Source organism: Abrus precatorius, unplaced genomic scaffold, assembly GCF_003935025.1.
Source record: "Abrus precatorius isolate BTA unplaced genomic scaffold, Abrus_2018 Scaffold3, whole genome shotgun sequence".
Classification (NCBI taxonomy): Eukaryota; Viridiplantae; Streptophyta; class Magnoliopsida; order Fabales; family Fabaceae; genus Abrus; species Abrus precatorius.
Genome location: NW_020874373.1, coordinates 19,429,649 through 19,501,737, shown reverse-complemented (window position 1 = coordinate 19,501,737; position 72,089 = coordinate 19,429,649). Strand labels below are relative to the sequence as shown.

Below are 72,089 nucleotides of genomic sequence, written 5' to 3'. Positions count from 1 at the left end.
TCGGCTTTACCTTTGGACGATGAGTACCAATAACCCGTTCGGACTTGCACTAGAGTACTAACGCCTCTTCAATCATATTAAGATAAGATAACATTATGATTAACCCATAAGAAAATCATTAATTATCTAAAATATCATAAAGTTAATCTAGGGCTGACTCACTAAGCTCATTAACCCAATATGGTGCCTATAAAAGGAAAGTAAGAAGGATAGATAAAAAGGTTGACTACATAATATTAAATAGCATTTATTACTCTATACCAAATACTTACTTGACCGTCAGAGTACCATTACAGATACTCCCTATTTTGAAAAAAGGAGAGCTTAGAATTTCATCAAGAATACCATAACAAAACATAAAGACAGGCAGAGAGAGAGTCACAGGCCTTGATTGCAGGACAAAAGACGAGTGTATTCTTAATCGGAACACTTAATATCACTTTATTTAATAATTAACTTATTATATAAACAAATATAAAAGATAAATACTACCAAATAATTCATTCTTTAAATAAGATATTTTAAATAATTTTTAAATTATTGGCGATGGGTACATCTATCAGTAGTTCATAAAAAGGATTAATCAAGAGAATCCCCCTTCTCTTTTGTATTGATTATCATACATGTATATATACAATAAAGCTTTGCGTTATTTCCTAAAATAACTAGCTAAGATGGTGCCAGCAATCAAATATTTACAGCTAATTTACGATCAATTTGAGATACTACAGCTGGTCAAATATTCTAAATTAAGATACACCGCCTAATACCCCCCCTCAAGTTGGAGCATGTAGATCATAAATGCCCAACTTGGGAAGAAAATAATCAAACTGCTGCTTTCCCAATGATTTGGTCAGAATGTCTGCAAGTTGTGTTTGAGAAGACACATATTGAAGGGTAATGTGACCACTCACCACTTCATCACGTATAAAGTGACAGTCAATTTCGATATGTTTAGTACGTTCATGAAAAACTGGGTTAGCAGCGATATGAAGAGCTGCTTGGCTGTCACAATATAATTTAATAGGAAGCGGATGAGCAACACCAAGGCTTAATAACACAGCTTTCAGCCATTTCAATTCACATACAGTAGCATCCATAGAACGGTATTCAGCTTCAGCGGAAGAGCGGGACACAGTATGTTGTTTCTTGGTTTTCCAAGAAATGGGAGAGTGGCCGAGGAGTACATACCAACCAGTGAGGGATCGTCGTGTCAACGGGCAGCCAGCCCAATCAGAATCACACCATGCAGATAGTTGCAAATCACAGTCAGCACGAAGAAGGATACCTTGCCCCGGATGACCTTTCAAATAACGCACAACACGGAGAGCTGCATCCCAATGCTCTTGTTGTGGATTTTGCATGAATTGAGAAAGAGTATGTACACAATATGAGAGTTCAGGACGTGTGACAGAGAGATAGATAAGACGACCGACCAACCGGCGATAACGCTCCGGATCAGAGATAGGCTGTCCATCAGCCAAGGGAAGTTGGTGATGTTGTTCGAGAGGAAATCCAACAGGTTTGGCTCCTAAAAGGCCTGCTTCAGAAATAATATCAAGTGCATACTTTCTTTGGCACAAAAATAAACCTGTAGGACTACGTGCCACTTCTATCCCTAAAGAATATTTGAGTGGGCCTAAATCTTTCATGTGGAAGCAAGTGCTCAAGTACTGCTTGAAAGTTTGTATGGCAGCGCTGTTATTTCCCGAAATAATAAGGTCATCCACATAAACAAGAACATTGATCTGTATAGATCCATTATGCAACGTGAATAAGGAGTAATCAGAGTAGGATTGCTCAAAACCATACCGCTTTAGGGCACCCGCAAGTTTAGAGAACCAACATCTAGGTGCTTGTCGTAAGCCATAGAGAGACTTGTGAAGACGACAAACGTGACCAGGAGTAGGAGGATGAAAGCCGGGAGGTGGTTTCATATACACTTCCTCCTCAAGGTCGCCATGCAAGAAAGCATTATGTACGTCCATTTGATGCAATTCCCACTGTTTTGATACTGCCACGGCTAAGAACACTCGAACCGTTACCATCTTCGCGACTGGTGTAAAAGTTTCATTGTAGTCAAGGCCTTCTATTTGGTTGTTACCCAAAATCACTAATCTAGCTTTGTACCGTTCGACAGATCCATCGGAATGATACTTAATTTTATAAACCCACTTGCATCCTATAGCTTTCTTGCCTTGTGGAAGTGGCTCAAATGTCCATGTACAATTATTATCCAAGGCCTGTATCTCTTCTTGCATTGCCCGACGCCACCTTTCATCTCCCGCTGCTTGAGCAAATGTTTGAGGTTTTGTGTTTGCTGTGACAGCTGCCAAAAAATGCCTATGTTCCACGAAAAATTTAGCACAATTCACATAGTTGACTATTGGATATTGCGTACTTGAGGCATGAGAATGCATAGATGAACTTGGAGAGGGGCTCAACTTGCAAACTGTATTTACTACATAATCTTGCAGTCAAGTAGATGGAATCTTTATGCGTTGGCCTTTGCCTAAGCATTCATGAGCTGAGATATCATTTGAACCCCCCTCCTCACAGGTATAGTTACTGCATCAAGATTAGTTGTAGATGTGTCAACCACCTCTAATTTTTCTATTTCAGTTGAAGCATTCTCCCCATTTTCACTCAGTTGATTAGACAAGGAAACATCATTGCTATTTTCCATGGAAACACCGTTGTCAAGTGGTGTAGGCAATTCAGTAATAGTGGTGCTATGTTGGCCATTGATGTCATTTTCTGCCATAGGACCAACTTCAAGGACATTGCCTTCGAATGTAGGTGAAGCAACGATCTGCTCTTCTAAGCTAGTGGCATTATATGGGAATTCAGTCTCATTGAACACAACGTCGCGAGAGATTATGAATACTCCTGACTCCATGTCATACACTCTCCATCCCTTCTTCCCATAAGGGTATCCGACAAAAATGCACTTCCTGCTGCGAGTAGCAAATTTGTCCCCCTTGTGATTCTGATTGTGCATATAACAAAGACACCCAAACACCCGCAGATGCGCAAATGAGGGTTGCTTACCATGCAGGATTTCATAAGGTGTTTTGCCATGCAACACAAGTGATGGAGTGCGGTTGATTAAATATCCTGCAGTTAGGATGCAATCGCCCCAAAATTCAATTGGAAGATTAGCTTGAAAACGTAATGCACGAGCTACATTAAGGATATGTCGATGTTTCCTTTCCACTCGTCCATTTTGTTGAGGTGTATATGGACAAGTTGTCTCATGAATGATACCAACTTCTCAGAAATAGGGACTCAAACATGTGAATTCAGTGTCGTTGTCACTACGAACAGTTTTCACTTTCTTATTAAATTGTCGCTCCACCATAGTTATGAAATTACGCAAATGTACAGTTACTTCCTTCTTATTGTCCAGGAGATAAAGCCATACTGCTCTTGAGTAGTCATCAACAATAGTTAAAAAGTATCGCGCACCGCAATGGGCTGGGCTTCGATAAGGCCCCCACAAGTCACAATGAATCAATTGAAAAACTTCAAAACTTTTATTATCACTCAAAGGAAAACTTTCTCGTGTTTGTTTTGCTCTAAGGCAAACATCACAGGTTCGATCACATAAAATACTATTTCTACTCAAATTAATATTTGGAACAAGCTCTACGACCTTAGGTGACGGATGCCCCAGCCTCTTGTGCCACAAGTCAAAAGACCCAGATCCTCCAACTTTCATTGCTGCTGCAGTAGCCACAGTTCGAAAGTAGTAGAGCCCCTCATGTTGTTCACCCACTCCAATCAGCATCCTCGACATGGGGTCCTGGACAGTGCAAAACTTCTTAGTAAACTGAGCAACAAGATTAGTATTATCAAGCAAACGAGACACTGAGATCAAGTTATAATGCAAATTAGGCACATATAGCACATTGATCAGACTCAAAGAGTCACAGAGCACTACTGTTCCCTCCTTAGTAGCAATCATATGTTTCCCATTTGGAAGAATCACAGGGCAAGGCTTGACATCTTTTATATTAGACAAGCAATTTAGTTGTCCAGTCATGTGTTTGGTGGCTCCCATATCAATTATCCACTGTATTGATAAATTCTTACTAGAAAGTTTTTCAGTGGTTCCTATTTTAACATTGTTCACTAGGTTTGCAAGAACTTCCCACTGCTCATCACTAAGACCATTGATAATTTCTGCATTGTTACCACTTGTTGCTTGCATTACATTAGCTTTAACTAGACCTCCACGTCCTCTTCCACTTGTGGTTGTCCATGTTTTTCCTCGATTGGATACTTGTCCAACATTGCGTGGTCGCTCTCCCCACCATTTGGGATAACCGATCAACTGGAAGCAGCTATTCGGATCATGTCCTGAACGATTACAATGTGTGCACACAATAGTCTTGTCTCTCCCTTCATGTTTTCCACGAGTCTTGTTTCCGACCTGAACCGTAAAACTCATCACCTCAGTAGACTCTTCTTTTCCACGAGTTATGGTACGAACTCGTTCTTCTTGCACTAGAACAGAGTAAACTCTATTAAGTGGTGGTAAAGGATCTTGAGCGAGCAAGTTTGATCTCACTGTACCATAGGTGGTATCATCAAGTCCCATAAGAAATTGATGTACCCTTTCTTCTTCACGCTTCTTTTCCAGCACAACCCCTATATTGCAAGTGCACAGCCCACACCTGCAAGTCGGTATTTGCTCATAATTTGCCAATTCCTCCCATAACTTCTTTAGTTTACCAAAATAAGTTACAATAGTTGATCCTTTCTGCTTGCAATCCACAAGTTCTGCCTTCAATTGTTGGATCCGAGGGCCGTTGACCACCGAGAATCTCTCCTTGATGTCTATCCACAGTTGTGACGCCACCTCCATGTGTGACATGGTGGAACGCAATGATGGTTCAATGGTATTCATCATCCATGACACCAACAATGAGTTGTTGGTCCACCAATCTTCAAGATCTGCAGATCCTTCTGCTGGTTTCTCGATCGTTCCATCTAAAAAGCCAAATTTCTTTCTAGCTCTCAACGCAATTCTGAGTGAACGCGCCCATTCTTCATAGTTTTCACCTTTCAGTTGGACTTGTGTGATCACAATTCCAGGATTGTCATTTGGAGTTATGTCGTAGGGTGAGATAGTTTTCCTCATCCTCCCTCCATCGACAGTTTCCCTATTCTTGCTTCTGCCGTCGTTGACGGTTTCCTTGTTGGTGTCTGCGTTCTTGTCTTCTTCCCCAGCCATGAGAGCGAGACAGCGAGACACAACAATATCTTAGACCAAGAACGGCTCTGATACCATAAAAAGGATTAATCAAGAGAATCCCCCTTCTCTTTTGTATTGATTATCATACATGTATATATACAATAAAGCTTTGCGTCATTTCCTAAAATAACTAGCTAAGATGGTGCCAGCAATCAAATATTTACAGCTAATTTACGATCAATTTGAGATACTACAGCTGGTCAAATATTCTAAATTAAGATACACCGCCTAATAGTTCATTAAATTTTTAAATTAATGCATTTTAAAACATCAAAATATATGTTGACAAAATTTATAATAAATTTATTATTTTTTTTCAATAAAATTACAATACGTGTAAATAATATGCATAAATAAGCTTAATGATGCCTTTAATTATCATTTGTATACCCATCGGTATGTTCATGAATAATTATTGAGAAATTTTGTTTATTGTTGAGTAATATTCTCATTGACAGGCAACATCCCAACCAGGCGATAACTCCATTGATATAAATCATAACCATTGCAATCCCATTGATATTTCACACATTTCTATTTCTTGTAGTGTCCACTCCCACTCCAAGAAAACGTTTTTCACTCATCTTAAAGGAAGAAAAAAGGCTAAAGGAAATTGGCTCCACACTTTCGTATTTCTTTTGCTGTTGAAAATGCATTCCGAGCAATATTTGAAAATAACCCAAAAATGGCTAAAAAGATTGTCCTTTACGTAAAAACATAATATTCACAATGAGAGTTTTCCCATCTTTTCTAAATTTAAGGATGAAACTGTGTATGAAATAGGTTTCAGTATATTATTATCATAGCTATAATGTGTCCAGATCGCAAAGCAAATAAAAGAGCTATTGGTGAATTGTGAGCCACCAAAGACTAATTTTTGAAGATATAATAATTTTGTTTTTGGACTTGGAAGCTGGCACAAATATGCTTCATTCTGCATCTGCTTCCTCTTTCTTCTGCTCAGTGCTTCTGTTTATCAAACAATCAAGTATTAATGTTGGGAACATTTTATCTTTTATACCCAAAATTAAAAATGGGATACAGAACATTTTATCTTGCATGCACAATTTTTATATATCTTAGAATTTGAAGATAGTATGTGTCAAAACCCAATTTTATTAATAGGAAAAAGAAAAGGATGATAAGGAAAACTCGTTATTTAAGATAATGATAAATATAATTACATTTTAATCTCCTATAAATTATTCAAGAAGTCAAATTTCTCCTCATTGGCCAATTCTTTATGGCTCTTTCACATAAAAGTAAAATACATCAATTATATATATGACAATATAAACAGGGTTTTAGAATATTTTTTTCAATTTTTTTTTTAAATTTAAATTCTTATGAGCATATTTTAATTAATTACCTTTGAGCTCTGAACCACCTTGAGAATTGATATAATTGCACAGTCTCGTTGGAGGCATGGCATACAAGAAGATGTATGTTACGTGGTCTCACCACCCAAGCAAATCTCATAAACAATGCCGAATAACCACACATAACTGTGCTATGCACGATTTAATATTAATTACCATAATTAAATTAACTAATAATTAACGAATTAAAATACGAATAATACAAGTAATTAACCTGCGGTCATATTGACAGATATAGTTTCTGGTGGTTTCTTTGTGTCCAGTGCTGCCTGATAAATATATAGCAGTTGCAGAGTCATTCAAATTAATGTAAAATTAAAGATGAACGATTATTATTAGATTATTTCTTTTGAAGAATTATTTTTTATTCGCATTTATTTGTTATTTTTTAGATGCAGTTTAATTTAATTTGGTCTTCAGATACAGTAATAATAAAACTAAAGGCCATGTATCGTTCTTGAATGTGTGGAGAATAAAATGTAACTAAAACTGAGTGATAATAAATAAATAAAGTGACATAGAAACTTATTTTGAATAAGTAGAAATAATTTTTTTTATCGTGTCATCATTTTTCTTACCTTGAATTTTTTTAATTTAATATGAATTTATATTTTAAATATTTTATAACTTTAAAAATCATATATCTTTAATTTAATCTTATTTAATAAAATATATATTATTAATAAATTTTAAAAAAATTAAAAAGTTTATTCATTTAAAATAAATAAATGATTGAAGTTAATAATACATATATATTGAACAAAAAATTAGTAATAATTAATGATTAATGGAATAATGAAACGCAGACCGCAAGAGGAAGGCTCCAGTTGAAGGTAGGACCCCAAAAATGAGTAGTTTTAGGGCCAATGGGACTGTTCCAAAATGCGCGGAGAGTGTTCATCTTATCACCAATTTTCAATATTTTGCAGCCTGCAAAGGCAAAGGGGACACATCAAATTCACATTCAAATGCTTTTTTTTTTTAATATTTCTCCTTAGGACTATTACATTTGTTTATTATTATTTATTTTGAAAAATGGGCTAGAGCATTTCATTATAGATAGACAAAACAAAATGCAAATGGACTTTCAACTTATTAACTAGAAAAAATAAATTAAAGTTAACTCTTTTAGAAATTTCTTTTATTTTTTTTTATAATCATTTATAATCCTGAGCTCAATATCCTTGTATTAAAAAGTCTCTAATAGAATTTTATAATTTAAAATTGTCATAAATTATAAAATATTCAAATTAGAGCTTATCCTAATAACCTAGTTCTAGTGAAAAAAGAAAGTTATATAAACATCAAAACTCAAAAGTGACTTCGCTGAAATGATTATTTGGAATGATAAAATAATTTCGCCACAAGGGCGGCTTACGTTATAATAAGGCAACTTGAGTTTAGTGGTTGAAGAGTCTTTTTAATAATAATACTATTATTATTATTATTATTATTAAATATGTATTTTTTTAATAAGTTTTTTTTTATTAATTTTTTATTATGTATTTTAGAAATATGTTAAAAACCTTTATTTAAAATAAGAATATGGGATTTTAAGAGCCAAAATGATAATGCTTAAAACAAGATGGGTGAAATTATTCAAACAATTTTTTTAAACAAAGAAGAAAAAGAGCTTATTAACCTTTATTGTATGGATGATTAAAAATTAAAATATTAAATTGTATGAATTGTATTAAAAAAAATTCTTTCAAGTAATGCATTTTGTTAACTTTTATGAATTCACTTCTATACTATATGCATGAAACTGAAATTCTCATTCTTGAATTACATTAAGTATATCTATTTTTTTCACACAGACACGTGTCTTCCTTATATTGTAATAGTATGTTTACCTTTCATATTAAAATCAAAATCAAATTAACATTAATTATCATTTTAAATATTTATCAAATTCAATAATATTATTAATTTCAATAATTAATTATAAATTAAATCAGTCAATATTAAACCAAATAAACTATTTATAAAAAATCGATAAATTAAGTCCTTGCCTGTTATGTTAGATTAATTTTTTAAGATTTTCAAAATTAAACATTTCTTTATTTTTTATATTTACAAAAATATTCATACAATTTGTGAGTGACTTAATAATATATAATATAAATAAAATATATTCTTCAATAATATAATAAAACGGCATAATAATAATACTAAGAATTTAATTTAAATAAACAGATAATATATATTTTTTATAATATCAATTAACCATAGATATTGTCATGTGAACATGAATTATTGATTTGTGTAATGATTCATATAAAAATTATATTTGTAATGTATTTTAATTGAGCAGCAGTGTACCAAAATTAATCTCAAACCAAATATTTTAAATTATAATTCATATTTTATTTGATCAGCACATATCCATGTAGTTAATAAATTTTATTTCTTTCACTGTCAAATAGAAGCAATAATCTCATTTGTAAATATAACTAATAACTTGGTAGATTTTACAATTTGGCAAAATTATTCCTTTTCAAACTTTATTCTCAATTGCCATATTTTATACATAGTTATCGTTTTTCTCTTTTACAGTGAATGGAGTTTTCCACTTAAACTCAACACCCAATACTGTATCGATGTTCCTATTTTTTTAAAAACAAAAAATTTAGACAAAAGCTGTTAATATTATAACTACTGAATATTACTATTCCTTCCAAAATTGTGTTAACATTGTTTTTTGTTACCATGTCTACATATAAGATTAGACCTTAGGTTACATCAGATTGAAAATGAAAATGATTCCTTTTTGGTGCATTGTATAAAATGAAAAACAATTAAGCAACATGATAACAAAGATTTGGTTCATAGATATCACAGTTACTCTATTTTCTTTAGATCATAATGCAAATTAGATCTTGATATTAAAGATGAGAGAGGAGATATCAATCTTACAAGAAAAGGGTATAAACAATTGACAAGGAAGCAGTACCTGCAGATTAGGATTTAGGAGACGAATTTGGTTCACTTCAATTTCAACAGCAAAGCCTGTTCTATCTTACATGAGCAGCTATGGTAAACACAAGAAAGAAGCCAATGAAGTTAAGAAGAAGCTTCAGAATATCCTCTGAATCACAATATTTAAGTGCAATAACATTTGTGTTCAAATTACAAAATTATCCTTTGATATTATCTCTTTCCCATTGTTGACTTAGCATTACGTGTATTCAGCCTTTGAATAAAAAGAATATCATTTCTTCCGTTTCATATATTTGTCTTTTCATGAGCTAGTTTGTAAAGAGCGTCTTTTAAAATTTTCAAGCATCTTTTAAGTTCAAAATATTAAATTCACATATTTGATATACATTTTTTTCCTTCAATTTTCTCAGTTTAATGTTTAATATAGACTATTTATAATGTTTTTCTATTGATTTTTTAAATAATTTACAAAAATATACAATATTTATATAAGAGAATTATTAAAATAAAAACATTGTAGGACAGTTTATAGCCATTGTTAATACAAAAAGGAGAAGTTAAATGTAAGGCAACTTTCTTTTTTGGGGGGTCAAATAGAGCATCTTTTCTTAAATCAGCAAACTTACATGCTTATCTGACAATCAAATAAGGTATCGCTATCACCATACAAGGAATCTGTAGCAGATAAGTAAATATATGGCCAATTGGAATATAATATATGCGTGTGTTTGAATCATAGTCAAAAGATTTTGGGAAAGATTATTATTGTTATTATTTCAAATGTAGAAGTGATTATTTTCTATTAAAACAAAATCCAAACGTGATTAATAAGGCACTAATATCAATGACAGTAGACTTTGACATTGATATCGTGTAGAATACATTGCCGGGTCTTTTTATAAAATCAATAAATAACTAATTTAATAAAATTAATAAAAATTAGTTATATATTCTAAATTTATACTCAATTTTAAAAATACTTATAATATTAAATTACAAATCAGTGAGTTTTATATTAAAATGCTTAATATATTAACTTGCATGGATAATAAGTGTCTTGTTAATATAAATTTTATAATAAATAAAAACATAAAAAGAGTTTAATAATTAATATAATTTTTTCAAGTGTACATGTATCCTCCACATGAAAAAATTCGTTTAGATTTATTAATTATTATTATTATTATCCTTTTAATAATTTAGTCCCATCCTCCTATGCTTAATAGCTGCTAATGGTTCACATTAGCACAGGCAAAACTCAGTAAAAATTAATGGGCACTAAAGAATCTGGTGATATTATCTCAAAAGGAGAATCATTTTTCTATCCAATGCTCAATGCTGTTTGGTACACTGACGTGGAAGTAACAAATTCTGATACAATATAATTTTCGAATTCTGTGTTTTTTTCTCTGAGAAATTTGGTAGAAGCGGACATGTTCAATGCATTTCCTTGTTGGATGGATCATAGTTTCCAATAATTTATTGTGGAAAGACGTGTCAAGTTAAAAAGATAAATTTAAAGTAACGTAATTAATAAACATAGTCGATTTAGATTAATCGTAAATACGCCCATATTTTCCATTTTGTTTTGTCAATTGAGTCATATCCATTTTCAAAGAAACTTTAGATGCACTTCTGCCCATCCAATTTGATGTTCGCATATTTAATTTTCAATTCAAGCGAAATTAGTGCAGAACGAAGAACTCTATATAAATTTAATACGAAACCACTTGTTCATGTTTTATTCGATAAAAATTAAATTTAAAACCGAAAAAAATAATGAATTTGACAGAAATCAGGTGAGTGTTTATAATAATAATAATACGTTTTCTACTCTTCTCGTGCAATTAATTCGCACCATTAAGCATTTTTCTAGTGAAATATATCTCTATACCAACCGAGTATAGATTTGCATGAACTTGTGTAAGATTGATCGTGAAACTTTTCGTTTTTCTTTTTCTAGTCGAAGAAACAAGATACCCATCAACTAAAATATAAAATAATGTAATAATCATATATAAATTGGCACATTTAGTTCACAAAAAAATTACGATGTAACGAAACACGATATTTAGGGCATTCTCTAGACTTTGATACCAACTTGAATTTTTAGAGATGTGAAATAAATTGATAGAGAAGTTCTTAAGAGAGAAAGATGAAACAGATCATCGCTTTAATTTTGAAGTTGCTAACTCTACCATCACTGTACAGAGGAACTTTGTGGCGAAAATCCACAAATTTGGCAGAGTATTACTAAAATAAAATAACAAGTAATAATGCTGTACAATAAAACAAAAAGAATAATACCAAAATGAAAAACTTGCAAAAGAAGATACCAGAATCCTATCAACTTGCTATTTACAAATCACCTCTAGCATCTACCTACATCATTTAACAGACTATCAAATCGAAAAGTTTGATCTAATTTTGAGTGTTTACTGATTGCAATATCACCATAAGCCTTGTTTTGCTGCACATCTACATAACCTGTAGTGCTCAAAACCTGAAAAACATTAGACAGAAAAAAAAGGTTATGATCTTTTTCCTTCCTCTGATAAAGGGGTTAAGATGATTTTCTATTCCATAAGTAAGCATCTTGACAGATAAAATTCTCGAAAAGTCAATTTTGAGGTCCAACCCATGAATAGAAAAAAGAAAAAGCTGTGGTCTCCTTTAAATCACGAATGAACTGGTAATTCTCTCAAATGTTTTTCCTCTGAATATTCAAGCATCCTCACTCTTGTTAAAAACCAATGGCAATATCTTGTTCATGTGGAAAAAACGATTAAATTATAATTATAAAGTATTTTATTAAAGGAAAGGATCAGCTTGTTTTGCCATTATCGATAATGACTACTAATAATGGGAAAAATTAAGTTCTCTATTGGCTTGCGTTGTAGTTTATATTCCCACTGGTCTTCAAAGTTGATCCATTAAAAATGAAAGGCATTATAGAAGTATATCACTAGTCTATCACCAACCAAACTAACAATAAAGATTACACTTTTTCCTATTCTTATCATTCAGATAAAATAGGGATGATAATTATTAAGAACGGATTTTCCTTCTTTAAACATCTCAAAAGTATGTTATCATCTACAGAACCACATGAGTAATAAAGACAATAATGCATAATTCTGATTTCTGAACAAAAAATGAAGATAGAAATTTGCCACAAGAAATATGAAGTCACTAAAACTTTTTCATGAGCATGAATATAATCTTAAAACACAAATTGAACGTACCAGTATTTCATAAAATAGCCTTGCACATTCTTTCCTGAGTCGTCCTCCTAAAACTTGCGAAAAGTTCATAACATGCCCCTCTCTTTTTTTACTTGCATGTAGAAAACTCTGGTCCAAGAAACTTGCAACTTTCCTGTACATCAAACATTGTCAAAGAAAACAATCATAAGCCAGTCCTGTAAACAATAATTGAACTGTTGAGTGTTGACATTCCAAAACCATCCACCATCTCACCTGGTTCGTTCAGACCACCCGGCCACTGTAAAGAAAATAATAAGGAAGCAGTGTATTATTAGGCAGAACACAGAATTTAACAAAAAAAAATTACATCTAATAAATGAAGATTTGCAAAGAGTTCTCACATAATTCTGAATCCTCTGTCCCACATGAAATTCTCTCCTGAGACAAACATAATATATGCAAGGATACATTAATTAGTTCATAGTTCAAGCATAAGGAAAAGACAATAAAACTAAAAAGACTTCTTAACAAATAATAAGTACAAGAAGAAAATGACATTTCAAGAAACCGCATCCTCACATGCACATATTCTTAAAAGCTGATGGGATTTCTTTTCTGTTCTTTTTTCTTTTTCATTCAGCAAAGAGAATGGGAACTTTGCTTTGATTATTTAAACCATCATGTCTAACATATTTGATATTTCTATCACAAGGGAAGTTATTTCATTGGATGAAAGAAGAATCCATTGAAGGAGTAGAGAATAATGGAAAGATTAGGAATCCTCTAACAAAAATTTAGGGGGGTGGGGAATTAATAAATCAATTAAAATACCAGCATCAGCCCTGTCATAAACCAACTGTACCAAAAATGTAAGCTCTTTAGGACATGAATGATTTTATATTACATCTCTAACATGCCCCTCATGCAAGACCTCTTTGGGCTTTGTTCATTATGCATAGATTAGAATCTGATTATGAATAATGATATTGTTTGATTTTGTCATATTCTCTAGTTCCCTTAGTTGAATTCATTCCCTAAAATTTAGGAACTGATTGTCAGAAGAGCAGAAAATAGAGGAATTATTATTCTCTACTTTATTCAAACGATGGAGTACATATATAGGCAGAATGATAGAACAGAAAAGGAAACAAAAAATAGACAATTCCTATTATTAATTAGGAATCCCTGAAACTTACCAAAAGAAATAAAAACAGAATGGTTGACTAATGAGAGAAACTGAAAAATCCCATAATATGTGGGACTGCCTTTCCAACACTCCCCACTGAAGCTGGGGAATAGATATTAGTCATCCCTACCTTGTTAATATTGACTAAAAGTACGACTTCAACAGGGCCTTGGTCAAAATATCTGCTTCCTACAACTTAGTTGGACCATAGAGTAAAGAAAATGTCACATTTTCAATTTTTGTTCTTGTTATTAATCTGAAAGTCTATCACACTTCTCTCGTTTCTTCCTCCTATTCTTATTATTTTTCAACCACTAGAGATGCCATCTCTTTCAGATAGTCTTCTTCAACATCTTTTACAGGTATACCACAGACAGAACCCTACATCCTCTTTGCCACTGCTCAGTGATGAGCCTCCTTCTGACTTACCTTTGGCAGCACCTGCTCCAGCCTTGCCTCCTGAGTATGATCTTCGGAGAGGTATATATTCAACTCATAATCCCTCTTCTCATTATATTGCCTTAACATATCATTTTTTGCCCTTCCCATTATACTTGTCTTTTCTCGTCCTCTATTTCTATTCCTAAAAATACAAGTGATGCTCTTTTCCATTCTAGTTGGCCATATGATCAATGAGATGTGTGCATTTCAGAGCAATGGTACTTTGAACCTCATTTCTCTTCCTTTGGGAAAGTCTATTATGAGATGCAAATGGATTTACACTGTCAAGGTTGGCCTTGATGGCCATATTGATTGTCTTAAAGCTTGTCTAGAGGCCAAATGGCCTTATTTGTTGATTCTTATCCATGGCTGCAATCCATCACTAGCCCCTTTATCAAATAGTCTTGCATATTGCGTCAAATTTATGGTTTCATGAAAGAATAAAGCATGTTAACATAGATTATCACTTCATTAGGGAGAAAATCTTATCTAGACATAACCATCACTAGCCCCTTTATCAAATAGTCTTGCATATTGCGTCAAATTTATGGTTTCATGAAAGAATAAAGCATGTTAACATAGATTATCACTTCATTAGGGAGAAAATCTTATCTAGACATAACCACTGAAAGTGTCAATTCGAATGATCAACTAACAAATATCTTCATCAAATCAATGAGGTTCTAGTAATAGTTATATATGTGACAAGCTTGGTGCATATGACCTATCTCAAGCTTGAGGAGGAGGTGTTAAATATATGTAGTAATAGGAAAGTTTATCTTAGTAATTATGTTAATTAGGTAATCAAGTATTCTGTAATTATTATTATTATCAATATAAATATATGTTCCATTGCACAGTTAAGACATACAGATTCATCTACATGTTCTCTCCCTTTTCTCTTTTTCAACAAACTTATTCTTGGAAGAATGAGGGAAAATATGAATAGACCATCTCCTAAACCAACTATCCTACAAACTTGATGTGTTGTGAAAAATAAAAAATCCTCAAAAGTGTTCTCAAATCTTTATGAATGTGCCGAAATGAAACCCCCTTAAACAAATGAGCATTGTTAAGTTGAAAAGGAAACAAAAGACATGATGAAATCCATGTGTTTGAATTAAACATTGAAGATTCTGGTATGTGCACTAAAAGTTAACGGAAAACCACTGTCAGAAGAGGGAATAGGATGATTCAACGATGATTTCAAACAATTAATTATGCATGGTACAAGGCTACATAGAAGGAAACAAATCACCCATAATAATCAGAAATAATATCCTAATAACCATAAACAACTTCCTAGCGAGACACCTAAACAAAATCCCTTAATTCAAGGAATTTCAAATCTGACACTAAAATAATTCGTGTTAAAAATTTGATCCCTACAGTTGGCACTATTTTTTGTTTAGTTCCAATATGAAAAAACTCTACATTTTGGTCCTTACATGAAATTTTCTTTTACAAGTTCGTCCTTTCTATCTGTTGACACTATAATTGTTACAGTATTTTTTCTTGCAGGGACTAGTGTGAAAAAAATGTGGGCAGGTGCAGGGACCAAAATGTAGATTTTTTTCATGCAGTGACTAGGTATAAATTTGTTTCATACAGGGATTAAAACAAAAAATTATGTTCAGTATTGCTGTCACGCACTGCATGACTTGCACGTCAACCTTTAAAAGTAGATTCTGTTTGGTGGCAACTTATGGTTTCCATTTATTCAAGAGTGCCTTCATCAGCTTTGTCGACAGTAAACCCACTCCTGCCTCCAGTCTCCATTGTCTGTCAACTCTAGCCACCAAACACAAGCTATAATTCCACAAGAACTAGTCATACCAAAACCAATGTGAACCCCATCCCCTCCTTACACTGTTGCTTAGTGTACTCTGCTGCATACTACAATCTGGTCAATTACCCATCTCCATCATAAGAAGTTGTTCACACTCAGTCAAGTTAGACAGGGTTTGGGAAAGCAAGATTCTGTGGGAGAAGAAAAATGAATTACCTGAGTGAAAACTTAGAAAACTAAAAACCAGAACCCAAACTTCTTCTAGATGTTCTCAATTTTTTGTTTCTAAAGCCTAAAAAGTGGTTCAATTTTGAAATTTGTTTTCTGAAAGAAGTGTTAAATTTACAGCTCGACACTGAGCTGAGGAATAGAAGTCTTCCATTCTCAGCTTGGTAATTAGATCATGTAAATTAGAATTGTTCAGCCTCTTGGACAAAACATCAGCTACCTACTGTCCATACAAAATATATGACAAACAGACCTGGCCTGCTTCTAGATTTTTCCTTGATGAAATGTCTACCTATGTTGAGAACAATTGTAAATAAATAGGAAATATTTGTTTATTACATTAGATAGCGTTATTTATGGTAAATATGTAACATAATATTTTCTAATTATTACCTTATCATTATAAATAAAGCTCTTTGCAGTGTTTCAAACACACGGATTTCACTCTGTCTCTCAATCTCTTCTCTCTCAACATGGTATCTAGAGCCTAATGAGAGACAAACCCTAGTCCATGTTTTATCCAGTGGACCCACTGCCTATTGGTGAAAAAAATTTTCAGAACTGTGTTTGTCTTGTGAGTTGTGCCAGTTAGGTAAACACATTCATAATTCTTTTCCAAGTCATTCAAATAATACAATTTCTTCTCCTTTTGTTTTAGTTCACTTTGATATTTGAGGTTCTAGTCGTTTTGCGTTTACATTAGGATTTAAATACTTTGTTATCATAAAAAAAAAATTCTCAATGTACCTGATTATATTTAATAAAAGAATGATTTAAATTATTTTTTATCATCCAATCTTTTTATAGTGACATAAAGACTCAATTTGGAATTTCAATTTGTAAGTTACAAAGTGACAATACACATGTATCTACACAATTTCAAACCTTTATGATCTCTCATAACATTCTTCATCAAACTTTGTGTCCTCATACTCTATCAAAATGGGATTGCACAACAAAAAATCATTATCATATTGAAACTGCTCGAACTTTTCTAATTCACTTATATATTCCTCATTATTTATGGAGTGATGTTATTTTGACTACCTGCTATCTTGTCAATAAAATGCCATCTGATGTCTTAAACAATCAATCTCATCAACAAATTCTCTATCCTCATCACTCTTTTTCTCCTATTTCTCTTCGAGTCTTTGGGTCTACATCTTTTATTTATAATCTTACTCTTGGATTATATAAGCTCTTTTCCCATTCTTTCAAGTGTGTCTTTCTTAGTTATTCTTGCTCTTAAAAAGGGTATAAGCATAGTAGTCAATAGCGATCGCTATTGCGAAGGTGCGGAGCAAAGCGGCTGCGTGCCTCTATTCCATCGCCGTCACGTTTCAGAGTAGTGGCCGTTAAAAGCAAAGCAAATTGCAGCCCTAGTGGCCGCTGTTTCATCCTTGGGAAAAAGGGCAAGTTTGCCCTCCCTTTTTGAAAGTTGGAATGTTGTTTTAAGGAGGACAATCTTGGAATTTTGCCTCCCTTTTATATTTCAAACAAGGGCAAAACGACAAGTATGTCCTCCCTCTCTGAATGTTGGAATGCTTTTTAAGGGGGCAACTTGGGATTTCACACCCCCCCCCCCCTTCATATTTCTAAAAATTGGAATGCTCCATCTTAAACCCTACCTCCATCTCTTTTTAAGCCCACAAACGACATGTTGGAATGCTTTTTAAGAGTGCAAGTCACCATTTCTGGCCAAGTTCCAATCATCTTCTTCATCTCCGGCAAAACCGAACTTATTTCTAATATGAACAAAGACATTTCTGATTGTCTTCTTCATCTCCAGTGTAACCCAAGCTATTTCTGATGAGATGAAGACTTTTTCTAATGATAGTGAGAATTTTCTAATGAGACCATTTGCGTTAGAGCTTTAAAGCTTTATCTGGTAAGTGAACACTGTTTGATCTATTTTCCTTCTCTATTTTGATTGTCTTCAGAATAGTGGTTATCCCTCTATCCTACTACAATGTTTTTGGGGTCAGCTACTTTGTGCCACTATCAGGGATTGACTACTATGGGTATAAGTATTACTCTCACACTCTTCGTTGATATATTATCTCCTCTAATGTTATATTTTTAGAATTAGAACCTTTCTTTTTATCGATATCTTCTTCTAATTCTTCTTTAGACTTAGTTCATTTTCTTCCTCTTGAGGGCTCTATCACCTCTTTGCCCTATGATCATCCTTTGTAGGTTTATCAGCGTCAGCATCATCAATTTAGATCGCACCAGCCAGCACTATACCTACTTCCAACTCATCTCTATCATCTCCTCTGACCATGTCTTCCATTAACAATGCTCATAATGCTCTTCGAAAAGATATAGAATCAACCTGAAATTCCTCTTTTCATTTTGTTCATTGAGCTATCATCGTTTATTTTCCCATTTTCTTACCTTTCTTCCTTGTCTTCTGTTTCTGTTTGTAAGAACGTAGGAGTTTCCCTTGCTCGTCTTGGTTGAAAACAAACAATGCTCAACTAAATGTGTGTGTTGGAGCAGTATGGTACTTGGAATTTGATTCCTCTTCCTCAAAAAAAAAAAACTATTGTTCGCTGTCAATGGGTTTTTACTGTTAAGGTCAGTCTAGATGATCAAGTTGGATCACCTTTAAGTTCACCTCATGGCTAAAGGCTATACTTAGATCTATGACCTACATTATAGCGATGCCTTTTATGCAATTGCTCACATCTATGAATGTCATTTGCCATTGACCCCTCTATCAATTGGACATCCAAAATGCTTTCCTTCATGGTAATCTTTTGAAAGAAGACTACATGGAGCAACCTCCTAGTTTGGTTGCTAAAAGAGAGTGTTCTAAACTTGTCTGTGGAAAGCTTTATATGGTCAAAAGCAATCTCCATTTGTCTAGTTTGGTAGATTTAGCATGATTATTCAGGTGCCATAAGACTCACATCCAATGCCAATCATTTTCCCCGAACTCCAGTCCAGGAGGAAAATAAAACCTTTAGTGAAAGAAATGAGACAATCAAGAGAACAAGTGAGACAATTAATGGATAGTAACTTAAAAGGGGATCCTAGAACATAAGGAACATGATCAATAGAGAGGGAGGGGAAAAGGTGGACAGTACCAATATCCTAAGATTGTATTTGAGACTCATTAGCCATTGTGACATTTGTCTAACTACATTTCTATGCCTACTATTTATCAATGGCCTCTTTTCAGCTTGATATCAAGAATGCTTTCTTTCATGGTGATCTTGAAAAAGAAATCTATATGAAGCAAATTCTTAGATTTGTTACTCAGGAAAAGTCTTCAGGACTTGTTTGTTATCTCTAGAAATTCTTTTATGGTCTCAAACAATCTCCAAGGTCATGATTTAGCAGATTCAGCATGGTGACTCAATAGTTTGGCATGACTCCATGTGAAGCAAATCACTCTATTTTTTTATAGTCATTCAACCTCAACTTGTATTTACTTAATTGTGTATGTAGATGACATTGTCATTATAGGAAGTTATCATCATGGCATTGAACAGGTAAAGCAGCACATTTGTCAGTACTTTCAAATGAAAGATCTTGGAAAACTTCAATACTTTTTAGGAATTGAAGTAGCATAATCCAAGAGCATTGTTGTAATTTCACGAATGAAGTATGCAATGGATATCCTAGAGAAAATAGGATTGATGGGAGCCAAACCTATTGATACTTCTATGGATCCTAATACCAAACTTTTGTCAAGTCAACTTTCAAATCCTAAAAGGTATAGAAGACTTTTGAAAAATTAAACTATCTGACAATTATTCAGCCAGACATCCCTTTTGTAGTCAATGTAGTGAGTTAGTTCCTTAACTTTCCTTGTGACGGACATTGGGATGCAATAATCTGCATTCTAAAATATATTAAAGGAGTTCCAGGAAAAGGTATCTTAAATGAAGACAAAAGACATACTCAAGTTATGGGGCATTCAAATCCAGATTGGGCAAGATCACCTGGTCATAGGAGGTCTACAGCTAGCTATTGCATGGTGAAAATCTAGTTTCTTAGAAAAACAAGAAGCAAAGTGCAGTTGCAAAGTCTAGTGTAGAAGCAGAGTGTCGAGTCATGGCTTTAGCCACTTGTGAACTTATATGGTTTAAACAACTCCTCAAAGAATTGAGATTTGAGAAAGTTAGACAGATGACACTTACTTGTGATAATCAAGCACCTTTACAATTGCATCAAATTCAGTTTTCCATAAAAGAACTAAATATATTGAGATAAATTGTTACTTCATTAGAAAGAAAATTTTATTCAAATACATCACTACTAGCTTTGTAAATTCTCATGATTAATTGACAAATGTCTTTACCAAGTCTTTAAGAGGTCATCGAATTAGTTATATGCAACAAGCTTGATGTATATGATTTATATGCTCCTGCTTAAGGAGAGTGTTGGAATTATGTAATTATAGTAATACTATAAATAAATTAGTATCTTTATGATTATGGTAACTAGGTAACTATATATTCAGTATTAATGATCTCTATTATAAATATATGATCCACTATGTAGTCAAAATACACAAATTCATCATGTTTCTTGTTCTTCTTTCTCAATAGATACAAACAATTAGTTCATACATTAAATTATCTCAGCATTACTTGGCCTAATATCTCATTAGCACTAAGTGTAATAAGTCAATTTTTTAACTCTTCATGTAAGGAACATTGGGATGCAATTGTTCACATTGTGAAATACATTAAAGGAGCCCAAGGCAAGAGTCTTCTATATGAAGATAAAGGTCATACTCAAATTGTTGGATATTGTGATGCATACTCAAATTGTTGGATATTGTGATGCAGATTGAACATGTTCTCCCATTGACAAAGGATCCATTTCATAAAAGAATTACTATTATTAATAAGAATATAAATCATAAAATGTTTAGTTAATGTGAACCATTTATACAGCTGGTTAAGAAGGATGCTCTTTCTTTGTTTAGCTTGTGTTTAGTATATATATGTGCAAAGGATTTGTAATAGGAAGATTCAGAGCAAAACATAAGGATTTAATCCTTTCAAAAGAAGAGATTTGTGAGATAAGAATTTTGTAGAAAATTCTTTGCATGTTTTGTTGCTATTTTCTTGTTATAGAGATTCTTTTTTGATGATAGTATAAATTTTTTCTCATCAAGGACAATTTTCCTCTCAGGAGGTAACTTAGTTTCTTGGAAAAGTAAGTAGTAAAGTGTGGTTGCAAGATCAAGTATGGAAGTTGAATATTGAACCATGGCCCTAGCTACTTATGAGCTTATATGGCTCAAGCAATTAAAGAGTTGAAGTTTGAAGAGACCTTACAGGTGATACTTAGCTGTAATAATTAGGCTGCCTTACACATTGCCTCAAATCTGGTGTTACACAAGAGTACCAAACATATTGAAGTAGATTATCATTTCATCAGAGTAAAAATTTTATCTAAAGATATTGTCAAAACATTTGTCATTTTAATGATCAACTTGAAAACATTTTCACTAAATCTTTAAGGGGACGACAAACTAGTTATATATGTAAAAAGCCTAATGCATACAATCTATATTCTCCATATGAATTTCGCTTTGTCTCATAATTCACAATCATGATTGCAATCTTGCACAGCCTCCACGATCTGGCAAATAGGATCGGAGTCATCTATGATTGCTTAGAATCGCGATCTTTTCCTTTAAGATTATGGTAGCTTCAATCAAATCTGTTCCCTGTATTCGGGTAGGATATAATGACCCAATTAAGAAATAACATGTTTCCCATTATTCGGCAACCACTTCCTGCATCTTCTTTGTGTTTGTGCATCTGCATGGATGGTTCAATCTGCGATTGTGCTTTTGTGTGGGTGGTTCGAACTCTCTAGGCATTCTCTGTGTCACGTGTTCTATTTTGTTGCTAAAATGTGGGTACTTCGTGCTTTGTCTTGTTGCTGGTTCAAACATTTAGTTTGTGGGTCTTTCATTTGTGTTTTGTTTTGTGTTGTCTCATCTCTCCATGGCTTCCAATACCAATAATGAAGTTGGTGGCAGTAGAAAAGGGAAGGAGATTCAGTCAAGTAGAGTTGCAGGCAGTGAAATTGTTGATAGAACTTTGAGCTTAAAATCAAACAATGTTGTTAGAGCAAGAAATGATGTGGTATGAAATTATGGTGTTTCAATTTTTTGAGATGCTAGGAGAATTAAATGTAAATATAGTGAGAATGAATATACTAAAGAAGTTTATCGCTTCAAGCATCATTTGGCAGGAACAAAGCAAAATGTTAGAGCTTGTATTGCTGTCCGTGATGATGTTTGAAAGCAAATGTGGTAAAAAAGCAAACATAGCAAGAGCTTGAAGGAGAGGGAATAAAAAGTGATGTTGATGAATGTGAAAATGTAAAAAAAACAAAAACACTAGGCGATGTTGAGACTCCAGCAACTCTTTTCAAGAAAAAGAGAGTGACCACCCAAGCTACATTCAGTACAATTTTTAAGCAAAGTTTGAGAGATGATACATGTTTTGACATTGCTTCATTTTTCTACAATAATGCTATATCCTTCAATGTCGTTTAAGAGTGGAGAATTAAAAAAGATGTGACACGATTGCTCGACATGGTATTGGATTTAAGCTACCATCCTTCCATGAGATTCAGGTAAACTCTTTGAAGCAAAAAGTTGAGAAGACACTCATTTTTGGCGTTAAAAAACTGTGTATAAGACATTAGTTCAATTTAATAATTTATAGCTTGATTTGAAAACTCTTTTTCATTCTTTAATCTTTAGTTTCATGCCACTATGAGAGATAATTGATGAGAGATGGGACAACTAATTGCATAGACCTTTGCATGTTGCAGGGTACTACCGTAACCCAATTTTGCATTATGCTCTATATTTTGAAGCCAATTTTGAAGTTAAACATGGATTATGAGTGTTTAGAAAGAATAGTAGAGGACATGGATGAGGTAGATAAAATTGATGCTCAACTAAAGTATTTCAAAGCTAAAAAGAGAATTTTTTGGTACAAAAGTAGAAATTAATGGACTGAAAGTCAAAATTCCAACACAATGGTGGAAATCTTATGATGGACAACATCAAAAGTTGCAAAGATTTGCCATTCGTATATTTAACTTGACATGCAGTGAGCAAAATTGGATTATTTAACTTGACATGCAGCTCATTTAATAGTGAGCAAAATTGGAGTGCTTTTAAAATGCTAAGTTATTTCTTGAAATTACCAAGTGGACTACTTTATTTTTTGTGTTAAACTATTAATAAATTTTGTAGTTATTTAGATTCACACCAAGAAAATAAATAATTTAAAGCAAATGACATTGATTGATGTTGTTTGTTATGGCTAACTCAAAATTGAGCAAGTGTTTCAAGAGGAGAAAAAAGCCCAACTTTGACATTAAGGATGTTGCTTCTAATAATGATTGGATTGTGGAGGACAAAAATAAGCTAAGATGAGATATGGATTTAGATAGGAAGTTGATTCAAGTTGGAGAAGCAAGTAGTAGTGTTGGTAGTGCAAATACACCTTGGATGATTGGACCTCCTCGTGTTGATGATGATGAGGCCAATGTGGACATTATTGATAAGATGACTATTGTAGATTAATGCTAGTTTAATAGATTTGCAAAACATGTTAGTTTAACTAATTATGTGTTGTATTGGATCTTAAGCCTATGACTTAATTTAGATCTTAATTTCTTTATATATGTAATTTTCTATGCTAATATATATATATATAGTTTTACATGTTTGGTAAGATTTTATAATCCTTTGATTTACGATCTTTTATCCCCTCCCAATTCTAGGTAGGATTTTATCTTGACAACATTGCTCATAATCTCTTCTCTCTCAACAACTTATTTCAATAAGCTTTGTCTTATGATTCTTTATAGGATTGTAAGAAATATGTTAATTGCTGACATGTCATAGTAGAGCTTCATGGGACCTTCCAAGTTTTTTTAAGAGTCATCTTAGGAAAATTTTTATCTGACGTAGTTCACACACTCCTTGATTGCAAATGATCTAGCTACCATCATTTGCTTTTTTTCTCTTTCGTGTAACTAAATTTCCAGGAAAGTACAATACCCAAATGTTGATCTTCTATCCACTAGTGACCTTGCATAGTCTGCATCAATGTAAGCTTCAAGACTCAAACCTGTGGAGCATGCAGGCACATCTAAAGACCAATGTAAGCTGGTTCAAATGGGGATGGGCTGAGGAGGAGCTGGAGATCCCAATCTAGTGGTGGGAAGTAGGGAATGTCGCAGGAAAATCTTCCAGTGGCAACATACAGTAATGTAAGTGGCCAAAAAAACAAGTGCAGGCTGATTGGAGATGTCAGGATGGTCGACAGTGACCTGTAATGCTGTTCCAACTAGAGAGGAATGATGTCAGAAGAATTATGAAGATAAAGTAGAACTCTAGTGCTACGTTGGGATGAGTGGAAAGAAAATACAAGTGACAATGCATTTTCTTTTGTTTGGTTGAAAAAAAAATGAAGAGAAAAAGGAAAGAGAAGTGGACTTAAACAAATTTTCAAAATTTTCCCTCTCCCATTTTCCCGTCAATTTAAATTTCAAAATCTCCCTCCCCTCATTTTCTTTTCTTTGATCCATAGTGTAAAATTTAGGGAACTTGATTATGGAGTAATGATGACAGGTCACAAAAGTTAGTCCTGCTCGAATAACATGTTCAAATTATAGGGTTTTAGGCATAAAGGAAGGTCATTGAAAAAATAAAAACTATGAATAATATACTTCATTATTGTGATGCGCTACAATATGCTGATATGATCATAAAGCCTAGGGTACTGACCTTATTTATACTAATCATAATCCTAAATAAATAAGAAACAAATCATGAGATAAGGAAATATGGTAACCAAACCTAAGAGATAGCGAGTAAAAAAGGAAATTAATCCTAAAGGATAGTCCAAGATATTGAAAATATGATCAAAATAATATTGGATATTTTCATATATTCTAAGAATCTTCACCCTTTGTCAAACATTGTACCATCTCTAAAGTTTCATACAAATTTAGAGTTCCCATGACCCATATTAAACAACAATATGGTTTTTCTTTACATGAGTTGGGTGACAATTATGAATGTATTGCAAACTATTCTTAGTGTTACTATCAGAACATCACAGGAATATTCATGATTTAGTTAGTCTTTACCTCTTCCATCAGATTAAGCACTACATTCCTTTCAAAAGATTGCTCTCCCTCTATGCTTTCATGTGGACTAGAAGGTCCTAAATTATTTGAGTTTTGAATTTCAGTTCTCTGTGGGTGCTCAGTCGGCCTGACTTTTATTTTTTGGCACAGAGGAGGGGTTTGTGGAGCAGTTGCTACATGCTCTGGACTGCCAGAAGCCTGAGATTCAGATACATCCAACTTCCTTGGAGTTTCCTCAATTACAAGGGAACCTGGGCAGTGAGGAGGGGTTTGTGGAGTAGTTGCTATATGCTCTGGACTGCCAACAGTTTGGGATTCTGACATATCTACCTTTTCAAGAGTTTCCACAATCTCAAGGGAATTTAGTATTTTCATTTTCTTTTTAGAGAACAGGTGTCGAAGCTCTGAGGAGTAACCTAAGGTAAAACAAGGTTAGTAAAGATAGAAGAAGAGTTCATGAGCAAAAATTTAAAAACAGAAAAAAGTATTAGAATCAAACTTACAAGGAAGCAAAGACTCATATAATCGGTCAGGAAGAGTAGGAATGAGAGATTCTCTCTGTAGAGCAAGCAAAGTGCAACGGAATTTTCTGCGGTTAGAAACTAAGTCACTTGCATCATGTATACTCTTTCTAAGTACCCTGAAATGGTTTAAAATGTAGTGTGTTCAAACAGAGTTCAATACACTATGCCGAGGGTAACAAGACTTGAAAGTCCAAATAAGAACTGAGTAGATATTCATCTATAATGAGCGGAGCAGCCGTTATTTCATTTACTAGATTCACAAGATACATATATATAACGTTAGTGCAAACCTAAACAACAGTTCTAAGAAAGTGGTTACAAGTGAAGAAACATGGGACAGAAGGATGAAAAAAAATGCAATTAGTAGTGACAAAGGAAATCACAGTGGCGTTTGGAGTTTTTTAATCCTCCCAACTCCTAATCAAAACAAAACTGGTCATAATACATATACAAACATTATGAGATATCCATCTAATTCAAAGCTTCAAATTTATATTAACCTCCAAAACTAATAATAGAAAGATATATGATGAAATGACAAAAATTAGGTAAAGATAAGAATTTAAACACAATGAAGCATCAATTTATTGTTAATGTAGGAATATTCTGTAACTATTATTTTCTATTATATATTGTATCTAGACATCAATTTATTTATAGTGTATAATTATATTCCTAATTTAGACTAGACAGTTAGGAAATAAAATATTCTGTAGTTAATTGATGTAAATGAGATTGTATTATTTATTTGGGAGAATGGAATGAAAAAGGCATCTAAGCCAATTGATATTAATTTCTAGTGGTTAGTAAATCAGAGAAAACCACATTATTTGTTAGTATATGTTAGTAAAGCTTCTGGAACTGACTAGTTTCTCGTAGCTTTAGTTGTAACTAACTTGCTGTTATGACAGTTGTACTGATTAGGATTAGTGAACACTATATATACAAGTCTCTCTTTGTATCATATAGATATAAATTCAATAATATTCACAATGATTAATCTCTGTGTCCTATATTAATCAACCTGGTATCACGAGCATCACAATCCTGACCTATGGTGGCGCCAAGCTATCCTTTCTTTTCCACTGATACTAGTGCTCCACCATTGGCGTCTTCTAATGCTCCAATTACACTCTCACGCACTATCTCTATGCATCTTAATGGGAAGAATTCCTTCTTCGGAAGCAGCAAGTTGTGGTATCAAAGGACATCACACTGAATTCTGTTTTCTATGTCTGCAACCTATTATCTATTAGTAAACTTACTTGAGACCTTAATTTTGCTAATAAGATCCTTCCAAATGTGTGTGAATTTCAGGCAATGGATTTGAGGAAGAGGATTGACAGTGCTGAGGAATCTGCGGGTCTATACTTCCTTCAAGCTGACAACAAGGAAGTAGGAACAACATAGAGGAAGAGGTTGTGTTGCTAGTACTGGACAAGGGGTAAATGATGTGATGTTGTGGATTGTGGTACTATCACCTAAGTCACCCTAGGCTACTAAGTTTCTTCCAAATGTATGTGAATTTAAGGCAATGGATTTGAAGAGGATTGACAATGCTGAGGAATCAGCGGGTTTATACTTCCTTCAAGCTGACAACAAGGAAAAACATAAGAGGAAGAGGTCTGTTGCTAGTACTAGAAAAGGGTAAATGTGATGTTGTGGCACTATCACCCAAGTCACCCCAATTTTATGTACCTGAAACAAAATGTTACCTTCAATCTTCAATAAAAATTCACAAATTTTTCAACGTGAAATTTGTCAATTAGCTAGCATGCAACAAATAGTTACCCTGCACAACCTTATAAGTCTTCTAAATCATTTGCACTTGTTCATCGATGACCACACACGAACACTTGGGTAATCCAGCACACCTAATCTGTTTCTCTCTCTTTATCTCTCTCTCTCTCTCTCTTAATTCTATATGGTATCAAAAGTCTCCTAGGGTTCTCCCTCACCACCCGCCATCAGTGCCCCTCATTGCTGCCGCCACCGCCGCCCGAAAAAGGAAAGAAAAAAAAAATAGCAGCTTTAGACAAGGCCGACCATAGCTACTGTGGGGATGAAAATTGTTTCCGGTGACTAGAATATGCAATAATTTGACGTTTACAGTTTGAGTGCGGTGTTTCTTTCTAGCTGTTGAGACAAAAACCCAGGCAGTTCCATCACTGTTTGTGGATATACAATGTCTGAACATGATAGCCAGGATGTGTAGGACGTGTAGGATGCACAACATAAGGAGACTGTTACGAAGATTGTATCTCTATCCAAGCTTACCGATGTAAAGATGGATGGGGACGGTACAAACTATATGGAGTGAAAGTATTTGGTTGAGATTAACCTGAGTGAAATGGGAAAGGATAATCATTTGACTGAAACAGCACCTGACAATCCCAAGGATGTTGACACACGGACAATACGCGACAAAAAGATCCTTGCGTTGCTAGTAAATTATGTTGATAGGCAAATACAAACCGTGAAGGAGTTGTAGGACTTTTTGACGTTTACAGTTTGAGTGCGGTGTTTCTTTCTAGCTGTTGAGACAAAAACCCAGGCAGTTCCATCATTGTTTATGGATATACAATGTCTGAACATGATAGCCAGGATGTGTAGGATGCACAGCATAAGGAGACTGTTACGAAGATTGTATCTCTATCCAATCTTACCGATGTTAAGATGGATGGGGACGATACAAACTATATGGAGTGAAAGTATTTGGTTGAGATTAACCTGAGTGAAATGGGAAAGGATAATCATTTGACTGAAACGGCACCTAACAATCCCAAGGATGTTGACACACGGACAATACGCGCCAAAAAGATCCTTGCGTTGCTAGTAAATTATGTTGATAGGCAAATACAAACCGTGAAGGAGTTGTAGGACTTTTTGCAATTTATTTTTGGGAAATCTGATGTTGTATGCTCTCTTGCACGAAATTTATTGACCCAAACATAATAAGCAAAAGCTAATGGACTATTTTTTGGAGTTTAAGAAGCATACTAAGGAGATACAATCTCTTTTAGCCTGCAAAACCATTGACGTAACGATAGCGCAACAAAAGAAACTCATGACTTTGAGCTGGCTCTCCAAACTTGATCCAGAATATGAAGTAGTTCGGTCCCAGATTCTATCAAGTAAGCATATTGATAATCTTACCAATATCTTCTCCAGAGTTATGCAGTCTTTCTTTAAAGAACCCAAGAGTACTACAGAAAATAAGTCTCCTGACTACTCTATATTGGTAACCCAATACGGTTACGCAGTGGTGGTAAAGGTGGTAAAAGTAGTCGTGGCCATGAACGTAGTGGAGGTCATGGTAATGTATAGTGATACAATTGTGGCACATATCATTATTGGAGTCAGTGCACTCATCCTCCACTGAATTAGTTGTTTTCTTACTCACAAGGTAATTCTCACTTTGCTAACTTGGTATCTCAGCCTAATACAGCTACTCAAAAAAAAAAAGGACGTACTGTGCATACAAATGATGAGGAATTTATTCAGTATATTCAGTTTCAGATGTCCCAACAGCCGTCTACATCCTCTACAGCCACTTTTGTCCAAAAAGGTAATCCTACTACATGTCTTTCCTCTTCTCCCAGACTTTGGGTCATTGATTCTGGCGCTACTGATCATATGTCTGGGGATTCATGTATCCTTTCCTCTTTTTGTCTATTCAGTTCTCATTCTTCTGTAATACTCATTGATAGTTCTAGTACCCATATTAAGGGCAACGAATGTACCACCTCAGTTTCAACCTTACCCTTATCCTCTGTTTTATACTTACATCAATTTTCCTTAAATTTGTTATCCATTAGCCAGATCACTTCATCTTTAAATTGCTCAGTAACATTCTTTTTTAATTATTGTGTTTTTCAGGATTTGGTGGCACAGAAGATTATTGGTAGAGATAAGGAATCTAATGGACTGTACATATTGGCATAAGAAAGACTTCTGCAAGCTTCTATTGCTTTTAGGAATGAAAGAGTGTTTCCTTTCCAACTTTATTGTCATTGGGTCATCTGTCTTTAGGAGTTCTTAGAAAATTATGTCCTAGTATAAAGTCTAATTTTTATTATGAGTCATATTAGTTTGTTAAACATTATCGTAATATTTATTTACCTCATTTAAAGAAAAGGGGTCATGTCCCCTTTGAAATTATTCGTGATTATGTTTGGGGCCCTTTCCCAATTAATTTGAAATCCGGTGTATTTTATCACCTTTATTAAGTATTTGAAGAAAGTACCAGGAAAAGGAATTGTGTACAAAAATCATGGACATGCATAGATAAAGGCATTTTCTAATGCTGATTGGACAGGATCTATGGACAAAAAATCTATTATCAAATACTATGTATTCTTGGGAGGTAATTTAATTTCATGGAAAAGTAAGAAACAAAACATCATATCAAGATCGAGTACGGAATCAAAATGCAGGGTGATGGCTCAGACTACTTGTGAGTTAATGTTGTTGAAATATATGTTGGACGAGATAGGATTTAGAAGCACTAAGTCTATGCAACTTTGGTGTAATAACCAGACAGCAATGTATATTGCCTCAAATTCAGTTTTTTATGAACGGACGAAACATATTAAGATAAATTGCCACTTTATTCAAGAAAAAGTTCAGCAAAAACTTATATCCATCTCTCATGTTAGGATAGGCAACCAACTAGCAAATGTATTTACAAAGGCTTTAAATGAAACACGTAGCAATTATATTTGTAACAAGCTGAGCATGATTAATATCTATGTTTCAGCTTGAGGGGGAGTATTATGAATAGTTATAATAGACTTATTAGGATTAGGGTCTATATTCGTATTATAATAACAAGCTTGGCCCATTAGAATTACATATATATCCTTATAAATATAAAGGTCTTTACACATTGTAGGGAACCTATCTAATTCTAGCACACTAATCTGTCTCTCTCTATACTCTCTCTCTTAATTCTACAGGTCATACCTTCACAAACATAGGATCCTCCACCAAAGTTATGTGCAGATACACCCTAGCAAAAACATACATTTATTGGAGGTAACTACATCCCTCATGATGTCAACAGATGTACCCAATCAACACTAGAGTGATCTTGTCCCCTCTTCAGCATATCTAATTAACCGCATGCCATCTAAAGCCCTCAGCTACAAGACACTTCTCCAAACTCTCCTACCACATTGTCCTAATCCACACCTCTTCACAGATATACCACCCAAAATTTTTTGAAAAGCATTTGTCCACAATCACCAACCAAACCAAAGTAACCTTGACCCAAAATCAATAAAATGCATGTTCCTCGACTATTCCCCAACCAGAAAGGGTACAAGTGCTATTCACCCACTACAAAAAGATTCTACACTAGCATGGATGTTACATTTTTTGAGAACCAGGCCTTTCACAACAAAGGTGGTAGTCAGGGGGAGATACCTACTAGAGAATTCCAAACTTTGAAGCTTAAACTTGAGCAGACCTCAGAGCATGCCATCTCTCAACCAACACTGTTTAAACCCATGGGAACCCAATTGGCCCAACCAGCACTTGAACCAATAGTTGTAGAAATTCCCTTGGTAGGAGCTTAATCCAAAGCTGAGTCATCTAACTCATAGGGTGACAGCGTTACTAGTGTATTCAAGAAGAAGGAAGAGTCATAGGGAGTTAGAGATCTGCACCAAAGCAAGATCAATTCTCCAATGATAATCTAGAAGCACTTGAGTCCCACAAAGGTAACACACCTTTTGATCAACCTAAACATTACTCATTTCTGGATGATCTTGATAAACATGTAGCCTTGAGAAAAGGGGTGAGGTTGTGAACTCAGCACCCCATTGGTAATTTGTCCTATGAGAATTGTCGTAGGGATACAGAGCATTTGTCACTATTAAATATATTTGCCAAAGGAAGTATGCATTGGATATATTGAAGGAAACAGTTTTAATGGGGGCTAAATCTATAGATACTCCTATGGATTCTAATTCTAAACTTCTACCAAGTCAAGAGGAGTCTCTTGTTGACCCAGAAAAGTATAGAAGATTGGTTGCTAAACTAAATTACCTCACAGTTACTCGACCCGACATCTCTTTGCTGTTAGTATAGTAAGTCAATTTCTCAACGCTCCCTATGAAGGACATTGGGATACATTGATTCGCTTCTTGAAGTATATCAAAGGTGCTGCAGGAAAAAGCCTCTTGTACGAGGACAAGGGTCATGATAAGATTATTGGATATTCTGATGCAGGCTCTCATGATAGGAGGTCCATCTCTAGCTATTATTTTTTAATTGGAGACAATCCAATTTCTTAGAAGAGCAAAAAGCAAAATGTGGTTTATCTTTCTAGTGCAGAAGCATAATATCGAGTCATGGCTTCAGCCACATGTGAACAAGGTAGTTAAATTGGAATTCAAATTGTGAATCATACAACCTATTTTTTGAATCATCAATTGGATCGTATTTTGAATCATAAGATTCAAGATTAATAATAAAAAACATAAATATAAGAGCATTGTAACATAAAGAAACATCTATATATTAATATTTTGAAGTAAATAATATATTATTAATAATGTGACATACACTAGTACGCAAACTAAGATTCAAATCATAACACGCAGTCACATTATCAAAAAAAGTGACTGCTCAAAATCAACATATAATCTTTCAAAAAGATAAACAAAAAATGACAGCAAATCACTAGCAAAAATTTGAAAGATAATGAATGATCATTCATCATCCCCAAGATTTATGTCACTTAATTCATCCTTTTCATCTTCCAAAATCAAAAGTTCTTCCTCTTCTTCATCCTTTTCGTCCCTCAAACTGATGTGGTCCAACCAACAGTTTGACACTTGAGAGTATCTCGATGAACCACATCAACTAGAAAAACTAAAAACAATAATTTGTGAAGAAGCAAGGACTATATTTGAATAAAAAATTTTATAAGAACTAAGTCTAACTTGTGCAACCTTTATAGGAATCAAATACTTAATTAAGCCTAATATAATATCTAAGTTATCTAGCTCAAATGTTTGAGGCTATATGTAAACAAACAATCAATAGCCTCTCCACACTTTAGTTCCTTACATGATTGTTTGAGCCATGTAAGTTGACAGGTAGCTCAAGCCATGGCTCCATACTCAGTTCTACACTTGGTTTTGCAACATTTTGCTTCTTAACTACGTGATCCCATTGTGATTACTAACTATGATGATAATGTCATCCTTATAGACAAGGAGATAAATGCAACCAGCAGCTAATTAGCAATAAAAGATGGAGGGGTCAGCCTCACTCTCAGTCATACAAAACTGTTGAGCTACCAAGCTAAACTTGCCAAACCATTCTCGAGAAAATTGTTTGAGACCATTTAATGACTTCTACAATTGGCAAACAACTTCCAAACTCTCTCTTAGAATAACAAAACCAAGTGGTTGCTCCATATATACTCCCATAAGATTATGTAGGAAAGCATTGTTCACATTTAATTAATAAAGGGGTCAATGACAAAAGAACACCTCAAACAAGAACCAAACAAAGATCATTTTGGCCATAGGAAAAAATGTTTCACCGTAATTTAACCCAAAGATCTAGATGTAACCTTTAGCCCTGAGACGGATCATAAACTAGTCAACTTATCAATCAATATCAACTTTAATAATGTAGACCCATGTACAACCAACAATGGACTTCTTGAAAGGGAGAAAAACAAGGTTCCCAAGTATCACTATATTGAAGCGCACACATCTCATGACTCATGCCCAAGTTTCTTAACACAGTATCAAAGATTATCTAACCTGTTGGGCCACCTATCAATGTTATCAAAGGCAAATGGTGGGTCATGGCGGAAAGCAAAAAAACTACCATAAAAAAATGGCAGATGCCATAGCGGGTTATGAAAGAATCATGGCGGTCATAATAAAATAAAATAGAAAATGGGATATAAAACTAGAAAACTAACTACTTATAAAAGAAAACAAGGTTTTGAGAAAAAAAAAACAGAATAAAATGGTTGTAAAATAGAGAAAAAAACTGAAGTTATAACTTGGAAGTGAAAACAGAAAAATAGAATCATGAAAACAAAATAATAAAGACAACAACAACAATCAAGCCTTATTTCACTAGCTGAGGTCAGCAATAGGAATCACACGACACCATTGAACTCGGTCAAAAACCAAATTTTTGACAATAACCAATAATAAAGAAAAACAAAAAAAATGGGGGACTAAAACAGAATGGGAGAGGGACAAATAGAATTGAAAAAAATAGAATAGGAGAGGGAAAAACTAAAGAAGAGGGAAACTGAAGATGTTGACTGAGTGAGAAACAAAACAATGAGAAACAAAACAATGAGAAACAGAACACTGTTTGGAGAACATAGCACCAGAAGAAGCAAAATAGCCGCAAAGAAAGTGACAAATAGAGCACACTATGAAGCAGAAAAACAGAGGCCAGAGAAGCAAAATGGAAAATAGATGCCAAGAAACAGGGGCCCCACTCATAGTTGCCAGAAAACAGCTAGAAAGGATGTCTTCTCTAGCGAAAATGGTGAAGGAGATGAAGGAGAAGTTGGCTTTAGAGAAGAAGGAAGAAAAATAGAGAAGAGGGAGAACATGTGTACATACTACTTGTAGCAAGGGCAAGATCAGACTTTCACTTCCTTTCTCCTTTACGATTCATAAATTCACACACACTCCGAGAACTTGTTTGCGATTAGGGCTTAACTTTTGCAATGGAAGAAGCAATTCACGAAAGCAAGTATCACACGACCGACTGCCGCTCCCTGGCAATGCAATTGCAACGAAGATGTGAGACAAAGAGAGAGGAAGAAGAGATGCGATTAAGTGATTTAAGGTTTGGGCTCGCAGGTTTTCTCTCTGAAATGGGTCGAGTCCGCAGCCCAATCCAATTTTTCCAATCAAAAACACCATTAACGCCAAGCGTATAACGGCCACCATGGCCCTGCCACTAAAAATCACCATTTTTCGCCATGGTCATGGCAGTTTGGTTGAAAAATGCCACCATCACCAGCCATGGCACCGCCATAACCATTTTTTAACATTGTCACCCACAAATGTCCAATCCTACAAACTTCATGCACCAAATGTTCATCCCTAAACGTGAAAGGGGTGTGTTAAGATGTCTCACATTGGATAGGAATAGAACCAAAAAAACTCCTTATAAGGGCTTCTGTAATCCTCCTCCTACGAGCTAGCTTTTGAAAGTAAGTTAAGCCCAAGTTTCTTAACAATTTAGACCCTAAAGTAAAACGATTATGACTAAGACTCCAAACATCAAAGTTCAAAGGGGGATGAAGCCCAAGTAGTGACATGACTATGAAAAGAATGTCGAACATGTTTACCTAACTTACATGACTCACAAGATACAAATGATAACTTTAAATAATGTACACTAATTGTTGTAAAATGAATCATAAGAGAGTCCCAAGTAGAACCAACATGAGACGATTTCTTGAGCAAGTATAAGCCATGAGGCTCACATCCAAATCTAATCATTAGCCTAATTGCCTCAAATTCCAATCCTACGGAAGAACAAAATCTTTAGTAAAAAGACAGAACAATTAAAATGAGACCCAGGGATATAAAATGCATTGTCAAACACAAGAGAAAGAACAAGGTGAACAGTACCAATGCCTTTAGATTGTATTTGAGAAGAAATAAAAAGGAAAAAAGAGTAGAGAAAAGAGATTTATCACTATTGATATGATTGATAGCCTGAGTTAAGACCCAAACATCTAGAGAAGTAGAGTGAGAGATGTCAGCAAAAGAATTACCAATGTGAGTAATACAAACAATCAAATTGGAGGACTAACATTCCTCATACCATTTTAGAAAATTATGATGTGTAGTTGGTAGGTTGAGCCTAAGGAGCAAGTGATGGCCTAGTAGTGCCTACAAATTAGTTTATGCAACATTGGTCATGCACAAGAATAGAAAGGTGGGAGCAAGTGTTCATAAAATCTATCAATATTGTAGTCAGGGTTTGACAATGGTCAAATTTGAAGCAATTTGCTCATCTTACAAGAAATTGCACACTCACCATGCTAGGACAACAAAGCAGGAGAATCAAAAAGTGCAGGAACAACCTTAGATGATGTTAGGGCGAGGGACAATGGTCAAACGGAACAAACCAGCAACACACTGTCCCACATGCCGAAGAGCAACGGCACGTGAGAAACACATCAAAAAGAAGAAGTGTGTGAGAGCATGAATCAACATGAAACCGCCAAGATGGGCCAAGAAACAGAAGATGAAACACTATTTGAAAAAAAATTGCACCAATGGATAGTGGATCACAAGGAATTGCCTCATGTCAGCCTGTAGATACCATGTTCAAAGAGATGAAAGAAACAAGAGGCATAGGATGAATCTTTGTATCACAATACACACTGGAGCTAATTATTTATATTGAAGACACAATAAATACATGATCAACCATTACCTATAATTAGGCTGATGAGGCCCAAGTGAACAAAGGGCCTCAAGAGCCTTTGGCCCAGACATGAGCTGAAGGGCCTGTGACTTGGAAAGTATATGTTAGGAAGAAAAAGAGAGGGAATGTGAGTGTTGAGGAGGCAACCGTAGGGGAGAAGGGTAGTTAGAAGAAAGACAAAGAATAATTCTGTTATTTGATATCAGAATTGGAATGATGAGAATTCATTCATGCTTTTTGCACATTTGCTAAGGGTAGAGAACCTTTTGGGTGACTCTAAAGGCGCTAGGCTCTGGGACAGAGGGGATCTTCTCCTTCTATATTTTCCTTTTTCTATCATATAATACAAACAACTATTCCCTTTTCTTTGCATTATTTACTTCTGTTGTTATTTGTCTTGTGTGGGTTGTATCATAGGCTAATTACACCATTACTATAATTACATAATTTTCTTATTTACAAAACTACCCTATGTATATTATTTACAACAAAAGCAAAGTATATTCACTTTATTTTATTAACATTTTAGATTAAATTTTAAGCCAATTTTCTTGAATGTTTTAAAAATTTGAACTTTTTTAGACAAGTACCCTCAAAGTCTCCCTATATGGAGATGTTTGCTCAAGTGTCCAAGTCATGCAGTTGTGTTGAGCTCAACTATCCAAGCCAAAATAATAATTTTTTAATTGAACACCTAGTGAGGTCAAATAGGTGTCAAAAAGGAGTTGGTGTTGAAAACGAGTTCAAAACACCAACATCTCTACCATGAGGAGCGTTTGTGATTCATAGGATTAAAGAATATGGTATATTATTCAAATTTTGGATGATATACACATGGGTTAGATATTTATACCTACAACTTTAATTCGGAAAGGAAAAAATAAAGTCGAGAATCATAATTTGTGGCATTTCCTATCAGAGTAGGAAATACAAGTAAATAGTCCTAATTCTAGGGTAACAATAAGTCAATAACAATAAATTACCAGAATCCTATAACTAATACAGATTTTTCCACACCATTCTTATTGATGTAACATGTGCTAAATGTGTTTATTTCATCTTTCCTTTTTTTATAAATTTATTTTTTATTTCTTTCCTATTAGGGGTTTTGCCTAATTTATTGTAATTAGGCTTGATTTGATGCCCATGTTTTTAGCGTAGGTACTTATGACCATAGTTGTATAAATAGTCTCCCTTGATATATAATGATAATATTCAGTTCTATGTCATATTTTCAAGTTAGTATCACTCCAATCCTAGGAACTCTGATTCCACGCCTAAACCCTAGCCACCTTTTATCACAGCCTTCACTAATCTCCCAGCCACCCTTATTGCAGCCAATCCTATCATTCATTGCAGCCAACTAGTCCTTTGCACCTTCACTGTGCCCTAGCACAACCTTTTTGGCAACGCCATCATTGTTGATGCCACCATTAGCTATCGAAAACTACTTTAAATGAGCCAATGATCTCACCTAATCAAGTGTTGTCCACACACACCGTCATGCACTGGAACCCCATTGGTACCACTCACGTAACCCATGTGCTGCCTTGCAGGTGTTTGAATCACTCAATGCCGATCTCATTTGACTCATCAAGGTCTGCTCTTCCTGTTTGAAGGAGTTTCTGACCCAGCCACACCTGCTACAATGTGCTTCTTGTCAAACTTTAGCTTCCTTGTTTTTGCAGGACTGGAGCATCACTGTTATGGATCAAGAAGAAGAGCACAAGGCCATTGGGGAGTCCAGAAATACCCAATCAGCACCTCTGAATGCCAATGATCTTCCAGCATTGCTCACATCCAACCATCTCAATAGTAAGAACTACATTCAACATGCACCATTTATACAAAGAACTTGAAGGGTCAGAGAAAACTTCACCACATTGAGAGAGACCCCAGCAAAGACAGATTTCTTCAGGATATTGTGTTCTTAGGTGCACAAGATATCAAATCGATACATTATCAATTTAATGTGAATGGACAGATTATGCTATCAATGTAGTAAAAATAACAGTTTATAAATTAGATAACAGCTTCAAATTCTAGATACTATCTGTAATGAAAGTGAGACCAATATTATTGAATAAAAGCGAAACAGAAAAAAACAATGGGAAAGAGCAAATTGCTCCCAGAAAAGGAGGATGCTCCTTGCCCAACCCCAAGGCTTACAATACGTCAAAATCAATTCCCCCCCCCCCGGACACTCTGCCATATTTACACCTGATTCTCTTTTCTCTCTCGTCTAACCAACCCCAGTAGGTCACACCTTTTCTAACTAACTCACATTCTGCTCAGTAGCCTTAGCTGACTTCACTTTTTGGGAATATAATTGTAAGGCCTTAGTTTTGGGCTTATTCCACTGTCGTCAACATTCCTATCACTATCAATGTAAATAACCATTGAAAGATTGTATCTCATACAATGGCATGACAGGAGAATTCCAGACATATGAATAGACAGCAAGTGAATGATTAAAAAGAAGGGTGCATAAGAATAGTTTCGGTAATCTATATGACATACTCATTAGGCAGGACAATCATTTCATCAAGGACAATTTTTCTTTTCGTTGAAGAGCGAGCACGCTCTCTCACAGCTGGTGTAGAAATAAGCATAAAATCTGGTGTAGTAGAACCTGCCAAAATAGATTTCTAAGTAAACAGATGAAAAATATTAAGTACGATAATATCTACCTGCCAAAAATTAGGAAAGAAAATAATCAGCAGTAGCATTCTCAAGGCTTTTGCAGAATAATGGTTTTATAAACCTGCTTTTGGTCTTCCAACTGAACCACCTTGAAACTTGGACTGAGGAGTTACGTCAAGATTTTTTGACTGCGGTGGAATAAAGCTAAGCTTTTCAACAGTCCCTTCAATGAGGTCTTCAAGGATCTCCTTGGCAGCAGAAGATTTACCTTGGTGCATGCATTCTTCTCCATAGGATTTTTCATCCCGAGGCCTTTCTATACTTTCTTGAAAACTTCTTGCTTTCTGAACTTCAATAGTTTCCTGATTCATTTGGGATAATGAGCTTGATGTTTCTTTCACTGCTATATTATTGTCAACTTGATGAGATTCATTAAATGCTTCAACAAATAACACAGGTTCATTTTCTGTTCCAGAAAGCATACTAATATCCCTATATTCCTCTTGAGAGATTCTACTTCTTTCTTCATGTATTTCATCCTCACATAGTACAATTTCTTGAACTGTCTGATCATTAATTTGTTGATCTTGAGCAAACAAGCAGATAGATTCCTTTTCTACCCCCTCTACTGTTAGAACAGTGTCAACATTCATTGGTTCCTTTTGAGAGAATATGCTGCTTTGAAATATATCCCTGCTTTCCAGCAAATTAATTGGACTATTTGGAGGACAATCGTCTAAGTCCATGTTCAACAGGTGAGACAGATGATCACTGCAAGGCATATTAAAAAAATTAAACAAGTTCAATGGAGAAGATTTACATTGATTCCAAAAGTTGCTCAGCAGCATGTAATGATGGAATAAAAAGTAAAATTTTAAAAAATTTGATCAACATACCCTTCCAGCATAAGGTGATCAGAAGAACAGGTATTTTCATCAACATCAAACTCCTCAAACTGCAAATCACAAAAACAAAGATATCTAAGATGTGCTGAATAAAGAAAATACCAAAGGGAAATTAAAACCATTATTTTATGTGAATTTAAAACCATCATAAATGCGAAAATGTTCTCAATCAATAAGCCAATAACAGATGATGACTACAATTGAGAAAGATTTCAATATAACTAGGCCATCCAGTCACTCATTGATGATTCAGATTGGCCCAGGAGACAGCATATTTTTCCAAACATATATGGCTACAGTCTACAGTTATTGTACAATTTTATTAGTTGGCATCATATTCCGTCATTTAACTCATTTGGTAAAAAGATAAGCCCAGTTATATTTGGTACAGATCTATACCCCACCTTCTTCTATAGATGTAATGAAAAAATTATTAAATTTATACTCCTTTGTTTTAACTTCAATATTATCAGGAGAAAATCTATAACAAGAAAAATAAAATGAAAAATAAAAACAGAAAGATATTGGAATATAATGAAAAAGAATGAGAAAGCTGTCCAATATGAATGTGCAGGACAAATTCATCTAAAAGTTTAAGCTGTTAGGTGGAGGCATAAGCAACACAGGATCTGGTATGTAGTTATATATTGCTTGCACTAGATAATCAGTTAAAAATTTAAAATTCTAATAAAGGAACTCCATAGATGACAATTAATTATAAACCAGCATGTAAGTGGAGAACCAAAAAAAATAGACAGATATACACAAGGAAAACAAAGGGCATTTACAAGACACAGAATGATTTAGAATATATTAGTGAAAAGCTGATGATAAACAAAAACAAGCATACTTGTATAAATAAAATGGAAGAAACATTATTCAGGTAAGGACTATGCAATGCATACCTTCTCTTGAGAAAACTGCCGCCCAAATCCCTCAGTTTTACACAAAACATCTGTTTCATTTCAAAGTGTCATAAACAATATAATAAGATTAAACTTACTATGATAGGGATTAGGGAAATAGTAAAGCAAATTCGGTACCTTTAAGAGTAATTTCTTCCTGAGGAGCAATATGGCCTCTGAAATTATCAGAAGATAAGTAATGAAATTCTAGAAAAACCAGAAGAAAATTCCATAACCAATTAAACTTCTAACCTAATAAAATCTTACCCATCAGCATCTTCAAGTATATCCAGATCAAAAGCATCCAACTCAAATCTGTCTGGTATAGTAACAGACATACGCAAGGTTTCCACATGTGCATGGTCTTTTGTATTGGTCACAAATTTGTTGATTTTAATGAGCACCTCATTGCAATCATGGAACAGATATTCAACCTTTTTTGAGTAAATTCTGACAACACCAAGAAGAAGATAGGCCAGCACTCTATAGGATACAACATCCATTTTATCTTGCAAAATCTTTTCTGTAGAAGGTAAAATATGAAAAGAAAAAAAAAATTGATGGAAAAACAATAGCACAGCATTAGCCTGGATTCCACAAGGCTGATTATAAGTAGAACTTAAAACATTCTTAATTAATTTTGGAATTGACAGGACCAAGCACATAATCTACAGAGAAGTGTTCTTTATAAACATCAAATATAATTAGTATTAATTAGATATAATTAATCAGTTGATAAGAGCAAATAAAATTAATTAGTTTAGCCTTTTTCATATTTGACCGAGTAAAGTAAAATTAAAAGGCTAATATATAAGTTGGTGCATGGTTGTTCCAATAACACAGGGCATCACAAATATAGTCTACTTGTAAATCAGGATTGAACCAACAACTCCTAACCAAATCAACAGGATAATAAACTTCCATCATTAAAGACAATAGAATTAGGAGAAGTTTAGAGGAAAAAATTGTGTGACTAATCAGTCTACACATGCATATCAGTACTAAATACTAATGACCTATGAGTAAACAAAACCATTAATACTGATAATACATGTACTTAACTCTCCCTCAGTTGGAGTTAATACTTCCTAATTATTAATTATTAATACAAAACCATTAATACTTCCTAATTATTGATTATTGGCTTTCTTCCGACGAGAGTAAACCCGCCACACAGTGGGCCTTGTAGGGCTTGTATTCCAAAGGCCTTCATTGCTGTTTTGGGGTCCCATCAATACCACTCCCTAAACTTGCACTCTTGTCCTCAAGAGTGAATGAAGGAATGACTTTTGATGACAGTCACGTTATAGGGGCCTCACTTTCCTCTTCTTTCGCTAGCAGAGTCACGACAACACCACCCTCTCCTTGCTCCTCTCCTTCATCTAAGAGGATTACTCTCAATGATTTTTCGGGGCATTGATGGCGAGGGCCGAATTTCTCTCCACAGCGGAAACAAAGCCCTTTGTTTTTACGATCCATCAACTCCTCCAAAGGAAGGTGTCTTACACCACGAGATCGCCCCCCGTTTGTTTGGGAAATGCGCATGAAATTTCCTTTTGAATTTGGATCTCCTGAGGAACCCAAGGGCCCCGTCATCCAGTTTCCTACCCGCAGATTCTCTCCAACCTTGAGATTGTCACGGATGAAGGGCGTGATACTTCGATCCCTATTAAATGGTCGATTCCCCAAGGGAGTAGGTGCATAATAGCCCTTATTCTTTGCTTCCGGCACTTCTAACCTTCCATCAGCGACCAGATCTTCCTCCACCCAGCGGGCAATGTGTATCACGGCTGTCCGGGAGGTTGGGCACAGCAACCGCACCTTTCTCCGGATTTCTGGCCGAAGACCATTCATAAAGAAGCCCAAAAAATGAGCATCCGATAATGGGGGTGACACCTGCGACGCAAGGATTTCGAAGGTTTCTATGTATTCCTCAACCGAACCGGTTTGCTTAACCGCAGCCAACTCTTCAATGGGATTGTCAAGCCTCCCGACCCCAAACCTTGTTACCATGGACCTCTTCAAGCGCTCCCATGTTGCATTGTCTTCTTCATCACGCCATAGATTAAACCAATGGATAGTATTACCACCCATGCTCAACTTTGAGAGGCGGATTTTCATCTCTTCCGAAGTACCATGGGCATCGAAGTAAGTTTCAGCCCTGCAAATCCACCCAACGAGGTCAACCCCGTCAAATTGAGGCAATTCTACCTTCTTGATTGAAGCTCGGTAATCGTCCCCATCATTGGGTGCAGTTCTGGGAGGATGCAAATTCAGATTCGGACCCTCTTCGCTTCTGGTTTGAAATAACCTTTGTATGTCCTCCAAGAGCTTCGCATCTCTTTCTTTCATCTCTTCTCTCATCAGCGCTCGATAGTCAGCAAAGGCTGTCTCCATGCTTTGAATTCTTGCCTCTAATGCCTCCATCCTCTCCGCTGATCTCGTGTGCATGGAAAGGTGATCCGGCAGGTCGGACCAATTGTTAGGGACCAGAATCTATGTTCAGGTAATTGAAGAAAAAGAAAAGGATATTTTATTGATTATGATAGGAATCAGGATTACAAGAATGCCCCAGAGCCAAAGCTCCTCCCAGAGAATGTTATTCTCCTCTCCTAAGTCTAGCTGAAAAAATTCCCCATCCATTCCTCAAACTAACATTTAAATAAAGAACAATAAAACAAACTGAATCTGATAACAGAATATCCTAACTGACTTATTCAAATTCAAAACAGCATTCTAATAACAGAATAATAATAAAACAAAATAATAACAGACTTCCTAATTATTGATTATTGGCTTTCTTCCTACGAGAGTAAACCCGCCACACAGTGGGCCTTGTAGGGCTTGTATTCCAAAGGCCTTCATTGCTCTTTTGGGGTCCCATCAGGAGTATACATGTCATATGCACCAAGCTTATGACAAATAAAGTCAACTATAGGCCCTCTAAGCAACCTAGTAAATACATCAACTAACTGGTCATTGGAAACTTGGAGTTAATATAACCATTAGTTATCTCGCTAGAAAGAATCTTATGTCTGACAAAATGGCAGTCAATCTATGTGTTTGTTCCTTTTATGAAAGACTAGGTTATAAGCAATAAGTAATGCAGCTTGGTCGTCACAAATCACTATCATTTCCTTATCGTCAGCCCATTTGAGCTGCAGAAGTAGTTGCTTTAACTATGAAAGTTCACAGGTTGCCACTAATATAGCTTGATACTCAGCCCCTAAACTGGATCTAGTAAATATGTTCAGCCTTCCAGTTCTAACAAAGACAAAACTCTACATCCAGTAGAAACATCAGACAGAAAAACTGAGTAAATTATTCATCTAAAATGGAAAAGTCTCAGCACAAACAGCAACATTAAAAGAATCATCATAAACTTTGCAACCACTCTCTATGACAATGAAATAAGGACCATGAGATCCAAATGGAATAGAATGAATATCCTTAATGCTGAGACCATAACAGAATATAGAATTGAGAAAAATGAACAAATAAATAAATAAATAAATTTCTGGGTTCAAATAATTCCAGTTTAGTTATAATAGACCACTCATTATTTAGCAGTTGATGAATAAACATTTAAGTGGTTAATTGTCCTAAACTAGAAATACTTCAACCAAAATATTATTGTTTGTAATTTTCCCTATAAAAACCAATTCCAATTTGACTATGATTATTATGCTTTCCATCACCAAAAATTTTGATTTATTTTATCTATTTATAAACCAATACTAACATCAATACCCCAACGACAGCCTAAGAAACTTTTAATACTGAGGTTAGTTTGACATGGGGGCGAAAAAATCAAGGATGACTTTTCCTACTCTTTGTGTTACGGCCAGAAATATTATTCATGGTAACTTGGCATCGTGACAACCAGAATATTCCACTGATATGTGGGCTAATTCAGTCAGTCAGTTGAAGGGCAATTGCAGTTTTTCTATACAAATAAAACTGATTCAGGAATTTTGCACCTCCCAAACATACCATAACATGATATAATAATTACCAATATTGCTAAGTTGCTGACAATGTTAGTTGATACAAGTATTAAATAGAACTTCTGCAACCCGTATCTTTTTCCACATGCATAATTGTAATGTAGTTCATCCTTAGTTGCCTTTCTGTCAGTTTAAGGCATTCCGTTAAGCAACTGTTAGCTTCTCTTTGTATTTATCTGTATATTCATACACAATCAATACAAATCAGATTCATTTTCTCCAAAACCATTTCCATTTTCAACTAAAAACGTGACCACTATCATATCCTTCATTGCCGCTATTCATTCTCCTTAAACTTGAATTCAGTTTCAATAACTTCCACATTTCAGGAGATTTTAATAAATACCATGGCAATTGGCAGATAGAATAACCGCTTCATGTATATAATAATAGACATGTAATGTAAACAATCATCATCACTGAAGCCAATGAAATCTCATCATATTTTAGCATAACAGCTATATATTTTCGCTTAGAGGATTAAGACCATTATGTTAAACCAAAGGCCAAAGGGTATCTGGAGACCAATGAAATGATTTATTATCTTATAAAAAAAAGTACCTTCCACCACTAACTTTTCAAGGCCAGCACAAGAGAGCTAAATAAGCAATTTGTCAACTAATCACTAACCCCATCTACAACTGCCCTTTCTATGAACAATTTCCGAAACTACTTACAAACAGAATATAAACAAACACAAAATTGTAAAGATACACTCTACCCCCCCCCCACACACACACACACCATTTTTGCTAATAAACAGAAAAAACAAGCATGTTTCTTGTCTCTCAGTGAAGAATGAAAGAAACCAACAAAAAAAAAACTCATGGATATGCAAAGGTGAAAGAAAAAAACAAAAAAAGTTGATCTAAAACTCACGTAAGGAATACAAATGAAAGAAGAAAGGGGGGAGAAGGGGTTTAGCAAGGGGAGAGAGAGCGAGAGAAACTAACCAACAGAAGAGGAAATGTCAGTCTCAAAGACATGAGATTTCTTGAGGTTCTTCAAACAGAAAGCTGCAACCCACAACGGACTTCTTCTAATGGAACCAATAACCAACTCAGAGTTCAACATTTCTCTCTCTCTCCCTCTCTCTCTCTGGTGCGTGTGTGTTCTGCTCTGAGGAGTGTGTGTGTTGTCTTTTGTAGCTTCCTTAGAAACGGTCGACCAGAGTGGCCAGCAAGCTCTTAACGCCTAAATAAACATTTTCTGGGGGGTTTTTAACAATGAATTTTGAGCCTCTGAATTTCAGAGGGGTGCCTTCGGAAAAGTCTATTTCTTTTCAATTATTTATTCATTATTATATTACTGATATTTTGAAAGATGCTGCTAAAGAATAAAGATATCGATTATAAAGATAATAAATTATAAATAAACATTAGAAATCGTGTTAAAATGTATAAAAATTGAGTTTAAAATTCATAATGTGTCGATCGATTATTCATGAAAGAGTGTCAGTAAAATAATATTTTTATGCCTATATCTAAATAATATATACATTAATTTTAATAATATTATATTAATAAAAATCAATGTATGATTTAAAAATATACTTCATTTTTAAAAAATAGTTACTCAATAAATATAATATATATGATAACTTTATAAAAAAAATATTTATAATTATAAGAAATAATATATAAAATGCATTAATAAAATAATTTCATAAATATTTCTTTATATGAATATAAGTTGTATGATATTTTATAAAATATAATTATATATATATATAATTTTTTTACTAATTTATTTTCTAGATTATATTTTATAGTTATAATATTTTATTTATAAAATATCGTATAACTTGTATTTATATAAATACATATTGGTTAAAATAATTATATTTTTTTATTATTGTTATTATGGTTTTAAAATTATATATTTGACTTTCTATTAACTTGATAACGTTGAAATTGATGTATTTATTATTCAAGCCCATATATGAATTTATTTATTTTTTTGCCGACATGACATTCCTTCTACGCTTCATTTAATTTACATTCTAAAAAACTATGGTAAAAAAATAAAATTATATTAATAATATTTTGAATTAAATATTTTACTTATGATTTTTTAATTAATATCTTTAATATTTAGCTATTTTTAAGTTGACTAATAATTGTCAAAGATAGTTGTTAAAGAATAAAATAATATTTATAATTTTCTCAGACTTTTTAGTTACTTGTATAACATTATGTTCACTTTATGTTCTTTCTACAATTATTCACCACCAGACTTTTTTTTTTATTTATCTTAGTCTTTCCATAAACTAAATAAAGAACTTACATATTTTGCTGTATGTTTCTTCAGCCACCAACATATTTTCTTGAGATCTTGATGCATTTTTGTTGCAGCAAGATACAAACTCAACTTACTTATATGTACTTTTTTCAAAATTAAATTTTTAATTTGTTCTAATATTTTATTAATATATTTATTAAATTTAATTTATTTTTGTAAATCTAACAAATTTCTCTTTTCTTGAAGGTACTAATCAATCTTTTTTTTTTAATTTGCTTTTGAAACTCGTTTATAATCTTGAATATTTTCAATTTTACACTTTTTAAATTGAATTTTTACTTTCAAATTTAAATCTTTTAGTTTTTCTATAAAATCTACCATATATGTAAAAAATTTCTACTTAAAACATTAGCAACAACCTTTACCTTTACTAGACAGTATTTAAATTCAAAATCATAATATTTAAGAATTTGTATCCATCTCATTTACTTTAAATTTAATTCTTTTTTATCAAACAAAATATTTTAAATTCTTATAATCACTAAAAACTTTTAATTGTATTTCATATAAATAATGTCTCTCTAAATTTTTAACACAAAAACAATTGCTACTAAATCATGAGTGGTATAATTTTATTAATATGATCTTATATATTTAAAGTATAAGTCATTACATTTTTTTCTTATATAAAAACATAACCTATTTTTTATTTTAAAGCATCACAATACATTTTAAATTGTTTATTTAGATTAAATGGTATAATAACTTAACAGGGGATGAATTTAACCTATGTTTAAGCTCTTAAAAAAATTTCACATTTAAGGGTATGTTTGGAAGGAGAGTTTTAGAGGGGAAGGGAAGAAAAAGCATATTTTTTAATTTTAAAGTAAAAGAATTATATATTATTTATGATGACAAATATATTATTAATACATTAAGTTTTTATTAATATATTAATTTATATCTTTTATTTTTTAAAAATATTAATTTTAAATATATTTATTTAAATATATAAATTTTATCCTCTCCTCTCTTTTCCTCCAAAACTCTTTTTCCTGAATAATTCTTAAAAGTTCACCCAAATAAATATTTTTTACAATGAGTCAAAGATAAATAAATCTTTAAAAAAATTAATAAATCTTATGTAATACCCTACTAATCCTAAAAAACTTGTTAATTATTTCAATTATTATTTTAAAATATCTCCACTATAATACAACTTCTACCTATACATCATCAATAACAATTTTACTTTTAAAAACTATATGTCCTAAAAATTTACTTCTTTTGTCTAAACTTCACATTTTAAAAGCTTGAAATATAATTACTTTTCTTTTAAAATTTGCAATATAACTTTAAGATTTTCAATATGCTACTTATCATTTATTATTGTTTTTGAATATGATATTATTATCAATAAATATGAAATCAAATTAATCTAAAAATAGATAAATTATTATATTCATATAATGGGACCATTGGTTAGTTTAAATGCCATTATTTGGTACCTATAATGGTTAGTGTATGTTCTAGGAGCTTTTTATTATAAACATGTATTTTATATTATAGATATTTATTTTAATAAATTGAAGTATTTCATATTTATTTTAAAAGAATATAATAATATTTTTAGAACAGTAATTTGATCGTGAAATCTTATTTAGTATTGTTCTTAAGATATTTTTAGTTAAGTATCAATAAATTGAAGAATTTCATATTTATTTCTTTAAAAAATTAATATCATTGAAATAAATATAATTTTGTATGATACAAATAAGTGACTTGATATAGATCTTATTTAGTATTATTTTTAAAAATTTTCTAATTAAATATTGATATTAGAAAAATATAATTTGTTAAGACTAATAAGTGAATAAATTAATGATTGAGTCTTGTGAACTATGGATGAGTCGAATGTTACATCGATTATTGCACGTGTTTAAATGATTCTCAATGTAACAGTTGTAAGCTAATTTCTAAGTATCAGGATATTGAGAGTTTGCTAGTTGATGTAAAAGGAATATTACAAAAGAGAAAGTTTGATGGTGTATTTTATTTTAAATTTGTTAAATAAAAATTTAATTTTTCAAATTTTAATATTTTTAAAAAATATTATTGGTGGATTTTTATTTTTTTTTTATCTTTGGCACATATTAAAATAAGTCTTTTTTCGAATATCATAAAGTGAGTTATTCACATAAATTTGCTATCCGCAAACGACTATACTTATACTATAATTTGGTGGCCTAGAATGTTACTCGACTCACAATAATTTATTATCTAATGTGACTCAAGCCAAGTCAGAATGGAGTAGTTTGAATTGATACTCTAAACACAAGACTCAATGATATATAAAATATAATAAATTCTAATATAATACATTATTTAGTGTAATATTAAAAGATTATATAAAATAATATTTATAAAATATTTTTTAGTTAAAAATATATTATATTAATCTGAATTTCTCAGGTTATACTGTTTCTTTAAAAAAAATAAGAAATAAACAAACTCATTTTCTTTTAATAGAAACACAATTTTCTACGCTAAAAATAACATAATTATAGTAAGCATATAAACCTAGTGACTAATAATAAAGGAAAAGTTCCAGATCCTCGTAATAGTTCAAGATTATGATAATACACATGTATGTAATATTTTAAATAATTATACTTACTTTTTTTTCATTATTTTATAATTTTATATTAAATTTTAAAGTAATTTTTTTTTAAAAAATTTATATTAAAAATATAATTAATTATTTTTTAAAATATTATATAAGTTTATATGTATAGTTGGACTAGTTTGTTGGCTTATATTATTTATTTATTTATTTATATAATTAGAGTCTAAATATATTAACTTTAAACAATTTTATCATTTATGTTAAAATATTTTGTATTAAAGGCTTAGGATTAATTATTGCTTAAAAATGCTTGAACTTTATACATAACTTTATACATTAATATTTACACTAATTAAACTAAAACTTCTAATTGGTCCTCAATAGATTAGAAGTATTTTTAATTTGGTAAATAAAAACAAATATTAAAATTAGTCCTTAAATATATTATTTGTCATTTATTTTAATCCTCTACTAGAATATGCTAGTTAATTCCTACGTATATAGTGATTTCACATATTAAATGTAATGCGACACACTAGCTAACGTGTCCCTAATCATATCAATTTAAAACATTATAATATAAAGTTACTTAAAGAAATATTTTATTTTCATACACATTTTTAATGAAGTGTTCTACGAGAGAGAAATGAAGTATATTTTAGTCAAATTATGTTGTAATATTTTAATGAAGTGTTATATATAAGAAAGACAAATGAAGTAATTTTTTTAGTCATATTATGCTGTAACATTTTTAATTGATATAATTAGAGATATATTAACTAGTTACATTGTATTTAACATATCACATCGTCATCTTTATAAAAGTTAATTAATAGACTCTGGCAGAGAGACTAAAATGAATAACAAACTAAATATTTAGAGATTAATTTTAATATTTTTAATGATAAAATTAAATAACTCTATCTTTCATAAACTAAAATGAAATTTTACTCCGTACGGTGATTAACTAAATTGAAATTATATTAAATATTTTTAATATAATAAATATTTTTCTATAAACATTCTATTTTTATTTTCTTAATTAATATGATAAGAGTATTTATTAGTTTTTTTACTTAAATTATTATCAAATAATCAATGTTTCTACTCAATAAAAAAATAAAAATGATGAAATGCACAAATAAATTTTGAAAATTTTCTATAAGTACGGTAATTTGATGTTTCAACTTGTTTTTCTTTGTTAAACTTTGTCCTGTTGGATGAATGAATTACTTTGTATTTTTTATTTGTTTTGGGCGCGCGCATAAAAGACACATTATTCTTTTTTTTTAAGCAAAAAAGACATATTATTATTTTTCTGTTTTTGGGAATAAAGGGTACATCAATCCTATTATGCTTTACTATAAAATAAAGTTTAATTCGTTAGATTTGTTACCATAATATTATATTTCTCTTTTTCTATAATAGCAAGGCCAAATATTTTGAGTGAAGATTGAAGAGCACTGAATACTGATGCAGCATTTGTCCATAAAATGACATTTCTATTTTTATTTCATGGACAGGGGAAGGAAGGACTGCCCTCCACATATCCACTGTTATTGTATCAAAACCTTGAATTATGATTATCAAGCTGCCATATATTCTTTTAAAAGTCCAATCCTTTATCAAAAGGTAAATAAATATTTTTTTTTTATCCAAAGCTTTGATTATGGGTTTTTCTACTCTATTGTTATAATTTAAAACTGCAAGTGTAATGTTATTTCTCGGAATGTCCTGAAATTAAACGCATTAGGAAGTTGTTTAACACGTACATTTTTTTTCAAATAACGTTAAGTCAATCTTGAGAAAAATGACATATAATACATTTCACCATTTTTTTAATCCATTTTGAGAAGTCAATTTACTAAAATATTATATTACAGTTTTTTTTTTCAACACTTAAAGAACTTATATTACAAAAACCTAATTGATGTGTGGGCTACGGCTACAAGCTATCCCAATATGACTTTTTCTTTATTATTTTTAAAATTAATTTTTAAAAAGTAGTTTTGTGCTAGTAAACAGACTATTTGCAAACCCATACACTAATTTATAAGAAAAGTAATCTTATAGTTGGATCGATTAGCATACCAAATGCAAATATCTGTGTCATGGTGTTTATGTGTAATAAATTTTATAACTACGATCACTGCCCTAGTTATCAAAACACTCGACATTAATGCTACAACTATCACCACCGTTATCATTGCTACCACCCGTCATCTGGTACCATAATTTTTTATAAAAATTAACTCTATCATTTGTATATAATTTGTATTACTATTTATCAATTTATCATATTTTCACTAATCACACGATCAGATAAAAATTTATCTAAGTTCATATCCTTTTCTACTTTAATTCTATCCACCCTCATCTCTTTTTTCTTTTTTTTTATTCTATCTACTTCTAGCTAATCCACTAAACAAATTATATTAAAATTGAGATAAATACTTGCTAATCCAACCTATGGATATCCCTACTGCATATTCATTTTAAAACACCAAAGCTCCTAATTCTTACAAAACTAATATGATCAATATCTATAATTTTGAAAGTTTTATTTTTTTGGAAATATGTCTATTACCTGATGCTAATTTCTGAAGTCTAATTGTATCACCTACCATGAGATCCACTGATATAAGAAACGGTAAAGAACTTTTCTGTTTTCAGTTTCCCCAACGTCCAAAAAAAGGATGTACAACCGTTGATAGATCAAAATCTTTACAATAAAAAGCAGCTAAAATACTTCGAGATGAAGTGCTACTCCAAACACCTATACATCCTACCATATCGACAATAATTAACGCTATTTAGACCGATATCTGCTTATGAAAAACAGCCTCTTTGGCTACAAGTTTAATACCCCTCACCCAAAGCTCGGCAACTTCTAATCCCCCGTCACATACAAAATGCACTTCCCTGTTCTTGTTAGTGAGCACCCTAAACATTCCAGGTTTATCTGCATCCCCTCTCTTGCACCTATTTCTACGTAATGTTGTGCTTGGCCCCAACTCTGCCTCACAACAAATCACATTTCTCCGGCTTGACTTCCCCCAACAAAGCACACCTGCAGAGCCTAACATCCTTATTTGTTTCACATGTGGGGAGCCCTTCCCACCTTTGGTGTGCTTTTGAACATAGGCACCATCTAATACCAATTTGCGTGCAAGTTCATCTAGTATAATAGCCTCTGCATCGTTTTTCCCTCCTGCAAATTTCCTTGCAAGTAAAAGTGCAGTTTGCCCTCTGGCGTTTTTAGCATTACAATGAGCACCATATGAAATTAGAAGCTTGCAAATCAACGCATGGCCTTCCCTTGCTGCTAACATGAGCGGTGTGTAGTCCTCCCCATCAGGGACATTCACATCATAACCTTTGCTGGTGAGCAATGTAACAGCATCCAAGTCACCACGGCGAGCTGCTCGGTGTAAAGCATAAAAGCCACCAGCATTACAATTGCCCTTTTCAAGCTCAAATTCAAGCATGACCTTGTCAAATAAATCACATTTTTGATTCATTTCAGATAGGGTTATGGCTGTTTCACCAGATTTATTGCACAGCTTTACATCGGCACCAGCATATACAAGCAATCGAAACGATTCCACATGACCCTTTGAAGCAGCATGCATAACTGCAGAGAAGCCACTATCATCTTGATAGTCAAGATGAAATTCTCCTGATTCAATGACAGTTTTCAATGCTTCAGTATCTCCAGCTTGAGCAACAAATATTATAGGGGAAAAAATTATAGTATTGCTGGATTTGGGTATCATGCCCCTTCTGATTGTATCCAACACTGCCTGTTGAAAACCAAGTGACCACTTGCTTGACTCAGCGATTGAACTTGCAGATTGACCAGCAATATTGACCAAGCCAAAATCAGCACCAGCTCTTGTTAGTACCTTGAGACACTCCTCTTGTTTATATTTTGCACAGATCATCAAAGCTGTGTCACAAGAGTCCGTTATAGAGTTCAAATCACAACCAAAATCAATGAGGCATTGAACAATTGTTGGTAAGCCTAGACAAGATGCCATGTGGACAGGAAGGAACTCAGTCTTGCCGGTTGTTTTAACTGCGGATTCCACATCAGCACCACATTCTAAGAGCACCCTGACGGCCTCAACATTGCCACAGAGTATGGCATGGTGTAGAAGGGTCCTTCCCCGATGAGGTTTGGAGCAGACATGTTGCAGGAGCAATCGTAGTATAGCACCACTTCTTTCAAAATACTCAACTGCACACCAGGCAATGCCATAAGGTTCTCCCAGCCCAGCACCCACACGAAGCTCTTCACCAGTTGAAGTGTCCCATGACCAAGCTCCAAGCCTCACTTCAAAGTCTGTTCTAGCACCATTCTGTAGTTCATTTGTAAGAAAAGTTCTAGTGAGGCTCATTTCATATTAACAATAAAATGTAGAGAGAGAAAACACAAGTCCAATTATGTTACTATCGGCAAAATAAACAAATCAAATGAAGATACTGAAAATCTTATTTTTTTATTTTATTTTTTTCTGAATTGTTGTGCAGCAGCAGAAACCTGCTGAGCATCATTAAAAGAGGTCACTGCCTTTGGCAGACTCATGAACATAATCTTCAGCATTAAGAAACAAGCCATTTTGTGCCACAAAGTCACATGGCTTCTTACATGATTCATTATAGCTCAATAAAAATTATTTTGGATAAAATGTAATTAGTTAGTAAAAAGTAACAAACCAATAGTCCACGAGAAGCAAATTCCAATAGCAAAGAAATATTGGTTGCAAAAACTAGGAGTGGGCATAGATGTGAAATATTCTCGTGCAAAAAACCAAATTGTAACAATAATCAGAAGTTTTGAAGGGGGCAAACCTGCAGTAGTAAATCAACAACAGGGACCTGCCTGTGAATTACAGCTGCAACAAGTGCAGTACAATCCACATTTGTATGGAGTGAAGGCTTAAGTGACTGTAAAAGCACCCGGTCTTTTGCACTGGCATCCGCCCCACACTGCCATTTAACAAACACATCTTAAGTTTAGCATGTTCTAAGTTCAAACAAGTATTTACCATAAACAGTAACTTGTACCAGTATTAATTGACTACAAGCATAGGTTTATTTAGTTTCCCTTAACTAAATGTTAGGTGAGAGTAAGAATACTGTGGCGGCAATTGACTTAGAACATTAGGTGAGAATAACAGTGTAACTATACGTTTGAGACTGGCAGATAAATATTAAGGTGCCACTTGCTTCACAAGTTACATAAGATGGGAATGTCAATTGAACTCTAGGAAGAAGAAAATTCAAGGTATAAGTTTACACTTGCAAAATGACAAACAAGGTAAATGTTCGGGAAAATTTTGTGAAAAGCTAACAAGCATGGCAAAGACATGAAAGTTTTCAGAACATAAGAGAGAGCAGGAGAGGGAAACATAATCTGATCGTGAATATTGCCTAATACGATCCGAACTTAATATGCCAGGTAAAACCAATAAAAACACTGCAAAATGCAAACGCTATTGATCTAAATCATTGTTCAGGGGTCACATGATGGAATATCTAGACCTATGCTGCTGCAGAAGACGTACCTTTATGAGTGTCTCAACAACATCTACAAACCCCCTGCAGCTTGCGGTCACAAGAGCATGTACAGCAACATGAGGTCGGATCAAATCAGAGTTCATGAGTAATTCTACACACTCTGCTTCCCCATGGCAACTTGCCTCCAGAAGCGCTTCTTCACATGCTGGCTGCGATGCCCCTGCTTTAAGTAAGATCTCCAGAATATCAAAGTGACCCTCCCTTACTGCTGCGGTCGTTGCAAAGCCTCGGAAGAGCTTCTGGTTTACATCAGCTCCCACATTCTGTCATTTAATTAAAAAGGAAAATTTCAACCTCTTAGTGCATGTTTGATTAGAATTGTTTTGAACAATTATTATTCACTTTTTAAAAATTTTCTAAAATTTTAATAAAAATAAGTTGATATTTCTTTAAAATAAGTTAAACAAATTGGAATGTGTAGTCATAGTTTATAATTCCTGAAAAACTCTGCAAGAAACTTCTAATTTTATTTTTTCTTCCTTTATTTTTTTCCAAAGTGTTAAAATGTTGAAATATAACAACACAGCGCATAGTAATAAATCAAGAAGTTTCAATACACTTGGGACAAAAATGCCTTCCACACTTTAATCATTTTTGTGCCTTTTTATCTTTCTTTTCGTAGTTACGTATCCTGGTATAAAATAGCCCGAGAAAATCCATACATAACATATTCAAAATGGGGAAGAAGCGATTATGTAATATAGCAGAAGATAAAAGTGAACAAAATCAAACAAAAAGAAGATAATGAAAATAGTTATCTTTTTTCTCTTTTGGTGTGTGTGTGGGGCCTAAGGAGGGAGGGACGTATCGTGTAAACTGCATAATTTCCAATGGTCGGGGACAAGTCGACACGGTATGGGGACACGCAAGAGTGCGAGACACGCTCCCAAAAACAGAAAAAGAATCCATATTACTACGTAAATAAAATTGCATTGATCTTTAAGCTCTCGAGAGTCTTTTGCTATCTCATAAAAATTAGGGTGACTTTTCTTTAAAAAAAACATAGAATGATTTTTTTTAAGAAAAAATAATGGGAATGAACTTTTTTATTACAGTATAATTTTCTTCTGTTATTACAAAAGGGAAAGGTTACTCTCCAATATTTTCCTCTGGAATAAAATGGAATATGTAATTTGTTCGTCGCGTGGCTTACATTGATTTGAAAGCCTTAAGGATCGTAATATTCATTTTCTTTGTCGCCAAAGGAAAAAAAAAACTCTGCAGCTTTTTTGGAGTGAATAGAAGAATATGATGTACAGCTGATACTTGAACACTTGTAATGTCTCGCTTTAGATTGAGGGGAGAAGAGAACTATGCCAAGGGGAAATGGACAGATATAACTGTGTAGAGATTATAACGATGGAGAAAAGTGAAGTGGGGACCAAGGACTAACCACCAACATTACTCATCCAATTAAAAAGTGAACGATTCAAAAATTCAAAATCAACGTTGCTTTTTCTTTTCCCCGTAACTTGGAAAATGAAATCCATTTTTGTTTCAAAAATTAGGGCGAAGACTAGTTATTTTCTTTGAAAATTAAAACTAAAACAAAAAGAAAGAGAGAGAAAGAGAGAGAGAACATTTTGAACTCGAAATTAAATTTTGTAGAAGAGATCTTAATTCTTCAACGACATCACTGTCAAGAGTTAATACTCTTCGATTTCAGTAATCTCATAAGTTAAGGTTAACGATTAAAAACACATTCCACAAAATTTTCGCTCGTAAAACAGTTCAAAAACACCGAATCAGCAATAATTTTTTCGTTTTAAAAAAATTGAGCCTAGAGCACTTTGAACCGTTTCGAAAACAGGTGAAAAGCTGAGACTCGGAATCAGAGAAAATCAATAATCAATAAAACAGTTAAAAAATTCGAATCACGTCGCGATCTTAGGAAGAACGAGCGTGGCTTTACCAGTAGCTTCTTGACGAGGCCGGCGTTACCAGAATGAACGGCGAGGAAGAGAGGCGTGACGTCGGAGACGAATTCCTGGAAGTGGAAGCGGACTTGGCTGGGGGATTCGGGGAGGAGGAGAAGGTCGGTGGCGGATGTCTTCAAGGTGACGGCACCGGCGAAGTTGACGTCGACGGAGGGATCGGCAATGCATTGGAAGGCCAGGGGGAGATCGCCGGAGTGAGAAGCTTCTAGAAGCCGGTGTGACACTTCGGCCTCGTAGTCGACCGGAAACACTTGCTTGGTGGAAAACACCGTCATTGAAGTTGGAGGTTTCAACTCTGTTTTTTTCTATTTTGGATGGTTAGGGTGAGAGGAAGCATGCGCTAAGCCTTAACAACGAAAATCACACCCACTATCTCTCTCACTGAACGCGAGACTCGAGAGAGAGAAATAAGTTGAAAGAAGTGAGCGCCAGAGAGAGAAGAAAAGAGTGGGTGGTATTTATACCCACTACCGACGGAGGAGACATCAAAATTTCGTTTGTTAACAAGTGAAGGTTAAAATATGCATGAATCTTTTCAACTGTTGCCTTTAGACTATTAATTAAAAGGGAGTAATTTATTTTCATATCATATTAATATATATTAAAATTGAGAATTAGTGCTTTTTTAGTTTATTTTACACAACAAATACATTAGTTTTCATTTTTTAATATATTTTAATTTCTTAATTTAATATTTTTATTATATATTTACTGTCTTTGAATGAAAATTTTATTTTTTAATATATATATTTAACATATTTGTTTAAACACGTAAATGCAATAAATTTTCATTAAAAAATATTTATTAAATTATCGAAAAAAAATAAAAGATACTTTTTTCAATATAAACATACTATTATTATATCGTCAAATTCAGTTCTAAAAACTCAAGTTAACATTTTTTATATTTAATTTTTATGATTAATAATCGTTTATAAATTAATTGTTTTTTTAAAAATTATATATGTTAATTTTCATATAATTATTTTATTTTTCACTGTTATAATATCATTAATAAATTATTCTTTATTAATATAAAAATATCATTTATTTTTAATTTTTTTATAGGTATTATGTTTACAAAAAATTAAAATATAACAAAATAATTTATATAACAACAAAAACATAAATTTCATAAATATAAGAATAAATTTATAAATAATATAAATTATACATACTAAATATATAGTTTAACTTTAAATAAATATTTATTTAATAGTTTTTATATAAATTTTAAAATTATTAAATTAAATTAAAAGTTACTTATTTTGATAAATTGTAATAAAAGAATTTATCAAAATAAATTAAAAGATTATAAAATTTATAAATATTTTATAAATTCTTTCAAACACAAGTCTTTTAACTATATTTGTTAGAAAATACTATTAATTAGGTAAGAAATTTTAATGATTTTTTATTAAGAAATTTAACAATACACTTTTTTTTCTAATTTATAATGCATCATAACGTATCCTTTGATAAAAAATTATTATTTATTAAGTTATAAATCATTATTTTTATTATAATTTTATTTATTAATTATTTTTAACATGTGTTTAAATATATACAATAAAAATTTACAGATAATTAAATTTAAATTTAATTAAAATATATAAATAGAATAATTTTTTTTATATTATCATCCAATGAATTGTCATATTATTATTGTAATGATTATTTTAAAATTTATCCATACAATTTTTACATTATAATCTACTTAAATCAAACTTTATTTTTAATGTATTAATAATATTAAATATTATAATTTTTAATTATATATATATATATATATATATGTGTGTGTGTGGGGGGGGGGTTTGTTAATTAATTCCTTTCCTTTTATTTTTTTTTCTTTATTTTCTAAGGATTTGCTTTAAGCAATAATTTTTTTTTAAAATGGTAAATAAATTAATATCATTTTTAATTTAAAATATACTTTTTTCTTAGTGACCGTTTGGCTATTTTTTATAACAAGCGCTAACAATTTTTATAACAAGCGCTAACAAATATCTTAAGAATATTGATTAAAGAATAAAATATTTTTTTGTCAGAAAAATTATTAATGCATCTTGCCATAATTTTTAATACACTTGATATGATTTTTAATAAAAAAAATTATGACTAAATCACTTAATTTTTTCTAATACTTCACTAACAAATCTTTTAGTAGGTATTAATTAAAAAACCTTAAATATAATTTTAGTTTCTAAAAATATGAATAAATTTAATTTTACTTCTATATAAAATATTATTAATTTTGATCTTCAAAAAATTTAAAATCTTAAAAATAGTCTTTATTGCTACCTGTGATTGACATGTTTAAATGCACAATAAGTCATTAATAAATGTTATTTTGAAATGTTTTAGTTTTTTAAGGACTAAAACTAATAAAAATAAAAATTAAATCATATTATATTTTTGAAGATTAAAAATATATTATAAATAAAAATTATTAAATTTTATAATAAAATTTATTAATGATAATTATATATATTTTATTTATTATTTATTGACTTCATAATTGTACAATTTGTAAAGGAGTTAAATTTAGGAGTTATATTACAAAATTAAAAAAAAAATATTGAGTATAAATATAAAATGAAACTAGAATTGTAGAACTAGAAAGTAAACCAAAATAAATTATAGAATGTTTGTTTGTTTTTTTTTTAAACAGTTTTCTGTTTGAATTGTATTTAGGTTGTTCTAACTTTGACAACTTTTTTACTTAAATAATACATTATTTACTACAATTTTTCAAAATAAGATTCTTTTAAAACTAATTTATTGTTTGCTATTTTTTTTTACCATGTCAACAACAGTTTTAATTATTATTTTCACAGGTTATTTTCTCTAAATGACCAATACTATTTAAAAACTGACATGTGTTGCATGTATTAGACAAAATAGAATAATAATAAATTTTTTTATTATTTTAATAAGTATCGAAAGAAATAAGACAATGGTAAAATTTTTATTATTTTTTTAATATGTTATTGTTCGGTATTAACTGATACTACATGCACATTTGACTATTTGATTAAGCTTATCATATGGAAATGACTGATTCTGCATTCAAATATCAAAAATATTCATTATTGAAAAAGACATGTTAGAATGTATTACTAATTAATTTTGTTGCCCAAGAGTCGAGCTATCATTTCTATATTAGTATTTTGAGTTATTAGGCATTTCATATTCACACTCTAAAGCACACAATACTAAATATCGATTGTAAGATTGGTAGTTTCCCATTAAAGTATCTCGGGTTACAGTTAGGTGTTAACCCAAGAAAGCCTAGTGCATAGAAGGGTGTGTTAGAGGCTCTTAAAAAGCGGTTAGCGTCATGGAAGCATAGGTATTTATCGATTGGAGGTATGGTGACTTTGATTAATGCCATTCTTAATTCTATGTCATTGCACTCGTTATCCTTTTTTAAGGTGCCGAAGTCGGTAATAAAGGAAATTGTCACTATCCAACGAAATTTTTTATGGAAGGGTGTTAAGGATGGATCTAAAATCCCCTGGGTGAAATGAAAAATTGTATGTAGACCGCGGAAGAATGGTGGTTTGGGTATTAGGAATGTGCAGTGGTTTAATTGGGCGCTTCTTGGTAAATGGTTGTAGCGCGGTGTTAACTGTTCTAGTTCATTGTGGGTGCGGGTATTGGAATCTAGATATGGAAGATTAGCTTCTTCTCTTCAGCGTTCGTCAGTTCACAACAGATGTTCTTTGTGGTGGCGTGATTTGCTGGAGGTTATTCATCAAGGGAATTCATGGCTGGATGAGAAGTTTGATAGAAGTGTGGGTAAAGGTTTTCACACTCTTTTTTGGAGAGATAAGTGGGTAGGAGGGGTGCGATTGTGTGAAGCATTTCCGCGATTATTTGCAGTGGCGAGAAACGCTGAATCATGTGTATTGGAGAATGGTTTTCATGATGGCACTAGATGGGTTTGGAATGTTAGTTGGCGAAGAAGACTCTTTCAACATGAGATCTCGAGCTTTAATCTTTTGTTGGAGCTTGTGGATGGAGTTTCTATTAAGTTACTACAAGAAGATAAATGGGTATGGAGGGCAGATTCTTCAGGTTGTTATTCAGTGCAATATGCGTATTCATGACTATTTGAACTTTTTGGTGGTCCTAATAGTGTAGATCAGTGTACGGCAGATGCCTTGCAAAGGCTATGGAGAGGGAAGGTCCCTCTTAAGTGTCTGGTTTTTTCTTAGCAATTGTTGTTGAATGCACTTCCTTGTAAAGGTTTACTGGTTGATCGTGGTGTTCAAATTGATGATATAACTTGTTGCTTCTGTCATGGTTTGGAGGAACTTCCAACTCATTTATTTTTAACGTGTTCAGTTTCATCTCAAATCTGGTACTTTACTGCGCGTTGGCTTGGATTCTCACTGGTTCTGCCTTCAGATTTATCAACTCACTTGCTTTCTTGGGTTGGTGTTGGCTGTAGTAAAAGAGAATGAATATGCTTATTAATTATTTGGGTAAGTACAGTGTGGTCTTTGTGGTTGCATAGAAATAGAATTATATTTTCCAATAGTATTTTGGATGAGAGGGAAGTCCTAGATTCTATTATTCTGAGATCCTGAAAATGGTTATCACTTGTTAAGAAAGGAGAAGCTATTATGTTAGCTGATTGGTATTTGAACCCACGAAATTGCATCTGTCTTAATTTTGTATAAGTATATTTTTACTTTTTATTTCTCTGAGTAAGTAATTTTTTGTGTATATGAGTTTTGAATTCCCCTTGAACTCTTTTTAATAAGATTTATTTTACTTATAAAAAAAAATACTAAATACATCAATTGTTACGTGATTTTGATTAGATAACAATATTAAATATATATAAAAATATTATACCCAAATATTTTCTTTCTTGCATGGTTCAGTATGATTGTATGTACAATTTTTTACTTAGTAATAACAAACAGCTAAGCTTATTCACTGCTATGTGACTTTGATTAGATAACAATATTAAATATACCTAAAATATTGTATCCAAGTGTTCTCTCTTGTATGGTTCAATATAATTATAGGTGTCATTTTTTAGTTTGTACTAACAAACAATTAAGCATATCTGAATATATGCACATAGTACTAGTTGTTATCAGACGATAACATATTTAAAAAATAATAAAATTTTTACTATAGTCCTATTTTGTATAATATACACGACACGTAATAGCTGAATGATATCAGTCATACAAGGACAAAAGTCTATTAAAAAAATAATTAAAATTTATTATCATCTATGTATAAGTAATACTACGGTTAACATAAAAAAAATATCAAACAGAAAATTAATTTTTTTAAAAAATCTTATTTTGAGAAATTATTTTAAAGAATGTAATATTTAAATAAAAAGCTAACTTTAGGCTATTGTCTTTTATTTTTTAAAATAATTATATTATATTTATATAATATTATTTGTTTTAGAATATGTATCGTAAGATATAATTATAATTTATACTTCATTTTTCCTATAGTTTAACTATACATAATGTTAAGATTAGTATATTCTTTCTACAAACTCATTTTAACGTTATTTGTTTATCAATAATTTTAATTAATGCTATTTATTTAACAAAATAAACATGGAAGTCGTTTAACTAAAAGGATATATCGCGCCAGGTAGGGGTCGAACCTACGACTTTCTGCTTAGGAAACAGACGCTCTATCCACTGAGCTACAGGCGCCCAACTGCAATTGACTTTGACTAACTAATATATATATATCTATTAGTTGACCTGATTACAGGTATATACATATTTAAGTCGCTATTATTAAATGTTAAATTTAAATATTTATATTTTTTAATAATTTTATTTAATTTAGCGATGTTAAGTATATTATCCAACAATTAATATTTATTTATATTTTAAAAATACAATATTACTTAAAATAAAGTAATATAATGAAATATTTAATATAACATTTTATAAAATTAATATATATATATATATATATATAGAGAGAGAGAGAGAGAGAGAGAGAGAGATAGAATAATTTAAGAAAAACTCCAAAAATAAGAAAAAAATTTGAGATTTTAGTATGATTTATTCTTTGAATCATAAAATAGTTGAAAGCGTAATAATAATGTTAGTGATACTAAAAGAAATGTTACAACAGGAAAGGTGAATGCCACACCGATTAGAAGCATTAAATTATGAAAATCCTAAAATGATAAGAAAATTTAAAGTAAATTGTCCGGCAGTGTAAAATATCATAAACGCCATGTGCATGAGGAGAAGCACACTAATGCATGGCCCAAGGCTTTTTGTCGTGTACTACTCACTGCGGAACCTCAACTCCATCGTGGCCAACCTGTGAACATTTTTTAATTTAAAATTTAATAAATTAATTTTGGACTATTAGCTATAATAAAATGTGTATAAATTAATTTTAATTACACATTTATATTAAATCGTAATTTTAAAACAAATACTTGATCTCTTCTCTTTCTAACAAAGTCCACTGTAACACAGCTACGTGACAAGAGCATGAGCAAGAAGAGTAACAGAGAAGCTACCGTGTGCTTCTTTCAATCTATTTTTGACCACGTTCACTTTGTCAGCGAGAATATTTTCTTTTTAGTCAAATTGTCAGTAACTATTTTTTCTTTTTATTTAATGCAGTAAGAATTCCACCAGAGTCATCATGTGGGTCATTACTCAACACACAAACACGTGAGATAAGTTTAGATATAGAAAGAAATAAAAAACATGTATTAATATTTTTTGTGAATAATTTTCTTTTAAAAAAATTAAGTTTTGTATTAACCTGAAAACTTATGCTTCTTTTGTAAACCAGTAAACACTATATTAGGCACACAGTAGTTATTATGTGAGTAAATCTTGAAGGTACAGACAAATGTTATTAAAGGTGTTAGCTGCAGAGTGCACTGCAGCACCTGAGCTCAACCTCAGCCATATATATATAAACGACAATGCCACTCTTTGACAAGTCACAATCCACGTGCCATGGCAAGACCAGTTTGTCTTGTTTCTATATAATTATGACATGCATATATTAACATTTTGACCCTGTGCCAATGCACTGGTTATATTAGTTATAGTTCATTAATTTATAATAAATAAATAAGTATTTATCATATGTTTTATATATGAGATAAAATATGAATATTTTTGTTGTACAAAGTTCATATTTTATAAATCTAAACATTGATCCATATAATATGTATCAATATGTCTTTATTTATTTATTTTTATTTATGTATGATTAAAAAACTAGTTATTATGTGATATACATATGCTTAATTTAATTCACGTACATTGATAATTGTTTTAAAACATATTTATTTATAAATTTTATTATAGTATAATAATAATTATAATTCAAACTAATATTTTCGTATAAAAATTTCCAACCCATAAATTTTAATTTGTAGAAATTTTATTTATAAATTTATTAAATGTATTTTTATACATTTCATATTAAATTATATTTATTAAATTACATGAAAAGTACGTTTAATGAAATTAATTTTATCATATATTTATTCAAAATATAAACCTAATACAATTTTATCTTAGACTTTCACGAAATAAAATTTTCTTTCTAAAGTAATATACGTTTAAACTAATTTATTGAATAAAAAAGTAGATACATAAATAAAAAGTGATAATATAAATCGGTTTAAAATTTAATTGACTGTATGTGCGTTTAAATTTGAAAATAATTAAAACTTCACTATCAATTACAAATTTTTCTCAAATAAGCTGATGAAAGTTTATATCTAATAAATTAATTTAATGTTCAATTATCAAAGCAAAAATAACATATTGCATTTTTTTTCTTTTGCTAAATATCATGGCTTATTTATTTAATTAATAAATATTTAAAAATAAATTTCTAAAATATATGTATTTTCAAACTAATTTCCTGTCTGAGCTTTATTTTTGCCAGATCAGCAGTAATATCAGCCATGCACCGATGATAATGTCTTTTTTATAATTTTTTATTACTATATCGCCAATATACGTTCGATACTAAGTCATCTTTGGACATGTGAATTTTTTAAAACGGCAGAAAAAAGAAAAAGAAAAAGAAATATTAGACATTATTTTAATATTTTTTATAGTTTATCGTTCATCGATGGACGATACTAGTCAAGCTTATGACACGTGGCGAGCAGGCGAGAGTATCGGACGTTTTGCGACAATAGCGCTGTCGGTGGTCAACGTGCGTTAGATCTATCGTTTTGACTTGGACAATACTGCTTGTCTCCTGACACGTGGCACAATGCATCTTTTTATCCATTAATTTCTTACTGTATATTGGATATTATCCAATTTTACTTGGTATATATACATGGAGGAGGTTCCAAAAATGCAATTTAGATTGGAGAAGCGGAAGAACATTTGAGGTTAGTATATGTTATTATTAATTTTATATTTTTGTATTAATAGTGTAGAAATTTAGTATAAAATTGAAATTAATTTGTTTTTTTTATTGAAAATTAGTAAAATAAAAGAAGGATTTAAATAAAATTAATATAATATATATGTAGATTTGTTGATAAGTATGTATTTATAATTTATTATAATTGATTTATGGAAGAAAATTAGGAAAAATTTGTGATAAACATGTAAAGTAAAAATTTTGTAATGGTAAGTCTACTGTATTGTAAATGTAGTTATTGTTGTAGTTGTTAATTAAATAAATAAATAGTAATTTATTATTTAATAGGATTTCAGAAGAATAAGTGTTGAAATGATGTAAATTAGGATGCACAAGTAAGTAATAAGTTATGTAACAAATAAATATAGATGTTTTGAAAATTTAAAAATATTATTAATATAATAATATGAAGCATAATAATTTATTAAATTATTGAAAATGTGTGAAATATTGTAATTATAATTGAAATATGAATGAGGTCATTTGTTATTAACAATTAAATAAATAAATGTGTTATAATTGAGTAGTATAATTTAATTATGCAGGATGACTGATTATGTATTAATAATTATGCATCAAGTCAATAACAGCAACATTTCTTGTTATACTTATTATCTTTTACCAATAACTAATTGTGTATTTTAAAATTAATTTTTCATGATTTAACTAAATTTATATTTTTTTTATATTTTAACTATCATAACATTTATATATTTTTTTTCCTAAACATAATATTACAACTAATAATATATGAAGGATTTTCAGACTTTTTACTTAATAACAATTTTATTTTTAAATATAATTATCTTGTTATCTTATAAATATAACTAATTGTGTATTTTAAATTTAATATTTTATGATATAACTAAATTTTTATATTTCTTTATATTTTAACTATGACAACGTTTATATATTTTTTTTGTTCCTAAACATAATATTACAACTAATATAATATAATTTTTCATACTTTTTACTTAATAATAATTTAATTTCTAAATATATTTATCTTATTATCTTTATTAATATAACTATTTGTGTAATTTAAATTTAATATTTTATAATTTAACTGAATTTATATATATATTTTTTATATTTTAACTATCATAACATTTATATTTTTTTTTTGTTCCTCAACATAATATTACAACTAATAACAAAATTGCACTACTTATACATAAATTTTTTAAATATCAAGCAAGATCTACATATGATCTTTTTCATCACAAATTAACAACTATATTAATTACAGTCAACAAAATTAAATTTATCTATAATTTACAGTTTAGAAACAAATTACAGTTTAAAAAAATACTATAAATTATTTTCTATATATCATTTTTGCCTTATTCTACGGTTCTAGCCAAATGTACAATGTTTTTCTATACATACATTCACAATATTCATAGTAAATACAAAAAAAAAATACTAAAAATTGAAAAAAAAATTAAAAAAAAACATCAAACTGTATTATCTATTCATCGTTAACCTTAAATGCCGGCAAAAATTACTTTTCCACTTCACCACACGAAAATCCTAAAATTAAAATTTAAATCGATTATTCTTTTCTAAATGCAACTCAACAAAATATTATCAATTGAACAAATTAATTCTTACCTTCTAATTTTTCACACAAGATTGCAAACAAAAACAAATTTCTTGACAAATACTGCATAAAATCATGTTGTGTTCCAGCGTTAATGGAGAAAACTAATGGAGAGGAAGGGAAGAAGCCGTCAACGGCGTCGGTTCCCGATATGCCACATGTCAACATCAGAATTAGTATCACCCCATATGCGACGATAGTCCAGTTGCTGTGTCAGAGTCAATACACTTACGATCTCGAAACGTGGCGAACTTAATCCCTAACCATCCATTTCAAATTGCTATTGTCAAAAATTGGCCGATACTAATATTTGTTTTTCTTTTTATTTTTTCTACCGTTCTAAAATCCACGTGTCAGATGATGGCTTAGTATCAGACGTATGTGGGCGATAGAGTAATAAAAAATTATAAAAAAAATACTATGGTCGGTGCATGGCCGATATTATTGCTGATCTGAAAAAAAAAAGCCCAAACAGGGAATTAGTTTCAAAATAAATATATTTTAAGAATTTATTTTTAAATATGTATTAATTAAATAAAAAAGCCAAATATCATTATCATTTTTTTCTTATATTTTTATATTTTAAATATTATTAATTTTTTTAGATAAAATTTTTTATATCCTTATAATTAAGAGTTTACTATCCTTTGTTACACATGAAACAATTTTCACCGTTAATTTTATATTTAATAGATGATGAAGTTAGTGATTTAATTAAAAAGGATATCAACGTTAATTTATAAAGAATATAAAATATCTTCTCAAGATTAGAAATATTACATCAACCACTTTTATTATTATTTATAATAATTTTTTTCGTAAATTATTTCAAATTTAGTTGTAACATTTTTATTGTAATTCAATCTATTTTTATTAATAATATATAATATTTTTGAAATAAATTTGATGAAATTTATAAAGAATTTGAATAACTTTGAAAAATTATACAAATATGCGAATATAAACTAATTAAGGTTAAAGTATTTTAAAAATTTGTTTATATAAAAGTTTCATTTATTTTAAAAAAAAAAGCATTTCCTCAACTTAAATTTATAAATAGAATAAAGACAAAAAGTTTGCATTATATATATATTTGAAGTTTATGATACAAATAATCTATTTTTTAGTAATATAAATTTTTAACTAAAATTGTGTATGTATTAAAATTTAAACAATTAACTATTAAATATTATACATAAACCTTAAATCATAATTTACAATAGAGTTTGTCAAAATATCATAAATTCAAAATGAAAACTCAATTAATATGATTATATTCTTCAAAATAATAAATCCTAATAGAACAGTTCTTTCCCATACAATCCATGACGAATATGATTCTGGAACAGATTAACCATTTTTATCTATTCATTTTTATTACTTGAAAAATATTAGTATGGGTGAGTATTTTCTGTCCCACTAACTTTCATTTAATTAAAATAGTTCAAATAATATATATAAAAAAATTATTATCTCATAGAATATGCATGACAATGGAAACAATTCATAAAATAATTCTAATTCAACAAAAAGCATTCATAAATTTTCACTAATAAAACTTTTTTTTATCATTTGAGGGCAATCAATAAATTTTTAATAACATGAATTCATCAATCAATATAAATCCACTTATTCGACAAAGTTTTTATTCATTATCATATATCATTCTGAATTAATCAATCATATATCCTTAATTTTTCATGATAGTTCAAATCTCATTCAAACACATAAATAAAACAAAGAAACATATCATCACACAATTCAAAATAATGTGCTGAAGTTCAGATACCTCTGAACTCAGACCAGTCATACATTCATAAATATTTTACCGCAGGTCACACTTTCTTGGTCTTAATAAAATCATCTAACCTAATGTTTAGAATTTTCTAACACATATTATTCAAAGTCATAATCCAACATTAACTATACATACACATTAATATAAAAAATCATAAACTTTCGTATCTAGGTATTTTCAGAAATAGATCATTGAGTTTTCATTCTCAAAGTCCCCTTTTAACAATGAAAAACATTAGGGCTATACTATATTAAAGAAAGAACATTGAAGTTTTATAAGCCCATACACAATGTAGGAGTTAGGGTTTAGAATCAACTCCCTTTACCTGAAAATGAGTTTCTCACAACCAAAGGGATGAGAGCTAGTGTCTCTAAGACCAAGATCTCCCTAGGATTTAGAGGGAAGTGCAACATTTCAAATGAAATGTTGTCCAAAGATCAAGTTTCTCCTATATATTATGAAGTAGAGTACTTTTAAAAAGGGAGAAAACATAAAAATAGAAATGAGATTGAAAGATTGAGCTATAAGGAACTTACTCGAGATTGAGACGAAAGGACATTTGGGCTTGGGTTTAGGAATAGTTTGGAGTTTGAGAGGGATTTTCTTTGAAGAAGGAAGTAAGAGAATAGAGGAAGAAGTGATTGAGATGTTCCATGGCTCATAATACAAGTTTTAGAGTAAAAATCTCTTAAATACCTTCTAAAACTTGCGAATATTTTTTTGAGTGAGAAAATTAAATAAAAATTACTACTCTTTTGTTGATATTTTTGCTCAAGCAAGGTTCACTTGAGTGAAAACACAGTAGAGAGCTACTCATTTCTGTCACAAATTTTTGCTTGAGCGAGAATACAGTTAAAAAAAAGTTGATCCATTATTACTTGAATAAAAAATTTTTGCTTGAGTTAAAAAGAATATTTTCTTGAACCAAAAGGAAAAATTTTATTTTTTAAAGGAAATATTTTCAGAAAACTCTTCCATTTTGAAAATAAAAAAAATACAAATAAAAATTAGAGTGTTACAATAGTTATCTATATTCATTTTGTTTAATATTTTATATTTTAATAGAAAAATATAACATAATATTTACCAACATAAACCATTGACTGAATATAAGTCAATAAACTGGCTTGTAATATTAATATTATGTTTTCCCTTTTTTTTTTCTTATTATATAGAACTTTTAGAGAGAAAGTATTATAGGTAAGGAAAGTTGCCAAATTCAAAAAATATTTATAAATTTTTTTAATTAATTTTTCAAAATATTTACAAAAAAATTACATGTTATGCTATGTTTAATTAGAAAAAAGGAAAGAGAGAAAAGTAATTATAAATCAATTGGCAGGTAGTAAAAAATTATAATAGATGTGAAATATATAAAAGAAGTAAAAGTATGGAAGAAATATTTTGCGTGTTTGCGTGCAAAAAATTGAGTATTAAACAGTGATGTAATTTATTAAAGGTAAAATTTACTATACCTTTTGCACCTTTTGCAATTAAGAGGGTTTGATACCCTCTCTTACACATAAAATAATTCTGACTATTAATTTTGGAGTAATAGATAATGAATTTAGTAATTTAGTTGAAAAAGTCATTAATTTATTTTTAAGATAGTAGAGGAATCAAAACTGTTAATTTAAAGAGGGTATACCCTTTCAAGTCTACGAGTACTACAACAAGTACTTTCATTCAAATAACCCTACAAAAGGCAAGAAAAAAATTAGTTATTGGATTGACACATGTCTATATTAAAATTTAAAAATATTAAAGTAGTAAATATGTCAATGATTTTTTTAATTTATAACCAAGCTTATTATAAATTTTAATACCATATAAAAAGATTGGATTCAACACACTTTTAAAATTTAATTCATAAAAAATTTTAAGCACTCTAGCTATATTTTTAATCAATATGAAAAAAAGTGTATGTGTTTTTTTGGAGGCTGAAAGAGTAGAAGCGATTAATAGTGCACACACAGAGAGAAAAATAAAGTGTGCATATATATATATATATATATATATATATATATATATATCATTATAGTCAACTTTTTTAAATTTGACCCACCTTATTAGTTAACTCAATTACAAACTTGTTAACTACATTTTAATTTTCATAGGATTTTGCATAATGAACTTATTAGTTAGGGTGAGTTTGTATAAAATATAATTTTTTTTATAGTAAAATTATTAAAAAGATATAAAATTATTTGTAGTAATTGGTTGAATATTTTAAATAAACTATTAAAATAAAAAAAATCTGAGAGGTTTTAATTATGATATCAAATAAAAATTATAGACAAGTTTTTTAAAAGATAAGGTAATATAGCGTTTAATTATAAATTTAAATTTACTGATTTAGAAAAATTATTTGCTTTAAAAAAAAATAGTAAAAGATTCTATGTTGTCTAACATTCTCCCATATATATGCTAAAAAAATTTAAGTACTACATAACACTATTTTCTCACAGCCTGATAGAGGCTCTTCAGCTATTAAATTTCAAGTTTGCAATTGTCATTCAAGTCATTTTATGTATCACTCAAGTTATTGGAAAAATGAGTTATATTCTTTATTTTTATTTCACATTTTCTCGAATCAGGAAACTAGAATTGAAAATGAAATGAACATTCCCAATCCATAATTTGGTAGTGTTTGAAATGGGTTAAGTTTTCAAGCCGAATTGTTTGTTACATTAATCAATATTAAATTTGATTTAGACAAACATAAATATTCATAAAAAATAAATAAAATTAACATTTCTCATGCACAATATTTTAATTCATTTTTATTTTTTAAAGTAAAATAATTCAATTTTATAAGTTGCGAACAAAATGACATTTTAAGGCAAAGCAAACATGTTATGAGAA

The 72,089-nt window shown here is 31.6% G+C and overlaps 3 protein-coding genes and 1 non-coding gene across 4 annotated transcripts; all 4 read right to left on the bottom strand.

Annotated features, from left to right (window-relative positions):
- Positions 1–6,067: 6,067 nt before the first annotated feature.
- On the bottom strand, positions 6,068–9,729 carry LOC113863521 (mitochondrial pyruvate carrier 1-like). Its single transcript, XM_027497125.1, has 5 exons — positions 9,593–9,729; positions 7,448–7,569; positions 6,854–6,908; positions 6,630–6,765; positions 6,068–6,229 (listed from the first exon to the last, which is right to left on the bottom strand). Exons 2-5 carry the CDS (start codon positions 7,538–7,540, stop codon positions 6,190–6,192), a joined length of 324 nt encoding a protein of 107 aa, XP_027352926.1. The 5' UTR covers positions 7,541–7,569; positions 9,593–9,729; the 3' UTR covers positions 6,068–6,189.
- A 2,022-nt stretch (positions 9,730–11,751) lies between these two features.
- LOC113861888 (sister chromatid cohesion 1 protein 2) lies at positions 11,752–46,173 on the bottom strand. Its single transcript, XM_027494978.1, has 14 exons — positions 45,960–46,173; positions 41,267–41,522; positions 41,138–41,175; positions 41,000–41,049; positions 40,086–40,144; positions 39,311–39,960; positions 39,067–39,178; positions 26,086–26,222; positions 25,583–25,998; positions 13,187–13,223; positions 13,059–13,083; positions 12,825–12,957; positions 11,956–12,082; positions 11,752–11,924 (listed from the first exon to the last, which is right to left on the bottom strand). Coding segments are annotated over exons 1-14 (2,163 nt in total). The 5' UTR covers positions 46,081–46,173; the 3' UTR covers positions 11,752–11,922.
- Positions 46,174–52,686: 6,513 nt separating this feature from the next.
- On the bottom strand, positions 52,687–57,668 carry LOC113862296 (ankyrin repeat domain-containing protein 50). The gene is made up of 4 exons (XM_027495384.1): positions 57,369–57,668; positions 55,444–55,719; positions 54,728–54,865; positions 52,687–54,234 (listed from the first exon to the last, which is right to left on the bottom strand). The coding sequence occupies exons 1-4, from the start codon at positions 57,666–57,668 to the stop codon at positions 52,687–52,689; spliced, it is 2,262 nt and encodes a 753-aa protein (XP_027351185.1).
- A 5,357-nt stretch (positions 57,669–63,025) lies between these two features.
- TRNAR-CCU lies at positions 63,026–63,098 on the bottom strand. Its single transcript has one exon. It is a non-coding gene; the product is annotated as a tRNA-Arg (tRNA).
- Between the last annotated feature and the right edge of the window lie 8,991 nt (positions 63,099–72,089).

What these genes read in the sequence shown, in the direction of transcription:
- LOC113862296 (XM_027495384.1), bottom strand. Translation starts at nt 57,668, where the DNA reads ATGACGGTGTTTTCCACCAAGCAAGTGTTTCCGGTCGACTACGAGGCC. An exon ending in GCCTCGTCAAGAAGCTACTG is followed by an intron (nt 55,720 to 57,368) that starts GTAAAGCCACGC and finishes ATTAAATGACAG; the next exon opens with AATGTGGGAGCTGATGTAAA. An exon ending in TTGTTGAGACACTCATAAAG is followed by an intron (nt 54,866 to 55,443) that starts GTACGTCTTCTG and finishes GTTAAATGGCAG; the next exon opens with TGTGGGGCGGATGCCAGTGC.
- LOC113861888 (XM_027494978.1), bottom strand. Translation starts at nt 46,080, where the DNA reads ATGTTGAACTCTGAGTTGGTTATTGGTTCCATTAGAAGAAGTCCGTTG. An exon ending in ATACTTGAAGATGCTGATGG is followed by an intron (nt 41,176 to 41,266) that starts GTAAGATTTTAT and finishes TGATAATTTCAG; the next exon opens with AGGCCATATTGCTCCTCAGG. An exon ending in ATATGAGTCTTTGCTTCCTT is followed by an intron (nt 25,999 to 26,085) that starts GTAAGTTTGATT and finishes GTTTTACCTTAG; the next exon opens with GTTACTCCTCAGAGCTTCGA.
- LOC113863521 (XM_027497125.1), bottom strand. Translation starts at nt 7,540, where the DNA reads ATGAACACTCTCCGCGCATTTTGGAACAGTCCCATTGGCCCTAAAACT. An exon ending in ACTGGAGCCTTCCTCTTGCG is followed by an intron (nt 6,909 to 7,447) that starts GTCTGCGTTTCA and finishes TATATTTATCAG; the next exon opens with GCAGCACTGGACACAAAGAA. An exon ending in AGGTGGTTCAGAGCTCAAAG is followed by an intron (nt 6,230 to 6,629) that starts GTAATTAATTAA and finishes TTTGATAAACAG; the next exon opens with AAGCACTGAGCAGAAGAAAG.